This window comes from Maylandia zebra, unplaced genomic scaffold (genome assembly GCF_041146795.1).
Source record: "Maylandia zebra isolate NMK-2024a unplaced genomic scaffold, Mzebra_GT3a scaffold25, whole genome shotgun sequence".
Classification (NCBI taxonomy): Eukaryota; Metazoa; Chordata; class Actinopteri; order Cichliformes; family Cichlidae; genus Maylandia; species Maylandia zebra.
The window spans coordinates 310,072-381,836 of NW_027490055.1; the positions used below are offsets into that span (position 1 = coordinate 310,072).

The 71,765-nt window shown below is 42.8% G+C and overlaps 3 protein-coding genes across 7 annotated transcripts in view; 1 reads left to right on the top strand and 2 right to left on the bottom strand.

Moving 5' to 3' along the window:
* Positions 1-616: 616 nt before the first annotated feature.
* On the bottom strand, positions 617-33,127 carry itprid1 (ITPR interacting domain containing 1). The gene is made up of 17 exons (XM_076881579.1): positions 33,044-33,127; positions 32,844-32,973; positions 32,417-32,468; positions 30,638-30,675; positions 27,751-27,804; positions 26,581-26,629; positions 19,941-20,018; positions 19,651-19,853; positions 18,794-19,308; positions 18,212-18,272; positions 10,447-10,559; positions 8,133-10,265; positions 2,920-3,047; positions 2,067-2,178; positions 1,660-1,974; positions 1,199-1,249; positions 617-969 (listed from the first exon to the last, which is right to left on the bottom strand). The coding sequence occupies exons 2-16, from the start codon at positions 32,947-32,949 to the stop codon at positions 1,202-1,204; spliced, it is 4,005 nt and encodes a 1,334-aa protein (XP_076737694.1). The 5' UTR covers positions 32,950-32,973; positions 33,044-33,127; the 3' UTR covers positions 617-969; positions 1,199-1,201.
* Positions 33,128-38,864: 5,737 nt separating this feature from the next.
* LOC101485430 (neurogenic differentiation factor 6-A) lies at positions 38,865-43,381 on the bottom strand. 3 transcript variants are annotated; one of them, XM_076881577.1, is made up of 2 exons: positions 43,329-43,381; positions 38,865-40,918 (listed from the first exon to the last, which is right to left on the bottom strand). In XM_076881577.1, the coding sequence occupies exon 2, from the start codon at positions 40,910-40,912 to the stop codon at positions 39,974-39,976; it is 939 nt and encodes a 312-aa protein (XP_076737692.1). In that variant the 5' UTR covers positions 40,913-40,918; positions 43,329-43,381; the 3' UTR covers positions 38,865-39,973. The 3 variants fall into 3 exon arrangements, with proteins under 3 accessions (XP_076737692.1, XP_004572149.3, XP_004572150.3); XM_004572092.4 differs by lacking the exon at positions 43,329-43,381 and adding an exon at positions 41,223-41,358; XM_004572093.4 differs by lacking the exon at positions 43,329-43,381 and adding an exon at positions 41,164-41,313.
* Positions 43,382-61,151: 17,770 nt separating this feature from the next.
* Positions 61,152-71,765, top strand: part of abcd3a (ATP-binding cassette, sub-family D (ALD), member 3a) — a 17,274-nt gene continuing 6,660 nt past the window's right edge. Inside the window, exons 1-20 of one of the 3 annotated variants that reach the window (XM_012924965.5) lie at positions 61,152-61,323; positions 61,834-61,864; positions 61,954-62,052; positions 62,918-63,006; positions 64,214-64,283; positions 64,532-64,629; positions 65,061-65,184; positions 66,454-66,510; positions 67,264-67,406; positions 67,479-67,548; positions 67,731-67,800; positions 67,952-68,049; positions 69,628-69,719; positions 69,917-70,008; positions 70,086-70,152; positions 70,228-70,291; positions 70,514-70,591; positions 70,673-70,738; positions 71,107-71,196; positions 71,265-71,384. In XM_012924965.5, coding sequence (XP_012780419.1) covers positions 61,217-61,323; positions 61,834-61,864; positions 61,954-62,052; positions 62,918-63,006; positions 64,214-64,283; positions 64,532-64,629; positions 65,061-65,184; positions 66,454-66,510; positions 67,264-67,406; positions 67,479-67,548; positions 67,731-67,800; positions 67,952-68,049; positions 69,628-69,719; positions 69,917-70,008; positions 70,086-70,152; positions 70,228-70,291; positions 70,514-70,591; positions 70,673-70,738; positions 71,107-71,196; positions 71,265-71,384 — 1,725 coding nt within the window. In that variant the 5' untranslated portion in view covers positions 61,152-61,216. The other 2 variants (XM_012924964.3, XM_004572089.4) reach the window with 2 other exon arrangements.

Sequence of the window (71,765 nt, forward strand, 5' to 3'; positions counted from 1 at the left end):
ATAACCTCTTTCAAGAGTTGCTAAGTGTGAATAATTAAATAATGGATTAATACAATAGCAGATTGTGCCTTGTTCTCCGATGGACAGCAGGTGGAGAGTGATAGATGGAGGAAGAGAGGCAAAGAGTGAGTCACAGGCAGAGCTTGGTTTATTTCTCACTGTTTTGTTGTCTTATGGTTCCAAGCGCTGTCACCAATCTTTGCATTTTATTATTATCTCATAACACTTAATCACACTTTAATCAGCTACCATCTCTCCTGTGGACTCTTTAATGTCTACAGGCTCAGATCAACACAGCCCTGCCCTCCTACACTATCAGCAGCAGGACCAGCAACTCTTCAACAGCAACATTGTACCCATCAGGTAAAACATGGGCTACATTTGCTTTGCATTGTCCCCACCTGGTGACAATGATATAGTATGATGTGATTCCATATTTGATTCTTGGGTTGTTGTTATTTAGCCTGGTTCTATGTGCCCCTTTAACTTTCAAACATCTCTGCACAGCCCTGCTCTCGATCCTTTAGTAAAACCAAAACCTTTAGAAGTCTTTATTCAGGATTTTACTCCAGTAACTGGTACATCCTGCTCCAGTCTGAAGTCGCACAAAAAAAGACTCACAGAGATTATGAATGCACAAATCACACAATTGTGTTTTATTTTTCCAAGGTATATTGTTTTAATATAAAAACTTGCCAAACATACTATATTTAATGAATTAAGTCACAATTATATTGCTATGCTTTATCTTAAAAAACAAACATCATTCTTGTAAAACTTGATATGCTATGCCTTTTCACTTTCTTTTGGTTGTCTTGTTAGCAGATCCATTATACTGACACAAACAGTAAAAGCGAAAATGACAGAAATACTAAGTAAACACTAAAACTGCACATCTCATACAATAAGGCTTTGAAAGAATGGAATATTGACAAAACATAGGTGTGCATCACACAATGTTCCTGACACCTGTAAAACAGGAAGGCATAAAAGTTATTAGAAACGAACAGCTGGATTTGAAGATAACCCAAGGAAACGTCAGCTCACACAGGTTGTTTCACAAACTTTCAAGACAACCTTTGGCTACATCCAGGGTGACGATGCTTTAGTGGGCCACTAGTTTGCAGAAAGCACATTAACTAGGCAAAACAAAAAAAAGTGTTTTCACAAGTTTGTAAGCTCTGCAACTGAATCTTACCTCTTATTCTGATGGGTCTGTGTTCACAGAATGATGCAAAGTCTCCTTCAGCTGAAACACAGGATACACAATCCACAGTAAAAAGCAAGATCACATTCACGTAAATATTGTAAATCATTCTGTCAGTTATCTAGGTTTCAAGAAAATGTCACTAGTTCTAATGTCAAACTCCCGTGTACCATCTTAAATTAAAAAATGCCTCATAAGCTGAGGAGTTCATGTAAAATGTGGATTTTCTGAAAAGTTACATTAATTTAATACTCATATTTAAATTTTTCATAGTATAATTAGTCACGTGGACAGTTTAGAAACGTCTTCTATTTCACAATCAGGTTCAATTTAAGAGCTCGTAGTGCAGGCAGCCGAAGATATAGAACCCATGACTTTTGTCACAGTTCGGCTGTGTGGCAGGCAGGATTTATCGACACATGAGAAGATAAAAATGGGATTTTTTTTCTTACTCTCTGCAAGAAGCCTACTATGTCTAGCTTGTCTGCTTTGGTGGGAGAGCCGCCCTGACCATCACAGATGCTCTCAGACCCAGGAAGTGACTGTCTGTTGGAATCCAGTCCAGGTTTCAGAGTCTTCCAGCCTTTCCAATCAGAAATGTGGCTACTCTGTATGTCAGCTGCCGTGAGCAAGGGTAGCAAAGAGCACTGAGTGGCTACTGTCCTGTTGGGCATTGGTTTAGATGATGGTGTGGGGACTGTTCCAGGTAGAAAGACTTTAAGTTGAGAGCAGAGGAGAGACTGTTCATCCAGCAATCTGTGCATCTTCTACTCCAAAACACAGAATCAGAAAACATAAAGTTAAAAAAAACAAAAATATATCGGCCTGCCAATCTGTCTCAGGAGATGAATTTTGTTACCATTTTCAAGCTTTCATCATACTCATAGGCCAGTTCTTTTAACTGCCTCTCCAGCTCACCAGCCTCTCGTTTTACTGCACGCCTCAGCTCTTCGATGTCCCGAATCTTCTCTCTAAACACGCACAACACACACACATTTATTGTTGGGTGCATGAAACTGTATGGTAATTATCACCATGCCAATGCTCAAAGCTGGTTATCATGTGGACCAAAAACAATTAAGTGTTTTCCAAGTGTACACTCATAGTTACACTGCAATGGATGCATCTGGGGCAATTCAGGGTTCAGTATATTGGCCAAGGATCCAGAAAATGCTCCAATAAATAAATATTGGTGATCATTTAAAACTGCTAAATTACTACCTATGCTAATGAACTCCCAGGGTCTATAACTTGAAAAAATAGTATGAAGATAAAATATATGACATATTCCATAAGCAAAAAGAACAATCTGATTCTGAGGTGGGCAGACAGTCAGAACGTTATTAGCACCTCACTCACTGATTCTATGATAAAGCTGCACGTCTACTGCATTCTCGTAAAACAGAGAAATTCCAAGAGAGTGACACAACAGCAGAACCATAACTACCATGTGTGGGAAAAGCTTTTAGGACCTCACTTTTTTTCAAGATCTGGGACCCAGACTAATGTTTTTGTCAGATTTGACTTGTGATTCTATACGTGCAGTTTTTATATTAAATTAAGGTTAAAAATGAATACTTTAAAGAACAAAATATATTTAATTCCTAGACGCGGTTCAAGTGGACCGCTAACTGATAAAACCTGTTTCTGAAAGGACTTTGGTTGTGCCTGTAGCCAGAACACACTAGAAATGTATAAACTATTGTTTGTACCTGTCCTGGTCAGAGAGACAACTGAACACAGCAGCCTGGTCTTCAGAGAGTTGCTCCTCCATGTTACTTAGCACAGACCAAAACTGCTGCAGACACAGCAACATCTCCTCCAGCTCATCCAGAGAGTACTATAGAGAACAAAGACACAGTTATCATTAAAAAAAGAAAACACCTATCTGTCGAAGACATTTCTCCGATAAGCTTCTTCAGTTCTAACAACAGACGGTGGAAAGTCCCAGGTGTTTAGGCCCTAGTGAGACTTGTCACTAAAGAGGGTTTTCGACCTACTATTGATCATAGTCTCATCACATGAGTGATGGAAACTGTATTCCCTGGATACTATGGTCTCTCTTTCAGCTGAATAATGTGCCTCAAAGAAAAAAATGGTTCACCAGTGGTTTGACGAGCACAAAAATGGGTTTTAGGTGTTGACTTGGCCTCCAAATGATCCAGTCTCAGTCCCATATTTTGCTCCATTGCGGTTTATTTCACACCTCAAACATTTAATAAATAATTAAGCAAATACAAGTAATCTGCAATAAATTACTCCTTTTTTTTCGTTTATGTGTGGACGAGGAATACAGAGTTCGTCACGCAACGTCAAAGGTATGTGTCTTTTTTCACGTCACGCTGTGGCCACGTTATTGTTTACATGAGATGAATTGCAGGATGGCAGATAGAGACAAAATACTGTTAATCTGACTGTCTGCAGGTTTTACACGCAGTTACTGTCCCTCCATTTACAAAGGCAGAGGCGTCACGGTGTGATTATTTTACTGTAGCTGTTTTTTTTCCCCTGTGTAATAATATTCAACATTGCATCAATACATTATTCAAAAAATGCCTCTCTGTGCAAAATGGGTTCAAAAACATAAACAACTGTGGGATCCTGTTTGTCCGTGATTTGAAGAGCCCAGCGCTGCTCCCGACGCAGGAGAAACCAATCCTGCAGGGAGACCTACCTCGGCACTTGTGCAGCTGAAGCCAAAGGGCAGATTTGCTTCACCATATTTTCTAGTCTTTGGCTTAGAATGAAGTTGGTTTGGAAACATATTCAGCGATGCTTCATCTCCTGCTTTGCGTTTCTGTGGGCGCCCCGTGCTAGCAGTGTACAAGCGAAGGATACAGAAAGCTGTCTCAGAGATTTAAGCCGCCTGTTTCCACAGTTAGGAACATATTGAGACAATGGAAGACCACAGGCTCAGTTCAAGTTAAGGCTCAAAGTGGCAGACCATGAAAAATCTCGGATAGACAGAAGCGTCAAATGGTGAGAACAGTCAGAATCAACCCACAAGGAGATGCTGTATGTGAGAGTGATGCAGAGGAAGCCTTTTCTCCGCCCACAGCACAAACAGAGACACTTGAGGTTTGCTAAAGCACATTTGGACAAGCCAGCTTCATTCTGGAATAAGGTGCTGTGGACTGATGAAACTAACATTGAGTTATTTGGGCATAACAAGGGGCGTTATGCATGGAGGAAAAAGAACACAGCAGTCCAAGAAAAACACCTGCTGCCTCCAGTAAAATATGGTGGTGGTTCCATCATGCTGTGGGGCTGTGTGGCCAGTGCAGGGACTGGGAATCCCTTCATAGTTGAGGGACACATGGATTCCACTCAGTATCAGCAGATTCTGGAGAATCAGTGACAAAGCTGAAGCTGCGCCGGGGCTGGATCTTTCAACAAGACTACGACCCGAGACACTGCTCAAAATCCACTAAGGCATTCATGTAGAGGAACAAGTACAACGTTCATCTCAGTCCCCAGACCTGAATATTATTGAAAATCTATGGTGTGAGTTAAAGAGAGCTGTTGATGCTCGGAAGCCATCAAACCTGAATGAACTAGAGATGTTGTGTAAAGAGGAATGGTCCAAAATACCTTCAACCACAATCCAGACTCCCATTGGAACCTACAGGAAGCGTCTAGAGGCTGGAATTTCTGCAAAAGGCAGATCTACTAAATATTGATTTCATTTCTTTTTTTGTGGAGTCCAAATTTATGCACCTGCCTGATTTTGTTAAAACAATTATTGCGCACTTTCTGTAAATCCAATAAACTTCATTTCACTTCTCAAATATCACTGTGTGTGTCTCCTATATGATATATTTAACTGACATTTTTTATTGTAACAACCAACGATTTATATAAGAAAATAATGACTATTAACAAGGTTGCCCAAACTTTTGCATCCCACTGTATAATCTTTATCTTAATATTTGGATCTATAATTTTATAATTTTGCTCTCCAATGCGTCCATCAGAGTGTGAATGTGTGAATGTTTTTAGATTGCACTTGAGTATAGAAGTGTTTGTATGAGTAGGTGTGAATAGGTGAATGAGGCATGTTGTATACAGTGTTTTGAGTCCTCAGAGAGAGTAGAAAAGCGCTATATAAGAATCAGTCCATTTATATAAGAATCAGTCCATTTACATGAGTCCAACACCACAAAGCAAAAGTGAAAACCAGCAAAACGATATTTCAAACCAATTATCACAGTGATTTTTCTTTAGAAACATAAGCAGGTAGAAACAGAAGCTGCAGCAGGACCTCTCATGAGTTTGGTCAGCTTTCACACAGCTTTCAGCTTCCATCACTCTGGACTTTTGGCTAGCTTAGTGTTTGCATGCCATCTTGCTATCTTAGCATTAGCATGCTGTCTGTGCAGATGCTTGCAAAAAGCCAAAGTGATGTTAGCAGCATAATGCAGCTGTTTCTGTCCTGGAGGCAGCTTCCGCTTTACCATCGCTCACATCCTTTTGTGCAATAAAAATAAAAGTTGTCCATATACACTAGCATTTTCCTCCTCTGACAAATGAAGTCAAATCACCTAGTTGTAGTGTAACCAATAAGCAAGATTGATAGGCAAACAGCCTAACAATTCCAAGGAACTGTGCTTCTGGAACCGGTTCTTGATTTCCATCCCTAATAAACAGCGCTGGACTGGTTATCCGGCATACCGGGGATTTTCCCAGTGGGCCGACGTACTTTTAGGCCAATGAGTTGAATGCATTGGGACAATGAAAGATGTGCAACATCGGGCGCTGACAGTAGCCCACTTGTTCATTTTCATTAATGACACTTTTTTGCCCAATCAAATCTCATAACGCAACCGGGCGCTCCCCTATCTTCGCTGTGTGTTCACGCACCTTGTAGAACAGATTATTGTGTGGAAGAATGGCCGAAAAGGTGGAGCTCAAAAGCTAAATAAAAAAAGAAGAAACTAACAATAAATGTAGCAAAGTGTTTCAAATGAATGACATTAGCTTTTGGTGATGTTGCACTGTCAACAGTAGTACCAACAACAACTAGTAACCAGCCCTCACGGTCACAGGAGGCTGCTGTTTTTAGCACCAGATGTGGAGAAGTGTAGGAGTAGAAGAGATGGCACGATACCACTTTTTTATGTCCGATACCGATACCGATATCATAAATTTGGATATCTGCCGATACCGATATGAATCCGATATAGTGTTTTTTAATCAACAAAACTGGTTTTTTAAATATCTTGCTGCATTTTGTATAAGTTCATACTCAAGTTTAAAACAACAACTACACTAAAGCTATTCTGTTATACCTGTATGTAAAAAAAAAAATTTCATAGTTCAGCAATACTGATCAATCTAATAAACTTAAACCTACACCATCCTCCCTATTCTGGTATTTGAAAGAGTACTTAGCATAAATATTAAGCAACCTAACTAATAGGGTTCCAACTCCCAGCAACAACAAAAATAAATAAATAAAAAATAGGGAACCACCCCTCACGCGCCACCTCATGATGCTTAATCGACGTAATCAACCTTAATTTGATGCAGTGTGAAAAAAAATGCACAGAAATCAATTATTTTTCAAGAAATATTAAATAGATTCAACATCTTTCTTCAACAAAATTGCAGACTGTACAGATGGTACCTTCCCAAAGGAAAAAGTACTATAGCTTACTAGGGTATATATATTAGACTTAATAGTCACTATATACAGTAATTGACTTCTATTCATTTTACATCAGATTAAAACTTTGGGTGTCAGATAATTATTTATTAAAAGCTAGACATTTTAAATGAGAATAAGAAAGAAAAGTATGTCTTTGTGCCCCCTTTTCCCTGTTAATGCCCTATCGGCCCCACTGGCTAAACTTTGCTAGATCCGCCCCTGCACAGTTACAGCCGTCAGCTGTAGAAAAAGATCCTGGTGTAGAAAGTAATATTAAATACATTCTAACAACAGCTGATCAAGCTTAAACGTGCTGCTGTTGTTCAGCCGCTGGTTTCCTCTTTCTGGTGCAAAGTGGGCCAAAAACAAACAAGAGAGACGGACTCACGACAGAAAAGCCGATCAGCTGATCATTAAGCAGTTTCATGATTGAAGTAGCAGCAGGAGAGGCAGTCGCTCCATATATCGCTTGTTAAGCTTAACGCAGGAATGCTTTACAAACATTCAGAGATGGACTTACACACTTGCTTTACTTCTCTCGGGATAACTTTGTCGGAGATGAAATGCCGGGTTGCTAGCGAAGCTCCACATGCTATCCAGACCACCGACAGGTCCCGCATGCCACAGCTGCTCTATCACGTGATGCATACTGCTCCGACGTGCTAACGTTCTGAGGTGAGTTACGGCGTGTTGCAAGTTTTGTGAGGTGCTTTCGTGATATTTAATGGATCGGATTACATTTTTTATTTTTCTCCGATATCCGATTCAGTAATTTAGGTCAGTATCGGACCCCAGCCCCACAAGCACTGACAGCAGCCCATTCTTGCCCAATCAAATCTCTTAATGCAACCATCCCTGCCCCTACCTACCCTGTGTGCCTTATTGAAAAGTTTCATGTGGAAGAACTGGTTGATACAGGCAAACTCACAGTCATAAGAACCTTCTGTTGGTAGTACCAGCTGTGGGGAAGTGCAGGATGAGGGACAGCAGTCCCAATAACTTTAGTCCTCGGGCCCTAAAAGTTCAGAATGGAACTCAAATTCTAAACTACTTTCATCAGACACTGCCTATCGGCCTTGTTCTGAACCTGAAAAACTGTAAGACTATAGACGTAAAATAAAACCAAACCTTACTCACTGTGGTGCTTGAATATATGTAGTCAAGCAACTGAAGTTATACGTAAAAGGGTGTGAATTTTATATGAGGGTATCAACATAAATCTATTTGGCTAAATACACAAAATTAAGTAAGGATACTGGACAGTGTGGTATTACTCACAGGACTGTTTCCGAAAGTGGGTTCCTTGTTGTTACTCTTGTGAATACAGCAGGTATGGTCACAGGAGCAGCAGCATGCCATGGTGTCTTGCTGATTGCCCTCCCAAAGTTGCTTCTGAGTTTCATTTCCATTTCTGTTCATGTCTTCTTCCTGCTCATCCGGCCACAATCCTGTATCTACAGATACTGACTCTGGCTTACAATTTATAGCCATCTCAGGGATAGTCTCCTGTGATTTCAAATTATTAGACAGGTGAAAGAAAGAAGGAGATGAAGAGAAGAGCTCTTGATGTGCTGGTCTTTGTGTCATTCCTGGGCAACTCATGGACAAATTCATTTTGTTTGGAACAGCATGAAGAGCCCCATATGATAAATTCTTGGTCAGAGTATTGCGCTGAATTTGCAGGTCTGTCCATGACTGGACAGCACGAAAGGGGCTGGAGGTGTCCAAAGGTAGAATGATAGGGAGACGAGTGCTTTTTGACTCAGGAGTGTATGGAACATCCTTTCTGTGGACAATATGAGAAGACAGATATGACGGCATTTGAACTGAAACAGAACGATTTGATGGTCTGATATTCGGGATTGCAGACTGGGATATGGATGTCAGTGAGGAAGGTACATCCAAGGAGCCATTTGCAGCTCTTGAGGTCTGGCCTCTGTCTGTGTTCGCTGAGTATGACATCGGTAAAGGGATGGCATTGCCTGTGGAAGAAAATGAATCTACAGGAAGATTTCCAGGAGTTCCATCTGAGATTTCAAAGCTTCCTGACACTTCAGGGGTTGGATTGGACAGCTGGATGGGTTCTGCCCAATAGACTCGCCCTTCAGTATCAAGCTGCTGAAAAAAGTCATCTAAATCTATATTCTCATTGTCAGAGTCATCTACTGAGGTTTCAAATACCAGATCTAAGTTCTCAATTGCAATGAGATTATTGGGTTTTACTTCATCTCCACTGTGTGCCTGTGCAACTTGATTGTGTAAGCGTATGTAACTCCCGGGTGATTCACTTTCTTTACCAGCAACGTGTTTTTGATAGAGTTTTCTAATATCGTTGTGTTTTGTCTTTGCTGACATGTCATCATGCACAGTAGAGGAGTTGACCAGTGTATCCATTTCTGACTGGCTTTCTACTTCAGAAGGTGAAGGTGCAGAACCTTCTGACAGATTAGCGGGAGTTTCTGTGTCTGAGATGTAAACGACAGCTTCTTGAGAAAGTTGGGGACCGTGTCCCTCACTTTCTTCCTGTTGTTTTTCATTCCTCTGAAATTTTTCCAACAGTATATCATTCATCTTGGCATTTGTACCATTTTGGATCTGACAGAATAGAGCAAGATCATTGTTATCATTGTGAGAATGCTGTCTGTTCTCTGGGGGTAAGACTGCACTATGCTGTCCAGAGACAACTTGCTCTGACTGGTCTGAAATTTCTCCTGAAGCTGGGTCTATGAGGTCATTTTGATGATGTGATTGTGATGACACATCAGGCTGACAAACTGGGATGTAAAGTTTATAAGAAAGGGAGGAAGGTGTGGGAAAACCTTCCTCTAATTTTGAGAAGTCCAAAACAGGTGGTGCTGATGGATTAGCTTTGTCCAAATGAAAAGAGAGCAAAGGGAGACTTTCATCCTCTTCCTTTTGTGTATCAGCAGTTGGCTTTGAAAAACTTATTCCATCAGAATCTAGAAAAAAAGATTTGTTTTTGTTGCTTTCGGGAGTTTGTGAGATTAACTTGAGTAATTTGGGAGAGACCAAAGTGGGTGGAGAACAGATCTCTCTGTTAGCAGAGTGAGGTAAAGGAGGAGAAGTGGGATGCTGAGACGATATAGGACCAGAAGAAAAACTTTGTATTGAAGCGGGTGGAGACTGATCCGGATTTGGTACTGTTTCAGTGTTTGCAATTTGCAGGTCACAACTTGAGAGAGGCAGTGAGGCAGAAGCTATGGAAGAGCTCGAGTCTATAGTAGAATCTGGTGAAGGGCAGGGTGAGGAAGGGAGATATTTATTAAAACCACAAGAGGTCATTGTTGAGGCAGGGATGGGAGATTTGTCAGTATGAGGAGAAAAAGCAGAAGACTCTGGTTTCTCACTGTCCTGATTGTCACCACTCATTTCTGAAAACCCTAAGCGAGCCTGAAATCAAACAGGAAATACAGTCAAACATCTGAACATTCAAATGCTCTAAATATCCTAAATAGCAACTTAGTATACTCTACGATCTAGTGTCAGTGTTATGAATTAGGGTAGTGCGCTGCATTTCAATAAACTTGACAGACTGTGAGAAAAGTGAGACTGCATTGACAAGAGAAGAGACCTTGATGATTTCAGATCCTGGTGATGCCAAATGAGGGACCAGTGGTATAAAGGGTTCTTCTAGAAAGCCACTGCTGTCTGACTGGCAGCTGTTGGTCCGCATTACACCTCTCACTGCTCAAACAAATGAAGGAGGAATGAGAAGACAAAGAGAAAGAGGACATGGAATTATATCCACAACTTATCAAAATCTCTGGTATTTGTCTCAACGCTGGAATTTAAAAAGTTTTGAAAACATGTTGTGGGAAATCTGTTTTTTATTCCAAACTTTCTAGAGGTCTGTTGTTCCCAGGCCAGCTAATAAAAACAATCTCTCCAGCATGTCCAGTGCCTGCCCCAGGATCAGACACCCTTCAGAGAAAGACATTTGCATACATAGTCTCATTCTTTCCATCAGCTCCCACAGCTCAGGGTCATAGGATGAACCGAGATCAGTCAACTCTTGCTAGTTGAATTGCTGCGATAATTGTATGGAGCTGAATATAATGGATTTAATTGTTTTTAACCCTTGTTCATTGTAGCTTTTTGTGTGTTTTTTGTGTGCACTGTTTTTTATAAGATTGTGACCTCACAAACTTTGAGTTTTTTGCAGGTTTCCTCCAGATTGGTCGAATCCATGTATATCCATGATATTTGGTACTTTGAACATATGTGCATGTCAAAACCCCTGGTCCCCAACAGCTTTTCCCTTGCAGCAAATGACAGCAGCAACATTATTCTCTTGCGCCTTGTGGAGAGACCCTTAGCTTTGCTTGGCCTTGTGTCTGTGAGCTGGTTTCTTGCTAGTAGTTCTTGTGCTTAACTTACTCATTGTGTATATACACAGATCACTGAAACGTAAGAGCTGAACTGCTTTTTTGCTCTGAACACTTGTTCTCCTGTTGTTCATCTAGGGAGTTAGGTTTAGCATATGCCTTCAGTTTGTTTAGTTTTTTGCTTGTTTTTTTGTCACATAGGAATAAGGTAGCACAGCTCCTTGAAAGATAGCCGCTTTTGATTGTTGTTTTGGCATTGGTTCATCCTGGAGTCAGTTACTGGTATTGCTTGTGACCAAGTATGTATTAATAAACAATGTCTTTGACAGAAAATTACTGGTTAGACTCCACCTGTTTTGTGACCACAGTAGGGACTCTCTTTGAAGTTTATACATTCCCAGTGATGTGCAAGATGTCCTACTTATCCTTGGTCTTTGCTTCCTTCCAGGAAGGCATTTTAGTGCGAATCGGGAGATTCTCAAAGTATTCCCTTCACTGCCCTACCTTATATAAATGCCCTTAAGCTAAACATAATGTTTATTATAGACAAACTGAAAGAATCACAAAGGCTCAACAATAAAGACGAGACTCTGTACTCTCAGGATTTAGATTAGGCAAGCTGTTCCTCCCAATCACATCCCTCCAGTAGTCCAATCACACCGAAGTCGCCCAGTTTGACAATGGATGCCCCAGACCACTTTGATCTTGTAGTAGAAAATGAAAAACAGGAACTTTTCTGTCATTTAATTGTTTATTGCTTAATTACTTTGTGTAGTATGAATGGCCATAGGGTGAATTTTTATCAGTAGGAAATGCTGTGAAACCTAGCAGATCAAACATGTTAAGAAATATTATTATTATTATTATTATTATTAATGCTCAATACTGAACTGAGACTTATTTTTATGCATTTACTACTAAGCTTAAATCCAAGCTCTCCCATCTATCCTGCTCTCAAACCCTTGCTGTTTTAGTCAGATGTAGTCCAGTTTATTGTCCAGTGAGCAGACCACACAGTGGGAATTTAGGGACTGCTGCATCTTTGTTTTTACAGAGATGCAGCATGCAGCATTTTACAGAAGCATGGCTCAGTGACAGAGCTCCAGACACCACCATTCAGCTACACGGGCTCATTTCATTTCGTGCAGACAGAAATGCAGCTCTGTGCGGTAAAACTCCTGGTGGTGGCTTGTGTGTCTACATAAACTTGGAATGGTGCAAGAACTCTGTGCTTGTTTCTTACTACTGCTCTTTGTTGGTAGAGTTTAGGACTGTTAGATGCAGACCTTTTTAACTTTCCTCGGGAATTCACTGCGGTGTTCATTACAGCAGTGTAAATGCCACCCAGCACTAACGCTAAGGGGGCGAGCTGCAGAACTCACACCCGATGGACTGTTTATTATCGCCAGAGATTTCAACCACTCAAATCTCAAGTCACTGCTTCTGAAATTGCATCAACACGTGGACTTTGCGGTGAGGGGAAAAAATGGGCTGGATCTTGTTTATACAAACATTTCAGCATGTAGAGAGCAAAGTCTCGCCCCCACCTCAGATACTCAGACCACTTGTCATGCTATTTCCAGCATGCAGACCGCTCGTCAGACGCTGGAAACCAGTTCTGAACAGATGAAACTTGGCCTGCAGGAGCTCTCTCTGCTTTTCAGGACTGTTTTGAGCACAGTGACTGGGACATGTTCAGGGAAGCTCTATGAAATGGCGACTGCACCAACTTGAAGGAGAACACATCATCTGTGTGCTCAGCCCAATGCTGTTCACTCTACTGACTCACGACTGTGCAGCGATGCACAGTTCAAACCACATCATCAAGTTCACCAATGACATGACTGTGGTGGGTCTCATCAGCAAGAATGACGAGTCAGCATACAGAAAGGAGGTGCAACAGCTAACGGACTGGTGTAGAGTCAACAACCTGTCTCTGAATGTGGACAAAAGAGATAATTGTTGACTTTAGGAGAGCATGGAGAGATCACTGTCCACTGAACATCGATGGATCCTCTGTGGAGGTGGTCAAGAGCACCAAATTCCTTGGTGTCCACCTGGCGGAGAACCTCTCCTGGTCCCTCAATACCAGCTCCATGACTAAGAAGGCCCAACAGCATCTCTACTTCTTGCAGAAGCTGAGAAAAGCCCATCTCCCTCCATCCATTCTCACTATGTTCTACAGAGGGACTATCGAGAGCATCCTGAGCAGCAGCATCACTGTCTGGTATGGTAACTGCACCGTATCCGATCGCAATACCCTACAACAGACAGTGAGAACAGCTGAGAAGATCGTTGGAGCCTCTCTTCCCTCCATCACAGACACTTATGGCACCCACTGCATCTGCAAAGCCACCAGCATTGTGGAGGACCCCACATACCCCTCACATACACTCTTCATCTTGCTGCCTTCAGGCAAGAGGTACCGGACCATTCGGGCCCTCACTGCCAGACTGTGAAACAGTTTCTTTCCCCAAGCCGCCAGACTCCTGAACACTCAGTGACTGGACCGACACACACACACCTTCATACACCAAGTTACTTTTTGCACATTTCTATTGCACTATTGTGTCAGCACTGTCTTGTCTCTGTATTGTTCTGTTCTGTCTACTGTTGCACTGTCTTTGTTTTGTTTTTGTGCAATCTTTGCACATTGCACTTTATGTTATCCTGTGTTGATATGTAGCACCATGGTCTTGGAGTAACGTCGTCTCTGTACTGTACCACTATGCATGGTTGGAATGACAATAAAGCCACTTGACTTAACTTAATGGGAGAACATACATGAGGTTTAAGCCTTGGACAAGTTTGAAACATTATGTCCTCCACAATAAAAGTGGCTGAAAATAAACACCGGTATCACTTCATCCAGTTCCTAATTTTATAAATTCTGCACTCCGCTTTGCAGTCTCCAATATCATTGAGCTGCAGCCAGATGCTGCTCATTTTACATTTTTCACTCAGTTCTCCACTTTTTTCTTGACATGCTTGCATTTAAATCTGGCTCCCCGTCTCTTTGTGCACCTGGCCTGTACCACTACACTTGCTGTCTTCGGAAGGTCTGCCTTGGCATATGAAATTATCTCGTGGGCTGGATATGATTGTATCACAGATAAAGCAGGTCAAGTCCAAGGAATTTTTTTTGGTTGTGCAAAGATCTTGTAGAAGTTCCTCTTAGTGCTGCTTAGTGCTTGTTTAATCTTTAGACCATTGAAAATGTAGTAAGTCTAATAGCTTTTCCAGGAAGAAAAAAGCATGAAAGTTAAGTTGGAAACTGAAACAACCCATGTAGCATTTTTTTTTTTTTTTTTGCCTGTCCCGTTTGGCTCTTTTGCATCAGAATTATTGTCTAAAGGCAAAGAAAGATGCCTAACGGATTTACTTTACCAAATTGACCATCCCAGCCTTGCCATAATGGTCCATTTGATTCACCTTTTATTGTTTATTTTATTTCTGTATACGGGACAGACTTGACTGGAGAAAGAAGGAGAGAAAGAAAGAGGGAAAGAGAAACAGCTGAGAAGAGGGACGGGGGAGAAGGGCAAAAAACAAAAACCAACAGAATGAGCAGAAAAAATAAATAAATAAATAAAAAAACAAAAAAAGGAAAAAAATGCATATATCGATCACCTGGATCACCTGCTGAGAAAGAAAAAAGAAAACAAGCAAAAAGGAACAAGAGTAATAGAATAAACAACATCACAATGATATATGGGAATATGACAGTAAATACTAAATGTTAAACATTATTGTGCAGCACATAAGATCAACAGAACACAGTGTGCTTTGAGGTAGGAGCCAAAAAGGGTGTAGTTTGTGGGTGTGATCACCCGTGTGTACACCTGTGAGCATGGACGCGCTTGGTTTTTGTTTTTTAAAAGGTTCCTTCATGTAATGATCTGCTAGAGGGTGTGGGGGGGCCACAGCCCCGTCCTCCAGGGCATGAAGCAGGTATGGAGGAGATCAAAACTCCAGACATCCAGAGGCCCCCAGAACACAAGAGACCAAGGAAGACCAACAGAGGGGCAGCCGCGCCACTGTCCCAGAAAGAGCTGAGGAGAGTCCCAGATGAGGGTTTACCCAGCAGCCGCGGAGCAGAAGCCAGGGGGAGTTGCAGTGACGCGCCCGTGTGCTCCGCCGGCAGCCAGCTGTGCCTGAGTGACCGAGCCCCAGGCCGAGAGGCCGGGGGCACCCCACCTCCGAAGTGGCCTGAGCGAGCCCCAGGCTCCAGGCCCCGATAAGCGGCCGCCAAGGAGTGAGCTGGCGTGTACCTGGACGCCCATCCCCAGACACAAAGAACCACCAACGCACCGATGTCTGAGGGGGTCCGCCACTGGCAGGGGAAGTGGTGGTGGGGGGAGATAGGCCTCCAAACCTTGGAGGGCCTGAGATGCACTTACTCCACACTCAACCAACGTGGAGACAGACATAAAGAGACGCTGTACACACGATCACACTCCCCAAGCGTACTCTACAAACCGGGTCTAGGTGCCCTTGCCCCTGGAGGGGGGAACTGCACCCAGACCCAGGTGGTGTTACCCTTTTCCCTGCGGTGGGGGGAGGCAGACCGCCCCGACTCCGCAGCAGCAGGGAGGCCCCACACTCCAGACCGCAGTCGGACGGCCAACTCCTCCTCCTAGCCCCCCCGCTCCAGCAGGTCGCAGAGAACGGGGGTGAGAGAGAAGACTCCAAACCTCCCTCCACCCGCTCATTGTAGTGTTGATGCATGTGTGTTCTAAGGTGCATTTAAAACCCAGGAGGGCATGGAGCTACCTGCCAGAGAGCAGCAGGTAAGCGCATGGTCCCTCCTGCTAGCCCTCAATGTCTACGTGTATTTAAAACTGAGAGGTGGGCAACGACGCCAGGGGTGAGGTGTACACCCTGATGGTAACTTGGATTCCGTGTAGCGTGCCCACCCCCAAGATCCTATATGTATGTGTTATGAGAGTGTGAGTAATGTGAATGTCTAAGTTGTGGGATAAAATTGAGGCAGAGGCAGCCAGAAGGGGACGGGGGGGGGGGGGGGGGGGTAGCCTCCTCTGCACCCTGGTGACATACCCCTACTCCAAGGCCCTGCATGTATGGGTGGTTGTGGTGGAGCGGGAAGAGGGAGGCAGCTGGAGATGGGGAGGGAAGGAAGGGAGGGGCAAGTGACCCCTCCCTGGGGCCAGCTCCCCCGCTGACCCCAGTTGGCACCCCCATACTCCGCGACCCGCCAGGGAAAGGGGGCCCAGGCCCATCCAGACCGGGGACCAGTGCAGCAGCGCCTCCCAGCCCCACAGAGCCCGGGACAGTCCACCCAACCCCACCACAGAGAAAACTGCACCCACCCCACAATCCACTCATCTTCCAGACTACATAAGACAATAGACGCCCAGGCTGAGATCTTCCTCCACCCCTCCTGTATCTCCCCTTCCTGCAGAGAGAGTTCCTGAGGTGAGGAAAGCTCCTGCAAGATGTGACAATCTCCCCCACCAGTTGAAGAGCCCCCCAGGTGGCTCGATGCACCGGCGGCACCCCGCGCCAGGGCTGGGCCCCCATGCACCCGCCCGCCCACAACCCCGGCAACACACCAACCAGGACCCAAGCCCCCGAGGCCCGGTCCGGGTCCCAGCCCAGAGACGGAGCGCCCCCAGAACCTCACGCCCATCCCGGACCCACCCAGGGCCAGCCAGGCTACCAGGTCAGTAACCCACGTCCGTCAGCACAGACCCTCCCCTAGCCCCGCTGCACGCAGCCGCGAGGAAACAGTCACCTGAGAGCCAACAGAGCCCCTAACCGGACATGACCGCTACCCCGGGTTGAGCCCCCCAAGGAAGATGCCTCCGGGGAACCCCCCGACGCCCTAAGCCTGTCCCTACCCCCACACCAATCACAACAGTGAAGGCGGGACCAAATTATGACCCCCCACCCCCACTAGGTGATGGAGCTGATCAAAGGAGCCCAGAGCAATTGATCTGATGTGGTGGCAGAGGCTGTATCAAGACTAATGTAATCTAATAGATAATTTCTATATTGGTTAGAATTAAGATTGTTTTTATTTTTCCAGTTCATGAGGACTGTTTTCTTGGCTATGCATAGGGCAGTGAAAACCATATGGGCTATATTCTTTTCTGAAGTGACATTATCTAAGCTGCCCAACAAACACACTAAGGGGGAAGTTGGAATGTTACATTTCAGACACTTCGATAAGTCCTCACATATCTCGCGCCAAAACTTCTGAACTGGTGGACAGAACCAAAGAGCGTGGATATAATTGTCTGGTGAATTGGTTTGGCAGTGTGAGCAGTTGTTGGTAGACGTAAAGCCCATCTTGAACATCCGATGACCTGTATAGTGCACTCTAACCCATGTAGCATTTACCATATAGGTCTATAAATGGACAACATCTCAAGCTCTTCAGTGTAGGTTCAAGTATAAGTCAAGTGTATTTGAAGTATAGTATGGTCAAGTGTATGCTTTTTAAGCAAAAGCTTAATTAGATGTACCTAAAACACAACTGTGTAAATATTAAACATGCTCTGGTCTCTGCACTTGAGGGTGCAAGAGAGCAATGCAATAAAATTCCCTCAATCACATATTAATGCTGCAATTACAACATGATGTAATACTTGGTTTGACAGCAATGATCCAAATATGAAAATGACCAAAGCCTGTAACGACTTTGCATCTCTGGATCATGGTAGACTCTTCCATGATGGTAAAACTGCATGCAAATAATGTAATTGTGCTCTGTTTATGTCCATGAATTACATACCTACAAAGAATCCCAGATGTTTCATGTATGAGGAAGTTTTTATTCTTTTATAATTGGGACTGAATAAAAAATAGTGAGTGAATAAAAAACAGCAAAGAATGAGAAGGTATGCAGAGATTTAACAGATCATGTAGCACCTGAATGAAGCATCCACTTTGTCCTCTTTCCATGTTACTTCTATGAAGAGAAAACTTTGCTGATATTTCTTTAATTGCTACAGTCTTGTTACTTTGTAATTGTACAGTTTTACTAACCAAAGTTTTCTGCTCCTCCCACGTAGCTCACTGCAACACTGCTTTCATCAAAGCTCTGTATCTAGAATGAGATATGAAATATAATGTGTATGATTAGTAAAACTCACAGGAAGTCAACACAGAAGGAAAAATATTAGATATACAGGGTGGGCCATTTATACGGATACACCGTAATAACATGGGAATGGTTGGTGATGTTAACGTCCTGTTTGTGGCACATTAGTAGATGCGAGGGGGCAAACTCCTCAAGGTGGGTGGTGACCATGGTGACCATTTAGAAGTCGGCCATCTTGGATACAATAGGAAGAGGGCCATGTGACACATCAAACTTATTGGTAATGTCACAAGAAAAACAATGGTGTGAAAAACCTAATTAAATTGCACAACACTTTTTTAAGCAATTATTTTAAAAAAATACCAGATGTAGCATAAATGATACAAATGAAATATATGGAAATTAATATGTAATTAATTTTGTAAACAAAATTGTTCACTAAACTCTCTATTTTAAAAAAAACTGTCCATTGTTTTCATATTTCAGGTTTTAAGGGCTTCTCTGTTCTATAACAGACTTCAACTTGCCTCCTCCATTTCAAACGATTCCCTGATCTGTCCTTGGCTCTTCTTCCTCTGTAAGAAAGATTTAGCTGCCAAGGGGTGACCTTCTCTCAGGGGTGCAGATTTGAGCGCTCCCTCCTGGGATAGTAAATAAACCAAGGGATGTTGGGATTGAAGGTCTGGATCATTTCCTTGTTCCTCTGCCAAAGTACTCAGAGACGCAGTCTCTAGAGAGCCTGGTTTAACTCTTTTTAAGCAGACGTTTTTGTCTCTAGGGCTGGATGTGGGTTGCTGTGACTCAGATGCAGGAACACAGTTGGCAGCAGGTATAGTCAGGCCATGGGTTTTATTCCTGTGTATTTGGCCAAGTGACTTTTTTGATGCTCGTCTGAACAGCATGCTCATGCGCCTTCTCCTCTCCTGGGCCTCAGGAGGCAGGTCTTTTCCTTGTGTTGCTTTCAGTGGAGAGGAGGAAGATCCTATAAAGCTGGAGAATGCTGTAGTGACCTGCTGTAGAACCTCAAGTTGTCTAAACCGATCTGAGATAGGAAGAAAAAAAGTCTTGTTTTCAGAAATATGGACTTGATTATACAACGTACAGCATCACGAAAACAATGTCTCTCCATTGTTTGTGTATTTGTAGCACAGATTTAGTATTCCTTGTGTGTGCTGAAGTCTGATGCCTTCAAAATACTTTTGAAAACAGGCTTTTGTTTGTTTTTTCACTTCTATCAACAATCTGAGTTTGATGGGGGCTTGACTGTGAACCAGATCTCATCAGCCTCCATTAGTGTGGACCTCACTGATGACAGTATGAAAGCAAATATTTGTCACCAGATGTCAATATTTTATATAAGAAACAAGGAATCAGTTGGACTCACTGCTGACGTCTGGGTTCTCCAGGTCCAGACGGTTTTTCTGAGCCTCTAGAAACACTTGGAGATTTATTCCTCTTGCATGAGACTGATAATTAATGAATCGTGCCGGAATGCGTCCAGAGAGGTCAGGCTCATCACAGCCAAAGCCCAGGTCCAAGAGAATCTCTTCTGGGTCGTCGTTCCATAGGTTAAGTACATCCATCACACTGCAAGTATGAGAAGGTATAATTGCTCAGAACCGATTCAAATAGTTCCAGTTGTATAGTTCTGTTGTGTGTCGGTCAGTGTTTAACCTGAGTGGTCCAGAGTGACCTGAAGTTGCTGAGCTAAAGCTGTTCCACCTACTAAGGGCTGGACCTGAGCTGCTCCACCTGTATGATACAATCAAAGCACGAGGTTTTATTTGATTTAATGCATTTATATATAAATCGAGGATACTTAACAGTATTTTAAAATATTAGATTTGAACTTATAAACTAGTTTCATGATTTCAATTTGCCATGAAACGGCTGTGTGCAGGCAGTAGAGTCCCAAACGCAAACTGACTGAGGCAGAAACGCAGCTTTATTTGCGGACACAAGGAAGTACGAAACTAAACTAGACTGGGTAGCTCTAAGAAATAATGCCTACGAGGAAACACTGGGACCACACAGCATGAGGGAGGGCACGACACAGGACTGAGGGAAGCGCTGACCTAAATACACAGAGGGATAACAAGGAGGTGAGAACACACGAGGAACACAGCTGACATGAAAAACATAACGAGACAGGGGAGGCTGGACTGAACAGAATGACATGAAAACACAGCACCTTCAAAATAAAACAGGAAACATGATGTGGGAGTGGAGGAGAGCACGAGAGAGAGCACGGACATGACGCGCTGCAGAAACATGGAAAACATGACAGAGTAAAACACAAAGGGAAACACGACACAAGAACTCACACCACAATAAAAACAGACACACACACGTCGCTGTGTCCTCAGTTCAAAAGCCACCGTTTGTGTCGAATCTTTACTTTGAACATGTGAAAATAGTATAACAAGAACAACACGAGAGAAAAAAGTGACAAACAATCAAAGCAGAACAAAAGGAAAACAAACAATAATAATAAATAACTTACATGCAGGAAGAAGCCTATGCTTATTTAATCCCACCCCCCTTTCCACTATAACTCATAGTCTGCACTTTACTTCCTGTTTATGCTCAGTCCATCACAAATTCTTCATTAATATTCTTTCTTTCTTTATTATTTTTATAACCCCATTAACACATTAAAAAATGTACAAATTTACACATACATATGTATATACTTATATAAACGCACCCACACACACATATACACATTGCTGTTGTGAAAATGGTGATCAAAGCCCCGCCTCCTCCTCGTGCTTTGCAAAAACCACATTCAGGTCCTGCTGGGACGTCTGTCTCCACACAGAGCTGCAATCACTTTTTAGATACAGATACAGGGATGTTCCCTTTTAGAAAACAGAGTATTGTCAACAAGCAGGTTGTTTATTGCTTTATACATAATGTGTGCAGTGAGAAAATGAACCCGATCTGTGAATTTTAGTATTTTTGATTTTAATAGGGGATTTGTATGATCTCTGTGACCAGTTTTATGGATTATCCTTATGGCCCTTTTTTGCAATATGAAGGTTGATGATAGCGAACATTTATAAGCTTTGCCCCAAACCTCTGCACAGTAATGCAGAGATGGTGAAAGCAATGAACAATAGAGACTCTGGAGTGACTTGTGGTCCAGAATGTCTCTTACTTTACTTAATATTGAAACGTTATGTAAATTATTTATATGAGACTTCCATCTTATTTTATCATCTATTATCACACCAAGAAACTTGTATTTCAGAACTCTTTCAGTCTCCACACCATGAATCAGCAGTTTTACATATTTAGTGACAGTTTGTTTATGTCAAACCTCTTTTTAATTTTGCACATTTCTGAGTCGATCATATCCAGCAGGTCCTTTGGATTCCCTCCCAGAACAAAAAATACTTACAAATATTGCTAATTTTAATATATCAGATACCTTACAAATATAATTTATAATAAATTATTATAGATAATGAACATTTTTTGACCCAGTACAGAGCCTTGTGGAACACCACATGTGATGTCCAAGCATGATGAAGAATAGTCACCCAGTGCAGTACAATCCCCCTGATCCTGTATTATTTACCGTTTATTGATTAAGACATGACTGATTGTGTCAATCCAGCTGCATACTGTTTCTGATCTATAGCATTTGTAATCTCCTCGATTGACTCAGTTAATGCCAGTGATATTAATCTTTCAATCTGAATCCGTACCAACTGTCAGAGTAATTTATATTTACAGTAACTAAGAATCATCACTGATGATTAGTGGATTAGTGGATCTGCGAAAGCCTATTAACACACTATGATGAACATGGATTTTAGAACAGCATATATTAAATAGACAGACACACCACTTAACCTTTGAATTCAGGTGTTTTCTCCCCCATTGCCATGGGTCTATGAAACCAACCACCAAGCAGTGTGCCTTTAAAACATTTGTGACAGAATGACTTATTGGAGTTTGTTAAACGATACCAAGTGTATACAATTTGTAAGAAATGAGTATAAAAACTACTGTGAACAAAATGATAATCAAGAGGTGTCCCCAAGTGTTACATGGGATGCATCCAAAGCGGTAATGAGAGGAAAATTGATCATGTGGTCCTCGTACAAAAAGAAAGAGAAACAAAGGCAAATTAATGAGTTACTACTTACATTAAAGAATTTAGAGACTAAACACGCCACTGTTGAAGACTCTCAAACATTGGAAGAGATAAATTTAACAAAACATAAATTAAATGATATATATGACAAACAAGAAGAATTAAAGGCCAGATTTGTTAAGCAAAAGTATTATGATTACGGCCCTAGAGCAAAGAAACTATTAGCCTGGAGAATTAAAAAACAACAAGAAGAAAGAGGAATTTACAGTATAAAAGATGATGAGACACAAAAAATGTGTTACACTGCTAAAGAAATACAAAACTCATTTGAAAACTATTATAAAAACTTATATTCAGAGACACAAAAGGCTGACCCTCTAAACATTCAGAAATTTTTGCACTCTCTGGATTTACCTAATATTGGACGGGAACAAAACAAAAGACTAATGCAACAAATTACTAAACAAGAACTGGATAAAGCCATTGCGAAAACAAAAACAAATAAGATGCCGGGTATGGACGGATTTACATCAGAATATTATAAAACCTTTAGAGAGTTATTATCATCACTATTATTAAAATGTTTTAACTATGTGTTGGAGGGAGGGGAGTCACCAGCATCCTGGAGACAGGCAATCATTTCAGTAACTCCAAAGGTGGGCAAGGACAAAAGGGAATGCAGCTCATATCGACCAATTTCAATTCTGAATATGGATTATAGATTATTCACCTCAATAATAGCAGAAAGGCTTAAAAATATTATACCAGAAATTATTGACGAAGATCAGACAGGATTTCTCAAAAACAGACAGATACAAGACAGTATAAGACGTGCCTTACATTTAATGGATTATATGAATAAATCCCAAACGGAATCAATTGCACTAAGCCTTGATGCAGAAAAGGCGTTTGACTCCGTCCAGTGGGATTATTTATTTTTGGTTATGGAACGGTTTGGTTTCGGAGACCCTTTTATTCAGCTGATTAAAAATTTATATTATTCACTTTCAGCAAGAATAAAAATAAATGGGAGCTTAACTGGAGTAGTGGCCTTGCAGAGGGGATGCAGGCAGGGATGTCCGCTTAGCCCACCCCTGTTTGCTCTATTTATTGAACCACTGGCGCAAGCTATTAGAGAGGATGAACAAATTAAAGGGATATGGATACGGAATATAAAATGGGATTATATGCAGATGATGTTTTGCTGACCCTCACAGACCCAGAAGGAAGCTTACCTAAGTTATGGTTAAAGATGGAAACGTTTGGAGAACTTTCTGGATATAAAATAAATATACAAAAAACACAGGTGATCACATACAATTACGTACCCACAACAAAGATCAAAAGTATGTCTAAATTTAATTGGAATAATAAAATAATTAAATATTTAGGTATTAAGATTCCCAAAACACTGACAGAAATCTATGAAATAAACTACTCACCAATTACAAGGGAATTGAAAGAAAATATTCAAAGGTGGAACCTACTGCCACTTGATCTGTATAATAGGATTGACCTGATTAAAATGAATATACTTCCACCATTGCTTTTCCTTTTTCAATCTATATCGGTACACATACCAGCTAAACAATTTGCGTTATGGAACAGAATGATTTCGGGATTTATATGGAAGGGCCGCAAACCAAGAGTTAGATATATAACCTTGCAACTACCTAAGGAAAGAGGTGGACTCTCCCTCCCAAACTTAGAAAGTTATTTTAAAGCAGCACAATTAAGATATTTAATTTATTGGTGTGATCCAACGTATGAAGCAAAATGGAAATATTTAGAGGTGACACAATTAAAATTACCACTACAGACAATATTAGGAGATAAAAAATTATATTTGGAACAGAAAAATAATTTAAATGAATGGACTAAAACTCCTTTAAAGATATGGATTGATGAGTGTGAAAGTCTTAAACTAGGAACTGGTCTCAAACAACTCAGATGGGTCTCACATGATAAGGAATTTATCCCTGCACAAATAGATAGACGTTATACAATTTGGTTAACAAGGGTAAAAAAAAATCTATGGCTTCCAAAACTATGGCAATGAATTTGCTCAGCTCGTAACATAAGAAAACTCTAGAAATAAATGAAAAAATAATATCGAACGAGTGCGCTGATATGTCTCGATCAGCTAGCAACCGGAATCCTCTGATTTTTAGCATAAACGGGGGAGGAGATAGCTCAGTAGGTAGAGCGTTCACACCACGATCAATGGCTACCCTGAGATACCCCTGAGCAAGGCACCGTCCCCACACACTGCTCCCCGGGGGCTGGATTGGTGGCTGCCTCACTGAGTGAATGGGTTAAATGCACAGTGTCATTTCCCTACAGGGGATTAATCAAGTATACAAAAAATTAAAATAAAATAGAAGTACAGCAGAGCACTGTATGTGAGATAAGATACTGTAACTTATTGCTGTTTAAAAGAGAGTATAAAGTTTAATAAGTCATTTTATTATGAAACCTTTTTCTGTTGAAGAGCTTTTATTTGCATATGCTGTCAGTTATACTTTGTAGAAAGGAAATCAGAATCTGCAAAACTTGATTGGACAGGTTCAAATCTGAATTAGCGACGATGGTGCAGCTCTAGTTTAAAAAGCTTTCATAGATGAAGTCATTCAGTTACATATTCATTAGTAACCAGGTGGTTTGAAGTTGAGAGCCAGAGACAATGACACCTGTCATGTGTGGATTATTGCATTATATTTAATGGCCTAGCTTCTTTCTTACCGATGTTAAATGAAGTGACCTGTAGCTCATCAGAGTGACCAGCTTTTTATCTCGTATCTCCTTCTATATATGTGCGCATGCAACCCAAACCAGAAATCCCATTATATTCTTTAAAGGCTCAAACGCTATGATAGATACCTACATTTAGTGTTATTTTATTTATTATGCTTATTTGTAAACATTCAAGTTACATTAGAGTACAGTGTTTGGGTATTTCAACCATATTAGATCTGATATTTTAAGCTGCCAAAAGCACACAATCTTTCCAGACCTGCTAATCAAGACTAAAAAAAGAGAAAGAAAAGAGAAAAGACACGTTTAATTGTGCACTCACATCTTCTGCTGGTCTTTGGTGATCACTGCCCGATTGAGCCTGTTGTCTTTGACCCCTTTGCTCTTGGCTGATTCATATTTATTGTACAGCTGTCAAGCATCCTAATAGCTTTTCCATGATCCTTTTACTTTCTATGCAAACTATGTGCTTTGCAGAGGGGGAGCGTGAGCTCATTTGCCTAGTAAATATTACTTGTAGTTGTGCAACTATATTTGTAGTTTTAGGCGCTGGTATCACTGTAACATGTTTTATTAATTCTAATGAAGCACAGTTTTGAAGTGGCACTCACTCACCACTTAGCTCTGCTTAATATAAGGATGTGTAATATCTTATAGTCTGCTTCAACTGAAAGTTATGTAATATGTGTTTGTAGCAGCCTCTCCCTGGTGCTGAGTTAAACCCTGAAAGTCTTTGCTTCTTTTTTTTTTTTAATTTAATAGTTTTATAGTTTTTAGCAGGTTATAGATCCATCCATCCATTCTCCTTGTCAGGGCTGAGGGGGGCTGGAGCCTGTCCCAGCTAGCATTGGGCGAGAGGCGGGGTACACCCTGCACAGGCTGGCCTAACACAGCGAGACAGACAACCATGCACACCTATGGGCAATTTAGATTCAACACTGCATGTCTTTGGACTGTGGAAGACCCACACATGGGGAGAACATGCAAACTCCACACAGAAACAGCCGGACTCAGAGCCTTCTTGCTGTGAGCAGCAGAGCTAATTACCATGCCACCATGTCGGTTATAGTCAGATTTGGAAACTCCTCTGAACTATAATAAACATCTTACTGTTGCTATTGTGCACCCTAACATATTGTTCATTGAGAAATTCAATGTTGGCACATACCTCGATTAATTCCCACCTTAAATTTCACCATATTAAATTTGATCCAACCTCTAAAAGCATCATCAATAGTTAGTCCTTGATTTAAAACGATCAGCACTTTCATATTCAAACCACCTTCACTGATAACAACAAACTCATCCGTCTATGCTGGTTGATTATGAGCTATTCTTCTGTAAATACATTTAAGTGGAGCTCTGTGCTGTGTCACAACAGACTCCCTCTGTACTGCTGTCTGTGTGGTTCTGTATGACTGACAGAAACATGGTGAAGAAGAGCGATCTCCTTACCGCAGAAACTCCTGGACCGTCTTCACTCCTTGTTTGGCGTATAAAGACGCTGCAGGGAAGAAAGGTCGTGTTAGCCAAATAGCAAAGCAAATGGAGCATGTGGAGCTATAATGACAGAAACACAGACAGAAACATCAGGAAGGCAGAAACAACACATTTGCTGCTCGTTGAAAGTCGGTACAACCTGTAAAGGTCTGCTGTCAAAGTCCCTGAGCTATATTAGGAAAGTGTTTCTCTGTCCCTCACCCTCCCACCCTTTTTTCTTCTGGAGGATGTTTAAGCTTTGGCACTTGCCCCTGCCTCCCTCTCCCAGACTGGGAGTCCAGAAACAGTCATTTCCATGTGTGTGCTTTGTTGTAATGCTCAGGCCAAAGGTGGTCTGTAGCTCTGTGATCATTATGTCCTCAGCTTCGTTGCTTTGAACCCTCAGTAAACCCGTTCATGGTGATTTTATGAGCTTAGTTGTTTGTTTAATGTTATACTGAATAAACCATGTTGATGATGATAATTATACGAGTAAGCCAACTTCCTGACCTTTGATTGACAGGTCATCAGCAAATGAGCCGCAGACCAAGACAGCAGTGCAAACACACATAGTAAAAAGAAAGTACAGGACATGGGTTTAAAAATCAGTGTGTAATAGAAAACCATGTGTGCAGTCTTACCTCAGATGGGCAACAACACGCTACATATTCCACCGTGTCATTGTTTATCTAACACACATGAAGCCAAAAAGCAGTGTGTGAAAAAAGTCAATACATGATGATGATGATGTCATTCCTATAGCTTCTCTCAGGTTTCCTCATTTTAAGACTTGGCAGCAAATAAATGACCCTTTTTATATCCTGGTACATCAAATGTCAGATTGGTTTGTGATGACTGTAGTTCATGTTTGTGACTAAACTTGAAAACGGTGAAATCTGTACTCGAAGAAGTCTGTCCTGATTTCTATGAGCTAAACACTGAGATAGTTGTGGTGAAGTGTCAACACAGCAACTCTGTCCTCAGTATAAATACACAAGATATTCTGGCAACTTTCTGCTGGTGTTGAAAGATATACACTGAAAGATTAAGCAGTGACTTATTTTCCTAAACTGCGAGCTCTGTTTGCTTGTAAGGAATCCCTGCTGATGATGTTGCCTTACAAGTCCAGGAAATGACACTATTTACCTTCTACACCCAGCGCCAAGTCATCGTCACTGCTGGGGTTCCTCTGCAGAGGCCCTAAAGGGAAGATACAGCATTGTGAGAACCAGAAAATACTACGGCAGTGTGCATCAACAGTGTCAGGGCCTGTGCAAGATTTACAGACAATCCCAGGAGAAAGTGCTATACAAGCATCCACTTTGGCTTCCTCCCACAGTCCAAAGACATGGAAGGTTAACTGGTGATTTTAATTGGCCATTAATGGGAGGTAGATCAGGTGTTTACAGTAAGAATGTCTTTGATGGTCATTTAGACATTTAGAAAAGTGCAAAAAGTGTAAATGCAGTTTCCATTTTCTGTTTCAGCCAAAGCAGATACACTTAGATGAAAGTATGCCGTTTCACTGACTGGAACATGAAATCACAAAGATGTCTACATCTCTACAGTAAGCATTTTACAGGGCCAGGTCAAAATGGAAAGAATCTTACAATTATATGTTTTCCATGTGGCACTATGAATCACATCACTATTTCTGTCAAGCTCAAAGGTTCATTTTTCCTCCTGAATATTGAGGGTTAATTGTCATTTAAATGTAACTTTTGTTTGAAATTGAACATGGTATATGTAAGTGTACCGTACAACTGAAACTATGTTGCAGTCATCAGGCATAACATCATGACCATGTGCCTAATATTGGGTCCCCCTTCAGCTACACAGACCTGACCCAGTGAGGCATGGACTGACCCCTGAAGGTGTGCAGAGGTATCTGATGCTAACATGTTAGCAACAGATCCTTTCAGTCCTGTGAATTGTGGGCTGTAGCCTCCATGGATTGAGGCTCATTTCTGCTTTGTGGCAGGGCACAGTGACCTGCTGAATACAGGAATACAGTTTCCATGGAATAGTGCAACAATGCTCAGGTAAGTGGTACGTGGCAAAGAAACCTCCACATGGATGGTTGAAGCCAAGGACTCCCAGCCACACATAAACATCACACTGACTCCACCAGCTAGTTGTCTTCCCATAGTGCATCCTGGTGCCATGTCTTTTACAAACGTTTCCACGAAAAGAAAAAGTGTTTCATCAGATGAGGTCACCTTCTGTCTTTCATCAGTTTGAGCTGCTATAGTAACTTGTCCGTTGTGTACGGACCAGCCTTTGCTCTTTAATTAGTCTTGGCTAATTAAATGACCCTTTCGCTTGTTCACCACTGTTCCTTCCTTGTAACACTTTTGAACAGTACGACAGTGTGCGCAGTATCTTTGTGTTCCTAGGACAGAGATCTCAGATGTCATTACTGAGATCTGCTGGAGCCGCTCACCCAGTTTGGGAGTCCCTGCCCAGAGTGCTCTGATTACCACAGGGACCACTATTGCCACTGTTACTCTCAACCTCTTCTCAAGATCCTCTCTCAGACCTTGGTATTTCTTGAGTTCCTTGTCTTCCTTCTCCCTGATCTTGCTATCACCATGTATAGCTACATCTATGATTACGACCTTCCTTCTCTGCTTGTCGGCCACCACTATGTCTGGTTGGTTAGCCATTAGCACTTTGTCCGTCTGTATCTGAAAGTCCCATGGGAGCTTAGCTTGGTTATTCTCAACCACCCCTGGGGACGTATCTCCTTTGGACCGCAGGTCTTCCAGACCAAAACCACCACAAATGTTACTGTAAACTATGCCAGCCACTTAGTTATGCTGTTGCATGTATACCATGCCTTCTAGCATATTTTTCATTCACTTTTTGTTCACTTTCATTTAATAATAATAAATAATAATAATAATAATAATAATAATAATAATAATAATAATAATAATAATGAAGAAGATCTTTGTCTATTACTTTTCCCTTTCACACATTAGATGCTAAGCTAATGGGCCAAAAGCAGCAGAGACATGAACAAACCATCTGTTTGTCACTGACAGAACAGCACATTGATTTGAGATCTGTAACGCCATGTTAAAATACATGGTTCCAGCGCAGGTACGTAGAAATGTTCAAGAAACATGTGTTTATTCATGATTGTTGAATAATAATGGCACAAATGACCAGTCACCAGTGTTTTTATTCTCTTAAAGTTATATTTTCTTCTCTAGATATTGTAGCCCAAACTCATCATTCTGTAAAATCCACAGAATCACTGTGAGTGACTTGTTATAGTCAAACAGAGAATAGTGTGGGGTTCTTTTGATTTAAACACGTGTAACAAAGAAGCAACAGTGCCTTGAATTACAGACACAATAGCGAGCTGGATGTTTTTCTTCAGGGAGCCGGAGCGGGAAAGAGGCATAAGGACTATTTGTTGTTCCCATGGTGTTCTCAACCACTATTTGCATGCTGTTTGAATAGGCTTGCCTCAGGATGGGGTGAGGCAAGAAGGCTTACATAATTCATACTGCTCCACAACAACATGCATAAATGTGTGCATGTTGTTGGAACAGCTTTTAATTTCCAAAGCACCAGATTTTCAGTTTTAGTTCAAATGTAGTTATAGTCTTCAGTAAAAAGCATAATGATGACTGTGGCAGCCGTTTTGGATAAAAACAACTCATTAAAACATTAAACAGCACATGATGTTGAGACTGGATCATCTAAAATAGACTGTATAAAAAACGTACAGCAGGAACAACATCTATTGATCAGACAGCTTCGTCTATCAAGGATTTGCAGCGTCTACTCTACAGGATAGAATAACCAACATTTTCTGCTCGTATTTGCAGGCGGAGCTCTCTGCCTCATTTAAAAGGGCTCTAGATGACTACAGAAACAACCGAATCCAAACAGACAAAGTACTCACCACTCTGTAGCACAAACTAACACAAAGAATAAAACAATATACAGCTGAGGCGGAGTGAAGGCGTGAAAGAGCTTACAGGCAAAAGAGAAACAGAAGGATTCCCATTGTTCATACCTGCGTCTTCCTGCAGTGGCTCTTGCTTTGCATCTTCCCTGCAAACACAGGTCACATTTTATGAGAAGGAGGAACAGAGTACTCACACACAGAGGTAAGTTTCCATCACTTCTGAGATCATTACGCTGAGTCGGGATGGGGATACGTTTACTATCACCACCTGCCATATTCTAAACATGCTCTTAAAATATCCCTGCAGCTCGTCTTCATGCTAAAAATAAACTATTTATATTTTTATTTCATTCATAAAATAAAGCCAAGTCACTACATCCTAAGTAGTCCACTTAAGCACACATAATGTGGGCAGGATACGGTACTATTGTCGTGGGCACCATCCTTTATAAACATTGGGTACTGTGTGTGAAGGGTGGCAACAGTATGCTCCATCTTCATCCTCAATCTCCTCCACAAATATGACAAAAATGAGGTCAATTATACAGGTATTTACTATTTCTTTAAATAGTAAATACCTGTAATAGTAGTAAAGTAGCAGAAGTAATAAACTATTTACTAAGTAGTAGTAAATAGTTTATTACTTATTTTACTTTAGTCAAGAGTTTGAGTACACCTGAGGATGTTTCTCATGATCAATCAAATAAAAACTATGACGCACAAAATGAAATTCTGACTACTATCCACAGGAAACATTTGTGTTTCTTAAAATGTGTTCTCAGCAAAACAAAACAACAATGATGTTAGGAAGTGACATCTCAAAATCATATTGATCAGTGTGGCTTAGTTCATCTTTTGTCTTTGTTTAATTTAATGCCCCAATGAAAAGTCATCATCTATTAAAAACAGTCCTCAGACCTGACCAGCTGTCTGTACTGGAAGAACACATAAAACTGTTGGTGTTGTTGCAACTTAAACTGACAGTATACCGACTACTGACCCTAGTGCCATTGTAACTTTCAGCTTGTGATCATAGAACCAGTGAGTTAATAAAGCCATCGAACCAGAGAAGGTTACAATGATCACCTTTCCTCTTGCATTAGTATGAAGCCAAGTCAGTAAAGTGGGTCTTCACATACATTCTCCCATACAAGGATGTAGTTCATGTTTCAACATTATATATAAAACTAGGTCCAGGATACTTTCTGTGAATCATTACAAAGCAGCTGGGGGTGTGACCAGGTGAACACAGGTTTTCTGGGTAATTGAGATTTGATTTAAAAAGAAAAAAGTCATTTCCATAAAAATCTAGACTCCAAAACGTTTGATTTGAACCCTTAATTTTGCTGCCTAGCTTAGTCACTCATTAGACGAGTAATTTAAAAAAAAAAATTGTATTTTGGGCTTAACAGTTCCCAACTAGGCGTGTGAAAAATTCACCGCAAAGTACGCGGCGTTATCACGGCGAAGCGTGTAACAGGCACGCCGTGCCTCTCCTCAACATGAAATGGACACACTTGCGGAAGTTGCAGTATGTTGCCAGCAGAGGGAGATATGTTCAAGCCATCATGAACATAATAATGGGAACGCATTATTACATTATTATCACATTTATATGTATGTACATATCAGCCCCTTAGCTTGATGGTTTCTGACAATGAGGACCCTTCACATGTTTTTGTTCACTACTGATATCATCTCTCCCTGCTGCTAATGCTACTTCTGCAGGCATGAAATGCTGTGTCTATTATGCGTTTTTCTATGATATTGGGTAAGGTAAAATGTGACAAAACTACAAATAAGTGAAGTGGTATTTTGTAATCTTAGAGGTTGATTGCTAACTGTTTACACTGACAAAGCAGTCTGTATTCATGCCTTGATACTCACTGAGTGACATTGGTGCTGAGCCACTTCCCAACACTGTCCTGACTTGGATTTCCTGCGGCGGACAAGCAAATTATAAAGAAACCACTAACAGTAAACACAAAGAGACGGCAGCAGGACGCTTCCACTAACAGATTGCACCATAACAGCAACAGTTGAACTGACATGGTCATTTTACACTTTAACAGTAAAGACATCCTTTCTAATACAATAAGAAGAATGTGGCTATTTTTGGAAACAAGTTGGAAGTATTGAGGGTCACATGTCAGAAAAGTAATGAAAACACTAACATGATCTGGGGAACTATTATTGTAATTCATCTTTAGTTATCTTTATATTAGCAACATGAGGTTTTAAGCAAACGAGAATAAAACTGGCAAACAACTAGTATTCTTTAGTTTTGGTATGTAAGTGCATGTAGTTTCCATACCGTGAGTGTCCTGGTCCATAATGGAAACACATGGGCCCGTGTTGCCCCAGTGGACCCTGGATGCAACGAGTTTGGCCCTTTTGGCCGCAGCTCCTTCAAACGCCATGAAAGGAAGGTAGGACGGAGACAACTACAGAGAGAAACTTCAGAACATCAGTATGAAGTATACAGAATTATAGGCTGATGTACACATGACTTACCAGTGTGAATTTCAGGCACCAAGACAGTTGAGCCTATAACTGGATCAACACAGAGAGCAGCTTTCATCGCGCTCTCTTCCCACACTGTAAACATGACAGAGCAAAGGACGGACATGCAAATGACCTGGTTAGACTTTTCAGCCCTACAAGGAAATACTGTTTCCTGGTTGAGTGATTAATGCCTTTGAATACTTCCTGCTCTTATTTTATCAGTGTGTGCCTGCGTACATCCACATGAAAATGTAAGAAAATGTCTTTGTACTCCTCCCCAGGATATGTCGTAAAGGTTTATTCTAAGAGTGTTATAAAAACATGTAATTGTGTGAAACGATCTCGCTCTCATCAGAGTTTTGTTCATTTTTTAATTACTTATTACTTCCTCTGCTGGTTACAGAGTTCATGTCCTAATACAAGCTTTTGTTCTCTGTAAATATCATTTTACAAAATGTTTCAGATTTTCCTGCTGATAGGAAGTTGAAGTATTGTTCTGTGTTTTTCTTTTTTGGGGGGGTAAAGGAAAGTTTTGGTCATTAAAGTAGCATGTCGGGTTGTCTCTGCACAGTGGCTTTCCTATCAGGGACACTTTGCATGAACATTAATGGCAGCAGGCCTCAGCAGGCAGGAAGAGCTGATAGGCTGACTTTAAAATGCAAAGTGATTTTCTTTTATGGGCAGTTTTATGAGTAATGTCTGCCCTAAAGTTAGAAAGAGGAAAAGGGAATTAAAAGGATGCATGCAGTCCAAAAATGTACCTTTCCTGATAACCGTGAAGAGAAGCACAGAAAATCCATGTGCACAGCCTTCAAACAGAGAATGATACTGATGTGGGTCTGCTGTGGTAACAGTCGAGTCCTGAAGATTATTGTGCTTGTTCACGCAAGTCATACAACAGATAAACTACCAGAGAAAAATATATCTGAATTATATGCTGTTAACATATTAATCAGGAATAAATAGTGAAAAGGTTTGTTATACTGACATGAGCTGTATTCCCGCAGACATTCCCTCTTCCTGGTGGAGAGGTTGTGTAACTCCTGCCTTTCATGAAGCCAGATTAAATGTTCACAGTCTGCTTTTGAATATCATCAGATTTTGGTGTGAAACGGGAAAAAATGACAATTACAGACAGTATCAGTCTAAACTGTTTCATTTTTAATATTTCTTTGACTTTCATAAAAACCAATGTTGAGTGTGTCCTACGGCGATGACAGTAAAGAACAAACTCTTATTATGACCGTTACAGATAGTTCCAGGTGCCTTTACTCCACTTAGAAACCTTTGATCACACCCTAAGTTAATGTCTTTTTTTTACCACTAGGTGTCACCAAAACATCTAAATCATACATAATTCTTGAGCTAACAAGCCACCTGCAGGACTGAATGAAGCTGCCTTCCATAAAACACAGCATGTAAACTGTCTCAGGGTAACTAAAGTAATCTGTAAATTAATCTCTGTGTGTTTCCTAATGAAGGATACTTTTTACAGGGTTCTAGTTACAGGATACCCATACGGCTTCGTTTACTCTCATTTCAGCAGTTGGAGTAAGTGGTCACGAGACCTGTTACCTAACGAGTCAGCCCAGGGTTTCCTGGTCTGTCTGTGCACATTCACACACACTGGTAGCATCAGACCGGTCATCAGCAGCAGAGCAACTGATTTTACAAACTACAATATGTTAAGAGAGAGACACACACCACGAAGACGTTAGGCACAGACTGAAAGCAACACAGGGAAATGAGTGGTGTGTTTGAGAGCAAACGTATGCTCTATAAGACAGTTTACGTTCTTATTCTTTCAGCTGCAGCCTCACGGCTGTTTAACCAGAGACAGCAGGTTAAGTTCAATGAAAATGTAAAAAAACAAACAAAGCTGATGTGCAAGGGTCCACAATTACGTGAGGCTTTACAAAAATTACAAAATATACAATCAAAACATTACAAAAAAATAAGAAATGAAAACAAAAACGATGCACTGATAGCACCTGGGGGGTCATATCAAAGCACTCAACCGCTGCTGGGTCAAGTTAACCGTGTGAGCTCTGACTTATCGCAGCTGGCTAACCTGAAGAGAAGCAACCAAGGCTTTTTATGGGAAAACTATTTCATTTTTGTTATTTATGTTTTTATGTGTGTCGGTGGTTATTGGGGGAAAGCTTCTCAGAAAGGCCTGCCATGTGCCCAGCTTGTAAGTGGGTGGCATGTACAAGACACCCAAGGGAGTTGTTATAGGCAGTGGGAAGGATACAGTGGACTGTATCCATTACTAATCAGCACCCTGAGAAGGCTGCCAGATGGGCCTTTTGGATCATCTGTGGCCCGAAGAGACAGCTAGCAGCCAACCAATCAGATCAAAGATTGACAGAAGGAAAAGTGTGCACACCATTTTGTTGTTACACAATTTTCTGGCTGAGAAACAACATGACATTTTATTTAATAAATAACAAAATCATTATGATATCATCAAGATGATATCAGGGGTTTTGTATGTGCAACTACTTTAAAAGGCCTCCTGACAGATGGAAGTGCACAAGTCCACTGTCATGGTAAATATTACTGTTGCTGCTATTAGTAAGAACATTATTATATTGTTATTATTCTTAAATATTACAGTTACGTTTGTTACTAACATTACTAATTACTAGCATTTATTACTGAAAGCTAGTTATAGTCAAACAAAATGAAATTTGCACAACACCGTTGTTGTTTGGGGTGGTGTGTGCATGCAGAGGGGCTACAGGTGGCTCTGAATTTACTTATGCTGAGTGACATCGTTCAAAGCTGAAAAACACTCACACATTGAATAAACAGAAGGACATGATGTTATTAGGAGCCCGATTATTGTTGTGTGCTGTTTTTGTCTTTGTCTGGTTTTGTGTCTCCTTTTTTGGCACAGGTAGGCGGGGCTACACTGAGCCTCTGGCACACCTGTTCTTCACCAGACGCATTCATCAGAAGCGTTCTTAAGGAGCAGCGCGACGCATGTCTAGTGTCGGAGCATGGTCCTTTCAGGAGTGCCTGTGTGCCTGCTCACCCGTGGAGATCATCTTTATTGGGGCTGAAGTTTTGGTTTACATCCCAGCATCCCGCCTCTCGGTCTCTCTCCGTGCCGCCCAGTCTGGCTTCTGATAACGTCCTGGCTCTGCGTTTCTATACACGTCCTGCCTTGTAAATACACTGTGCCTGTAAATAGCTCTTCACTGTTAATACATTTCCTCATTGCAAACCCTCGTGTCTCCTGTGTTCTGCTCTCACTCTCAGATATGTTCTGAAAGAGCCCAAAATAAGGAGCCTCCTGCCCAGTGGGGGTTTCTGTTGTTATTGTTAGGTATGACCTCGCTGTGGATCATTTTCTTCAGCTACCTCGTTTTAAATCAATGAACTGAAATTGGGATTTCTTGTACTATGTCCTTTTTTACAGACCGACAGCTCTCACAGGCTCATATGCTCAATGAGTCCCACGTTCATTATTGCTGCTGTGTTGGCTCAGTGGGATCTCTGCTGTCATTCATTCCAGCCACACGCTGTGACAGCCACTAGGTCACTTACACAGGGGTCTTCTCTTGTGTACTTTGTGTAAGAGCAGCAAATGTGATAGTTATCTGTGAAAGACTTGTAGAGGCTCAAAGCTGCCACAGCCTTGAGTTCATTACCTCTCGCTTTCTGTGGTATGTCAGAGGTTGGTCACAGTGTGAGAACGGAGGCTATTTGGGGTATGCATGTACAGCGGTGTGTGTGTGTGTGGGGGGGGTATGTAACACTTAAATATTTCAGATCATCAAACAAATTTAAATGTTAGACAAAGATAAAACAAATAAACACAAACAGCACTTGCTGCAGAATGTTCTGGTAGCACCACACTTCTGGCTGCCTTCCCCATCAGTCATCAGACAGGTCTCCAGTGTAGCTCCTCCACCGGCGCTGTAGCGGCTTTTCAGTAAACTGCAGAATGAACTCTCCACAAAGGTGGTGTTATCCCCATGTGAACAACTCACCGAGCACTTTAAGAGCCTGTTTGTACATGGGGCCATCATCAGCATATTTCATTTATGTGTGTCCTTGGCGGTGGAAGCCTTTGGCCTGATGTGAACTTAACCGTTAACTACCTGCTTGCTCCTCTGAAGATCAACTCAAAGACTGTGATAAACAGAATTGTCACGGGCCGTGCGATTTCCGTGAGTCATCTCGCCTCGACTTCTGCAACAGCCTCTACTCTGGTGTTAGCTCGTCATCTATTGGCCGACTACAGCTGGTTCAAAATGCTGCAGCAAGGCTTCTGACTGGCACGTGGGAGCAAGAGCACATATCCCCTATACTCACCTCGCTACACGATCTTGACACTTGTCTTTAAAACATTGCATGGACTAGCTCCTATATATCTTTCTGATCTTTTAAATCGGTATACTCCAGCAAGATGTTTGAGGTCTGCGGACCAAATGCTTCTAGTTGTCCCCAGGTCCAGATTAAAACACAGAGGAGATCAGGCTTTTGCTGTGACTGCTCTGTGGAATAAACTGCATATCAGGACCTCTCCAGCACTGGATACTTTTAAAACTCGTTTAAAGACCCATTTTTACTCTTTGGCTTTTAATTCTGTCTGAGTCTGTCATTATTTTATTCTTATTATTTTCTTTCATTTTATTTAACTTTTAAATTTTATCTGATTATTTTATTGTTCAGTACTTTGGTCAACAGTTGTTGTTTTTAGTGCTATATAAATAAAATTGATCGATTGATCAAATACTGCGTTACAGTTGCTGCTAATCTATTGATTAGTTTGAAATATCAGGACATGGTGTTCTTGACATGACCTGGTGCTGTATCTGATCCCAGACCAGTGGGATGATTGATATTACTTCCACCCCTCTAATGAAGCCAGGCTCTTACTCCCCTGTAGTTAAAGTACTGCTGGGTTTCCCAGTCCATGATAAACAAAGACAAAGCAAACTTTTTTCCCCTTTTTTGGATAAATATTTAAGTTGTTATAACAACAAAAAAATAGCTGAGCTTTTCTAAGGCAAAGACACAAGATTAAAATTATATCACAAAATAGAAGCAATAAAAGAAAACAGTGCAGAGCTTCCATGTGTGGCATTTGCTTAAAATTGAAAAGTTAAAACAGAAGAGAAGAATGATGAGATGAATGCATGGATGGGTGGATGTGTGATGGAAACTGGAGCTTTGAAACAGGAAGTAGTTTAAATGTATAACAGTAAGTATCCCAGTGTTTCTCTAAACCTTTACAGGATTACACACGACAATCCTGCCAAAACAAAAGGTGGGACAGTGCCAACCACAGAAACAGGATGGCGTCTTCTGGGTCCAGAGGTCATGGAAGATATATCGAGTCATCCCAAAGTGATTCGGATATAAAATGCAAATCACCTGTTGACTGGCTGTTAAGCCACATCCCACGAGGGCCTCTGAGTACTTTCTTATTAAAATGCTCCTGGCAATATTCAGCTTCCTGCTGCTTTGGTCACCCTGTGACTCCGGAGCTTGTTGGAAACCTCTATCAGCGACTAGCTTCATGCATCACAAGTTCAATTCATTGCTTTAATAACAGAGAAAACTCTGCATCTTCTAACTGTAATTCACATCAGAGCTTTAACATTTTCCATCAGTCCATGAAGATCTGCTGTGAAAAAGACGGACCAATGTCCTTTGGGGCTGAATTTGTAATGTAAAAATTGTAGGAAGAGGAAATTGTTCATTAAATGTACTGAGCATGTGAACAGCTGGGAAGACGTTTATCGTCAGTGTTTAGTGCATGACCACTGTAACATCTGACATTAGTCACATACTGCTTTAAATGCAATTCATTACGATGTGTGAGTTTTATTAACATAGCACCAGTTAACAATTACATTTCACTCAAAGTGCTGCCTGTGCATGTAAATCTTCTCTTTGACCACTGGAGCCGAATCTGCCAAATATCTGCAGAGTTGAAGAATCAATACTTCAAATATAATTGTTAATGCTAAGCTGAAGTAAACAGTAACTATTGTTGTTACATTTATTTGGGCCAAATTAATTACATTTAACACAGTGCCAAATCACAACATCAATCACAAGGAACATAATAAGACTTTAAATGATAGTAAATAGTACACATAGTTCAACATAGCATACACGTCCATGTACACAGTATATACCTGCCTGAAGTCAGCTCTGGAAAGCTGCTGAAACACTGACACTTTCATCATTGTGTAACACAATGAATCCAAACATTATTAATGAAACAGAGACTTGTTGTTATCAGCAGAATATTATTTTCATCATGTATTTGTCAGTGAAAACAAAGCTGTGACAAATGTGGTAAAGATGTAATGCAGAACAACAGCTCGCCATCGAACATTCACCCAGCAGCTGCTAAAACAAACAAAGTGGAGTTACAGAAACACACAAAATGCATTTGACATCCTTATAATAATTTACTACGTAAAGCAAAACAGAGAGGATCACAATATCACACCACATTTGTTCTGTTCATCCAGCATGCCAGCTGCAGCAAAAACACCATGGAAACGGCCGTGCATTCAATTTAAATGTAGTTTCAGGGAGCAAAGTTCTGGATAAATGCCCTGATATTTTAAAAGTATTCATGTGTTTTGGGTAAAACCCTCAGCGATTTGGCCCACAAGAAGAAAAAGTCATTATGTAGCTAACAGATTATTGTTATTATTATTATTATTATTATTATTATTATTATTATTATTATTATTATTATTATTATTATTATTATGGGACTCTGCATGTTTTCCTTGTGTGTGTGTCCGTCTGTGTCTGTCACATTACAGGTTGTCGTCCGCAGACAGTTCAGTGAAGATGACTTACTACTTTCTCATCATGCACTCACAAACCCTAGCTTTTTCCCTGTTATTGTTGGCACTACTGAACTTCTTAAGAACTCATCCATTTATATGCTGTTTATTAATTATGGAAAGGCTTGTTTAATTCCCCCTGCACCTGGTAAAACTGTCCCCGGAGTTGGATGTCATAGGGACCAAGGTCTGAGCTGGAGGCCTGATTGATGGGACAATAGCGGAGACCATTGTGACAACTTCGGTAGTCGACCGGTTCCTCGTGTTTGAGGGTGAAAAGCCCACTGAAGTTGAAGGGTGGGCTCAGAGTCCCCATATCCAGAGAACCAGAACTGTCTGGAGAGGAACTGTCGTTTACAGACTCAAAGGGGCTGCAGAAAGAGCCAAAGGGCCGCAGAGACCTACCGCTACCCGCTGTGGTGGAGCCCCCAGCCTCGGGACCAGGATGGTGATCATAGGCTGCGTACAGAGACAATGACTCCTCGTCGGGTTGTGAGATGAGGCTGCAGGTGTTGAGCTGGAGACAGCCAGCGACAAGGTTAGTGGTTGGCTGAGAGAGACCTTTGCACAGAGTCTGAACGAATGTGAGCAAGTCCAGCCTTTTGCCAGTGCTCAGGATCTCACTGAGAAGCCAGATGTAGTTCTTGGCCAAGCGGAGGGTTTCTATTTTGGACAGCTTTTGTGTCTTGGAATAACAGGGAACCACCTTTCTCAGGCTGTCCAATGCATTGTTAAGTCCATGCATACGGTGTCTTTCCCGCGCATTTGCTTCAATCCGTCGTAGTCGAACCCGGTCCAGGCAAGAGTGGCTCAGTTTCTTCTTTTGAGAAGCCCTTCTTCTGAGCCAAGCTGGATCTCCTGCTTCACTTTCCTCCTCCTTCACTTCAACATCCCTCAGTTCATCCTCCCTCCTGGTATCAAGGCTTTCCTCTGGGGCTCTGTCAATCTCTGGCTTAATCAATTTGACTAATTTGTTAGAGGTCCAACTCATCCTTACTGAACTGATGGTTTGATTGGAGGACTGTTCATCAAATGGCAAAGTCAGCATGCTGTCCTGCACGTTAATGGTGGGGAAAGAAAAATTAGATACAAGGCTTCAAACCTTAGAGGATACAAATCCCCAAATTAGGAAAAAACTGGGTTTTTAGCAGAAAATTTGACTGTACACATATGAAACATCATAATCTCATTGTGCAAAATATCACAACAATTACGAACAACTGGGATATAACAAAAGTCCTTATCATGTGAAAAATACCAGTTGTGATAGATACAGCTGAAATTAATTACCCGGCTTACCTCTTTTAATTAGTAGGCTGTTATTATTTTTCAATGACGCACTAAATAACTTGGCTCACCCGGCTCTGTTGTTCAATTTTAAAAGGTATCGTCCTGAAGCCTCCAAGTATCTCGACAAACACGTTCTCCTCCCTCTTTCTCCTGCTAGCGTCTTCTTCTTGTTGCAGCCTCACAGACACTGATGCCATCTGCTGATGTCCTCTCTCTCCCTCACACACACATGCAAACTAGCTTCGTATCCCTCTTTTCTCTCTGCATCACTCTGCCTGTGCCTCTTTCCCTCTGCTCCTAACATGGTGGATGCTGATCTGAGTTTTTAGACTTCACATTGAGCTGCTATAGTCACACAGTGAGCTGAAGCTAGTTGGGCACTTGTTCCTGTCAGCTGTCTAGCTTACACCTTGCAATGTGCTGTCACATGCATATAACCAGTGGTGGACTGGCCATCAGAGGACCAGTAGCCTAAGGGTCGTTTTGGCCTGCTGTGAATTTTCAACTTGATCTGCACATAGTTTATGGACCACAGAGAGTCCATGCATCAGGTGCAACTCTCGGCACAGACGAGAGCCATAGTGATGCCTGATTTGCCAATATCTTTACTTGTATTGGTAAAAAGACTGTGGTGAGCAGAATTTAGTAACAGGGTATTTATTTATGTACTCATTATCAGTGTTGGGTAAGTTACTTTAAAATAGTAACGTAGTTACATTACTAGTTACTGCTCTCAAAAGTAACTCAGTTACTTCAAGTTACTCGTTACTTTTAAAGTAACTAGTTACTAGGGAAAGTAACTTTGGTTTTACTCAGAATTCTCTTGTTAATGTGTTTCTTCCATAACTTTGCAGTCTTCTAGCTTGCTTACTTGCCACAGTGCACTGTGCCACCTACCAATAGAAAGGAAAAGATAATGTGCATATTTCCACGAGAGAAATCCCACGCCTGGACCGTCATTGACTGCTGCCATGATTCTAGCCTACGTCACAGCGTCATGTGCACCTTTTACATCCAACACAAAAACTGCAGTCGTGGTGCTTTCGATTGCACTCAGAAATTCTGCCTTCTGAATAGGAAGATGTAGGTAACACCAGACTGCAGATGAGCTGCATACAGGGCTGGACTGGGACAGAAAATCGGCCCGGGCGTTTTGACTAGAGACCGGCTGCCATTATAGGAAAAATCATAAAGCCTTTGAATGAAAATAAACACTGTTGTGACAGTGATGTACACTGTTCTGATGGTATATATGCATCAATCTATCAATCGTTTGTTGTAAGACTCAGATAATTATTTTTTAAAAGCTAGACATTTTAAATGAGAATAAGAAAGAAAAGTATTTCTTTGTGCCCCCCTCTCCCTGTTAATGCCCTACATGCCCCCTGGCCACAGTTTGCTAGACCCGCCCCTGCACAGTTACCAGCTGTCAGCTACCTAAAAAAGGATCCTGGTGTTATTTGTCTCTCAGAAACAGTTCATAACTTCAACTCATCCATGTCACCTAAAAGGTAAACCTGTTTCTCCATCACAGCTCTGATGGTTCAGTAAGGACATCTCCTGGTTTCATCTTCATGTTTCCCTCTCACCACATATCCAAACCGACATCATGACCAGCAGCTTTACAGCTGTGGCTCCAGCAAACATCAGCTGATACTAGAAATTAATATTAAATAAATTCTAACAACAGCTGATCAAGCTTAAACGTGCTGCTGTTGTTTATCCGCTGGTTTCCTCTTTCGGCGCAAAGTGAGCGATAAACAAACAAGAGAGCCGATCAGCTGATCATTGATCAGTTTCATGATTGAAGTAGAAACAGGAGAGGGAGGGGGAGAATGAGAGAAGAAGAGGCAGCTGTGCAGCAAAGACATAGAATAACTCCAGCTTTGTGTCTTTTTCATTGCAGCTGAATTACGGGACAAACTGTTCCTTTTCACCTCAATAAGAAACGCGTAATATTTTCTCTGAATACCAGGCAGGACGGTTGGCAACTCTAATAACTTATGAACAAAATAAAGTTCAACATCATTAACTTCATAGCACCACCCAGCTGTATAGAAACTCCGTCATGCTAGCTAGCACGCAGTACGGAAAAAGTCAGCATAACGAAAATAAACTCCACCTAAACTTGGTTTATATCTGACCCAGAGAGACTGCAGGTCATAACTTCTTACCTGAAGTTCAGTTCACACTTGGACCTGCGGCAGCCTCGGGTCTCTTTTCCTTCATCCACCTGCTGGCCTCCACCACTTGCTAATGTTACTGAATCTGTGGAAGCTCCGCGATAGCCACCACACGAAGTAACGAGTAACGAGCCTATCTAAATCCCAGTAACGAGTAACGCGTTCCTGGTTTTGGCATAATAACTAGTTACCGTGCTCGTTACCACAATAATAACGTAGTTACTGTAACGCGTTACTTAATAACGCGTTAGTCCCAACACTGCTCATTATAAATAAAAGTGCAAATTCTTTATCTTAGTGCATCCTCAAATTGGACAGAGAGTATTTTACCAACTGAATTGTCATCCATGACCCATTCCTATTCCATACTACAGTCAGTGTAACAGATTCAAATACTCATTATGCCTTTTTGGTTAGAGGCAGCATTTAGACTGGCCCTGCACCATGACAGGCCTCCAACGTGTGTTTGATGAATGCAATGCTCATCTATCTGGAAGCCCATTAGGGAAGAAAGAAATATGTATGAACTGATACTCTCTGCACAAAGTAGATGACATTTGTCTCTTCTTAACTTTGGATAATCTGGAACTATTTGGAGTGGCCTGTCATCCAGGCCATTTATAATGACAGTAACTAGCTCTTAATGAGAAGTCCCTCCTAACCACATTAGTTTCTTCTCCCACATTCAACGTGAAACATGGTAAAGTAGACCCCACAACGATGCAGCACAGTGCAGAGCAGCTACCTAAACTCTCCATGCACAGAGGTTGTTTCAACAGTACCCAGAGTCAATATGCGACACAGGGTACTGTTATCATTTTCCTGAATACTATACAAATAAGTCTTCTAAAAACAGCACGCCCAGGCACTCCAGGCCTGTTGCAAGCAAAAGCAAAAACGTATTCGGTGGAGAACACCTGACTGTTCTGTAAAAAGTTTGAAAAGGTTTTAAAAAATAAAAATAAAAAAACGCCTTGGCTGCATTTTTAGGTAATAGCTGCATGTAACTGTGTTGTTTTAAAACTTGTGCATAGTTTTTTAAAATGTACAGTTTCTATTTCAAGTTGTGATTCATTAAACATGTTTGTGGTTCTTACAGTAAAAACTTGTTTCTACTCTGATTTTATGTTTTTTGTCTGATTTTAGATCAATTGTGGTAATACAACATGTCAAACTAAAAAAACATATCTGCTTTTATCACAGGAAGACGCGGTGCTGTGGCTGTTGTCCTCAGCTCCCTCTGTGCAGCCAGAGTTTATACTGTGTTGATGCAGAGAAAGCCTTTGACCAAGTAAATGAGATGAAAAACAATATTGTTGTTACTTGGAAACAGTTGTACTGGCTCAGGTCTTTGTGGTCCCAACAGTGCTCACTGGGACCTGGTTCTTCTGTAACCAGAGCAATCAGGCTGTTTTGCTGCAAGAAGCTTGTGAAGCGCTTGAGAGAGCTCTTTAGTTTTATCCATCATGGGTGTTTCTTTTGTGACAGCTTAGTAATGAGAGTAATGTCGTGCAGTTTGAACACTGGATTTGATGACGATGAAATTCCATGAAGAGATTAAATCCAGCAGCGACTGAAGAATTGTGGTGTTGTACATTTCCCTGAGGAATCCAAACTAATTATAATCGAGTTTTTAATTTAACCTGCTTGTTTTTGAGGACTGCCTTTGCATTTCTCTCATTTCTTACTCCATGACAGAACACAAAATAATCAATACACTGACTACTCATTTTTAATCATTAAAAGGGTAATAATTCAGGGAACAGCGTGCCAGTGATGTGCATGGTGCTGGTCTGTGCGTAGTCCCACTAAAGGATGCTTGGACATCATGCTACGCTCATAAAATCTTTATTTGACAGTTTGGTGGGCGTCATTTTATGGGACTAGCCACATTTGTTCAGTTCCCCTTCCTCTTCCTGCAGGGACAACAACCCTTCACATTCTTGTGTAATCACCAGTTAATCTAATCCCGCTAACTGCATGTCTTTGGACTGTGGGAAGAACTGGAGTACCCACAGAGAACCCACACAGGGAGCTTTGAGTGAGTGTAGGCACTGAGGCCTGCATTCAGAGCTGTGACGGTCCGTCTCCTGTGGAGCCCACCACATGTGAGAGTGGCCCAGGAGTGTCACCACGTTTTTGAAAACTCACTTTCAAGAATTCACTGTGAATTTCAGTATTCGTTAACAGTTTGCTTCAGTCAGCCTTATGAGCTTTGGCTCAGAGAAGACAACAGTGTTTGTGGAGCACAGTCGCCTGGCTTTTCCTTTACTCTGTTTGCAGACAGCGAACTCAGGAGCCCGTAACAGCCATGACAGACTCGTGCCTGTGTTTGTCAGCTGAGGCCCAAAAGACCATCTCTGGACAATCAGCCTCGTCAGCTTCCTCCATCTCAACTTTTCTGAGTTTTCTGAGACTCAGTTTGAACATACAATGTTTTCTGTGTTCGATGGTGAATAAAACGTGTTTGTGAGATTTTAAAATCATTGTGTTTTGTTTTATTTACACTTTACACATAATCTCACCTCTTTGTGGAATTTGGGTTATAATCCTGTCTCCAGTTTCAAGGAGAAAAATGTTTGTGTGTGTGTGTGTGTGTGTGTGTGTGTGTGTGTGTGTGTGTGTGTGTGTGTGTGTGTGTGTGTGTGTGTCTGTGTCTGTGCGTGTGTGTGTGTGTGTGTGTGTGTGTGTGTGTGTCTGTGTCTCTGTGTGTCTGTGTGTGTGTGTCTGTGTCTGTGCGTGTGTCTGTGTCTGTGCGTGTGTGTGTGTGTGTCTGTGTGTGTGTGTGTGTGTGTCTGTGTGTGTGTGTGTGTGTGTGTGTGTGTGTGCACCTGGAGGTATTTCAACGGTGAAAGTCATGCAATTCAAAGGTTTAGGTTTTATGACAGAAACAACATTTGTAATCTGTAATCTTATTTGTCCTTTTTCCCAAATAAATACCTGATGGTGTGGTGCTGCGTGATGGTGTGGTGCTGTGTGATGGTGTGGTGCTGCGTGATGGTGTGGTGCTGCGTGATGGTGTGGTGCTGTTGTCATCCAGGGAAGGACGGACGTTGTTTTGCTGTGCTGTATTTTAATGTGAAGTGTACATATTTGTTTTTTATATTGCATGCATTGGTTATATTTTTGTGCAGTGTTTTATTTAGTTTGCATGTTTTAGTTGCCGGCAAATTGTCCTGGAGAGACTCCGCCCTTTCTCCCGTTTTTACTAATTGGACACACCTGAGAGAAAAAAGGTAATTTACAGAGTGCTCAATGACACATAAAAGGGTTGTAGCCGGTGTTCACAAGGGACACGGACAGGGAATGCGAGAAGAATGCGAGCAACACAGACAGAGGAAGAGACATGATCGGAGGGGAGATGATCAGAAAGAGAGAGACGATGAGAGGAAGACAATCAGCGACTGGAGAGGAGCAGATGTCCAGCGACTGAGGAGAAAGAGATTACCAGCGCTTGGGGAGCAAAAGATGACCAGCGGCTGGGGAGGAAAAGATGACCAGCGACTGGGGACGAGACAGTGGCAGTCGGACGGCAATAACGATAAGAGCCAGCTTGTGTACTGCGAGAGAACAGGAGCAGTGAGACAGCGGTACCGATTCCAGTTTAAGGAAGCGGCGGGCGGAGTTGAGAGCTCTGCCCACCCGGGTAAGTCTTTGACTTATCCTTTTTATAAAGTAAACTGTCAAAGGAATAGTGACTGCCGCTCCCTCCCTTCCTTCAGTGCACCGGGACGTGGAATGCGGGGAGGAAGGCGAGGACTCCGCTGGGTTTCCCTCTTTGACTAATACGCTGGATTTCTTAGTTTTCTGTGACTTTTAGGCCGTGGTGGATCCCACTGGACTTTTAATGTTGTGTGTTATTGATTTTTATTGTGTCTTCCCTTGGCCAAGGTTGTTTTAATTCATTTTACCTTTTTAACTATTTAAATATAATAAATTATATTTTTAATTCTACAGTTTTTGTATCGTGTGCTTTTCCCTCGGCGGCTCCACTGCTCTGCCCGCTTTGAGGAAGGTTTCCTTCCTTTTAAAAAACACAAACCATCTTGGAAACATAATCAGCCTTTCCGCTCCGTTACACTGTGTGATGGCGTGGTGCTGCGTGATGGCGTGGTGCTGTGTGATGGCGTGGTGCTGTGGTGGTCCTTTTTGTATTGCTACATGTGGTTACATTAAGAAAAGCGACATCAGAGAATATTGCATAAAATACAATACATTGAAGTTTAAATGAACAAAGATTTGTGGTTAAAAAGCCTTTAGATGAATTTCATAACACCAGTGAATCTGGAAACATTAAATATGGACTTTTTTTGTTGTTAAATTTTGTTTAAACGTGTATTCTGTATTTATCATGGAGGGAAATGTTTCAGCCATTTGAACTGTGATGACTCAAACCTGAGTGTTCTTGGGACAGAGACACTACTTTCTTTAAATAACCAAGTGAGAGGTGAGGAGATCAGGATCCGTTTGGAATTTAAAATCTGTTTTAAAATAGTTCTCCTTTTTATTTCATAGTGCTCTAAATGTTTTCAAATCAGTTCAGCCTTCAGATTTTGTTACTGTGAGCTGGGCTGCTAATCTGGCCTTCTGACAGCGTTCCTTCCTGACACTAACCACAGCATGTAGCTGCTGCTCACTTCCTGCTGGTTGAGCTCAGAGTCACTTCTACTGCTGTTCATGAAGTATGACTACAAGACAAAGGGTAGGAGGAAACTAACACCAAACACGGGAACATGAAGTCTGGACACAGAACACATGAATACCTGAATATGACACATGAGAGCAAAGAAAAACTCACACACTAAATACACAGAGGTGTGATGAAGGAAGCAGAAACACATGGGAACCCAGCTGGGGCGCACAGGGAAGCCAAACACTGAACACGAGACGAGAGACTGACAAAACGGGAATCTCTTGATCGTGGCTCAAGAGTTGGGTGCTCGTCTTGTAACCGGAAGGTTGCAGGTTCGAGCCCCGGCTCAGACAGTCTCGGTCGTTGTGTCCTAGGGCAAGACACTTCACCTACCGCCTACTGGTGATGGCCAGAGGGGCCGATGGCGCGATATGGCAGCCTCGCTTCTGTCAGTCTGCCCCAGGGCAGCTGTGGCTACACCTGTAGCTGCCTCCACCAGTGTGTGAATGCGAGAGTGAATGAATAGTGGTATTGTAAAGCGCTTTGAGGGTCTCGAAAAGCTCTATATAAATGCAATCCATTATTATTATTATTATTAAAATAAAACAGGAAACACTAAGGTCGCTAGAGAGGAACGCACATGAGAACATGATTGACTGGGGAGACAGAGGAAGGAGACACAAAGAGGGAAACATGGAAATAGTCAAGGGAGACGAGACATGGAGGGAGGGATGTAAACACAGACGACATGACAGACACATACTGGCGACACAGAGGAGAGACCCAACGGGCATCTCACAGACAAGAAGCTACACAAGGAATATAAGAACCTCAAAATGCTGGCTCAAATGGCCCAGAACCATGACCATGTTCCTCCAGACTGACTTCTACTGGGATTTAGGTGCACAGACAAACAGGATCCTACAATTATTTATGTTTTTGAACCCATTTTGCACAGAGAGGCATTTTTTGAAAAATGTATTGATAGCAATGTTGAATATTATTACACAGAAAAAAAACAACTACAGTAAAATAATGACACCGTGACGCCTCTGCCTTTGTAAATGGAGGGACAGTAACTGCGTGTAAAACCTGCAGACAGTCAGATTAACAGTATTTTGTCTCTATCTGCCATCCTGCAATTCATCTCATGTAAACAATAATGTGGCCACAGCGTGACGTGAAAAAAGACACATACCTTTGACGTTGCGTGAAGAACTCTGTATTCCTCGTCCACACGTAAACGCGGTGATTCGAAACGCCGTTTACGTGGACGAAACAGCTGCGTGTTCAAAAATACCCGTGTATATAATCAAACAGTATATGAGCGACTTTGGTCTTTGCGATGCATGGCGCTCCCTTCACCCCACCAGTAAGGAATATACTTTTTTCTCACATGTCCATCACTCCTACTCTCGTCTGGATTATTTTTTGGTCAGCAGCTCACTGCTGAGTGACATTTCAGACACTGAGATTCACCCTATAGCTGTCAGCGATCATGCTCCTGTATCTTTAACACTAATGCACAAGAATAATACCACGCCAAGAAAAAACTGGAGATTTAATATATCACTACTTAAAGATGAAGACTTTATTAAATATTTTAAAAAGGAATGGACTTCATATTTGGACTATAATGACACTCCCGAAACATCAGCTTCTGTTCTATGGGAAGCAGGGAAAGCTGTGATGAGAGGTAAAATAATTTCTTTCTCATCACATAAAAAGAAAAAAGAAAACAAAAATATTCAGGAATTAGAAAAAAACATCAAATCACTAGAAGAAGCCTACGCGTCCCACCAAGATCAGGAAACATTGAACAAAATACGCAAAACAAAACTAGAATTAAATGAGATAATTAATAAAAAAACAAAATTCTTAGTACAAAGACTACGCTTACAAAATTATGAACATGGTAATAAATCCGGTCAATTTCTAGCAAACCAGCTAAAAATAAATAAAGAAAAAACAACTATATGTGCTGTTCAAGATTCATCTGGGAACACAATATATGAACCGATACAAATAAACAACATTTTCAGGGATTTCTATAAAACATTGTATTCACCACAAATAAACCCATCTAAAAAAGAAATTGATCAGTTTTTGGACAACATAACTCTTCCAAAATTATTGGACACTCAAGCAATGGCACTGGATTCACCACTGACACCAGGTGAACTCCAGGAAGCCCTGATAAGTATGCCCAATAATAAGGCTCCAGGTCCAGACGGCTTTCCTGCAGAATTCTACAAAGAATTCTGGACGATTCTAGCACCAGTTTTCTACAGAACGTTGTTGGAAATTAAAGAAAAGGGCAGACTTCCATCAAATATGAATTCTGCAAACATTAATCTCCTGCTAAAACCAGGCAAAGACCCTGTATATCCCTCAAGCTATCGTCCAATATCCCTTATAAATGTAGACCTTAAAATAATCTGCAAAGCTCTCTCAAAGAGACTGGAGAAAATAACCCCCCTCTTAATTCATCCTGACCAAACTGGTTTCGTAAAAGGTAGGCACTCATCAACAAATACACGTAGATTACTTAATTTGATAGACTACTCATACAGTAAAAACCTAGAAACTACAATATTCTCTTTAGACGCAGAAAAAGCATTCGACAGAGTTAACTGGAAATTTCTATTTGCAACTTTACACAAATTTGGTTTTGGATCCTCTTTCATAAACTGGTTAAAAATATTATATAATTCCCCAACAGCTTGTGTCAGAACAAATGACCAGACATCCTCCCGCTTCTGTCTCTTGAGGGGCACCAGGCAGGGATGCCCACTCTCCCCTTCACTGTTTGCAATTTTTATTGAACCACTAGCAGCAGCAATCAGACAGAATTCAGTAATTCAGGGCATAAAATGCAAGAACGTGGAACATAAAATCAGCCTTTATGCGGATGATGTGTTACTCTTTCTCCAAAATTCACAAACCAATATCTCTGGGGTGATTGAATTGATAAACTCTTTTGCAAGAATATCAGATTACTCAATTAACTGGTCAAAATCTACAGTCCTACCGATTAATTGCTCCCTCCATAATTCCTCTTCTACACCACTGCAATCGGGAAATATAAAATATTTAGGTATTAATGTTTCTCCCAAGCTTGCAGATCTAACTAAATTAAACCATATCCCACTTTTAAAGAAGGTAGAAGATGATCTGGCTAGATGGAAATGTCTACCCATATCACTCATGGGAAGGGTTGCCGCTATAAAAATGATGGTCTTACCAAAAATTAATTATTTATTCTCAATGATCCCAACTAAACCGCCACAAGATTGGTTCAGATCTCTAGATTCATGTATGTCCAAATTCCTTTGGAAAAATAAACCCCCACGTATAAGCTTAAAAACACTACAAAAGACCAAGGATAAAGGAGGATTAGAACTACCTAACTTTCAGCACTACTTCTTAGCCAACAGGCTTCAGTTTATCTCAGGATGGCTAAAACATACCCTCTTAGATGAACCTTGGCTAGATGTAGAACAAGCACTTTGCAATAATCTAGAGATCTCAGACCTACCATTTATCAGCTCAAACATCCAACGACATGAATGCTTTAAAAGCATCAACATCAGCTCTTCTCTGACAGCATGGTGGGAGTTTCTAAAATTGACGGCGTCTTCATTAATCCCATGCAAACGTACACCTATCTGGAACAACCCTGACATATTACAAAACAATAATATGATAAACTTTTCAGATTGGAGTGGTAAAGGAATCAAATATTTAGAACATATACTAGAAGGAACAGAATTTATTCCATTTGATGGACTAGTTACACAATATGGGATCAACAAGAAAAGATTTTTAGAATATCAACAAATTAAATCCATAGTAAAAAAGAAATTCAAACCGGGTCAAGTTGAACTACAAACACCAGCAAGTGTGGTTCAATTTCTTACTCTTAAAACCCCCAAATTACTATCCAAAATATACAGAATGCTTTCTAAAACAGATGAATCAATATCACTTCCTATTGCAAAATGGGAAGCGGATTTATCAGTTAACTTAGACCTAAACTTCTGGTCTCAGACTTGCTTAAAAACCTTTCATCTAATCAGAAATCCCAGTCTTCAATTAATTCAATACAAAATATTACATAGAGTGCACTATACAGGTCATCGGATGTTCAAGATGGGCTTTACGTCTACCAACAACTGCTCACACTGCCAAACCAATTCACCGGACAATTATATCCACGCTCTTTGGTTCTGTCCACCAGTTCAGAAGTTTTGGCGCGAGATATGTGAAGACTTATCGAAGTGTCTGAAATGTAACATTCCAACTTCCCCCTTAGTGTGTTTGTTGGGCAGCTTAGATAATGTCACTTCAGAAAAGAATATCGCCCATATGGTTTTCACTGCCCTATGCATAGCCAAGAAAACAGTCCTCATGAACTGGAAAAATAAAAATAATCTTAATTCTAACCAATATAGAAATTATCTATTAGATTACATTAGTCTTGATACAGCCTCTGCCACCACATCAGATCAATTGCTCTGGGCTCCTTTGATCAGCTCCATCACCTAGTGGGGGTGGGGGGTCATAGTTTGGTCCCGCCTTCACTGTTGTGATTGGTGTGGGGGTAGGGACAGGCTTAGGGCGTCGGGGGGTTCCCCGGAGGCATCTTCCTTGGGGGGCTCAACCCGGGGTAGCGGTCATGTCCGGTTAGGGGCTCTGTTGGCTCTCAGGTGACTGTTTCCTCGCGGCTGCGTGCAGCGGGGCTAGGGGAGGGTCTGTGCTGATGGACGTGGGTTACTGACCTGGTAGCCTGTCTGCCCCTGGGTGGGTCCGGGATGGGCGTGAGGTTCTGGGGGCGCTCCGTCTCTGGGCTGGGACCCGGGCCGGGCCTCGGGGGCTTGGGTCCTGGTTAGTGTGTTGCCGGGGTTGTGGGCAGGTGGGTGCATGGGGGCCCAGCCCTGGAGCAGGGTGCCGCCGGTGCATCGAGCCACCTGGGGGGCTCTTCAACTGGTGGGGGAGATGGTCACATCTCGCAGGAGCTTTCCTCTCCTCAGGGGCTCTCTCTGCAGGAGGGGGAGATACAGGAGAGGTGGAGGAAGATCTCAGCCTGGGTGTTTATTGTCTTATGTAGTCTGGAAGATGAGTGGATGGTGGGGTGGGTGCAGTTTTCTCTGTGGTGGGGTTGGGTGGACTGTCCCGGGCTCTGTGGGGCCGGGAGGCGCTGCTGCACTGGGCCCCGGTCTGGATGGGCCTGGGCCCCCTTTCCCTGGCGGGTCGCGGAGTGTGGGAGTGCCAACTGGGGTCAGCGGGGGAGCTGGCCCCAGGGAGGGGTCACTTGCCCCTCCCTTCCTTCCCTCCCCATCTCCACCTGCCTCCCTCTTCCCGCTCCACCACAACACATGCAGGACCTTGGAGTAGGGGTATGTCACCAGGGTGCAGAGGAGGCTACCCCCCCCGTCCCCTTCTGGCTGCCTCTGCCTCAATTTTATCCCACAACTTAGACATTCACATTACTCACACTCTCATTACACATACATATAGGATCTTGGGGGTGGGCACGATACACGGAATCCAAAGTACCATCAGGGTGTACACCCCACCCCTAGCGTCGTTGCCCACCTCTCAATTTTAAATACACGTAGACATTGAGGGCTAGCAGGAGGGACCATGCGCTTACCTGCTGCTCTCTGGCAGGTAGCTCCATGCCCTCCTGGGTTTTAAATGCACCTTAGAACACACATGCATCAACATTACAATGAGCGGGTGGAGGGAGGTTCGGAGTCTTCTCTCACCCCCATCCTCTGCGACCTGCTGGAGCGGGGGGGCTAGGAGGAGGAGTTGGCCGTCCGACTGCGGTCTGGAGTGTGGGGCCTCCCTGCTGCTGCGGAGTCGGGGCGGTCTGCCTCCCCCCACCGCAGGGAAAAGGGTAACACCACCTGGGTCTGGGTGCAGTTCCCCCCCCTCCAGGGGCAAGGGTACCTAGACCCGGTTTGTAGAGTACGCTTCGGGAGTGTGATCGTGTGTACAACGTCTCTTTATGTCTGTCTCCACGTTGGTTGAGTGTGGAGTAAGTGCATATGAGAGCATGAGGGTGGGAATGGATGTTTGTGTCTGTGTGTGCCTGTATGTCTGTGTCTATATGTCAGGTTGGGTGTCAGGCGCCACCTCTCTGGGGACATCTTAGGCCCTCCAAGGTTTGGAGGTCTCTCTCCCCCCACCACCACTTCCCCTGCCGGTGGCGGACTCCCTCAGGTGTCGGTGCGTTGGTGGTTCTTTGTGTCCGGGGATGGGCGTCCAGGTACACACCGGCTCACTCCTTGGCGGCCGCTTATCGGGGCCTGGAGCCTGGGGCTCGCTCAGGCCACTTCGGAGGTGGGGTGCCCCCGGCCTCTCGGCCTGGGGCTCGGTCACTCAGGCACGGCTGGCTGCCGGCGGAGCTCACGGGCGCGTCACTGCAACTCCCCCTGGCTTCTGCTCCGCGGCTGCTGAGTGAGCCCTCATCTGGGACTCTCCTCAGCTCTTTCTGGGACAGTGGCGCGGCTGCCCCTCTGTTGGTCTTCCTTGGTCTCTTGTGTTCTGGGGGCCTCTGGATGTCTGGAGTTTTGATCTCCTCCATACCTGCTTCATGCCCTGGAGGACGGGGCTGTGGCCCCCCCACACCCTCTAGCAGATCATTACATGAAGGAACCTTTTAAAAAACAAAAACCAAGCGCGTCCATGCTCACAGGTGTACACACGGGTGATCACACCCACAAACTACACCCTTTTTGGCTCCTACCTCAAAGCACACTGTGTTCTGTTGATCTTATGTGCTGCACAATAATGTTTAATATTTAATATTTACTGTCATATTCCCATATATCATTGTGATGTTGTTTATTCTATTACTCTTGTTCCTTTTTGCTTGTTTTCTTTTTTCTTTCTCAACAGGTGATCCAGGTGATCGATATATGCATTTTTTTTCCTTTTTTTGTTTTTTTATTTATTTATTTATTTTTTCTGCTCATTCTGTTGGTTTTTGTTTTTTGCCCTTCTCCCCCGTCCCTCTTCTCAGCTGTTTCTCTTTCCCTCTTTCTTTCTCTCCTTCTTTCTCCAGTCAAGTCTGTCCCGTATACAGCAAGTGAAAATAAAATAAACAATAAAAGGTGAATCAAATGGACCATTATGGCAAGGCTGGGATGGTCAATTTGGTAAAGTAAATCCGTTGGGCATCTTTCTTTGCCTTTAGACAACAATTCTGATGGCAAAAGAGCCAAACGGGACAGGCCAAAAAAAAAAAAAAAAATACCCGTGTAGGTGTGGACACAGCGTAAAAGAGTTAGTAGTTTATTTTCTTACTACCTGTAATTTATTGCAGATTACTTGTATTTGCTTAATTATTTACTAAATGTTTGAGGTGTGAAATAAACCGCAATGGAGCAAAATATGGGCGTGTGTGGTTGGAGGATGTGTTAGTGCGTGTGCACGCGCGGGGGGGCGCGAACATTTTTCTTGTAAAACAAAGGGGGGGCCAGCAAAAAAAGTCTGGGAACCACTGGTATAAGACCTTCAAATTCAAATTCAAATTTTATTTGTCACGTACACAGTCATACACAGTACGATATGTAGTGAAATGCTTGGAACCTTTCAGAGTCTTATATTCTATCTCCTTTTTGTTGTCTTTATAGAAGGCCAGCGAAAAGGCTGGAGACATGATGGTACACTCAAAAGAATGAATGAGGTGGATTGTTCAGTGTATATTAATTATTTTCATTTTACTTAAAATATATGTTTTTGGTAAGTTAAAATATGTTTTTCTAATTAAGTCTACGTAATTGTGTCTATTATTGTGTGTACAGAATACTAATGTGTTACTTGATGGCATAACATTTAAGTTAATTAGGATCGATATACTTCGTATATCCACAATGTGGCAGTAATGCAAAAACAGTTGCAATAAAACTGCAAAGAACAACAAGGTTTCAGGGCTTGGGCCTGCTCATGCGCAAGACTTCAAATTTAACTTAAAAACGTTGTTTTTGGCGCCAAGCTGCTGTTTCTTTTTTTTCCAAATAAGTTGGATGTACTTAATTCATTTGTGTGGAACCTGCTGACAAAATAGATTTATGTGAAACTAATTAGTAAAGCACAAGGTGGCTGAAAATATAATATTTGAATTAATCGAACTTAAATTTCACATTTTACTACCACAAATAAGAAATGTGCTTAAAAATTAATCTAAACTATCTCACCTGTAAATACATCATTTATGTTCATACAACACAACTTGATTTAGGTAGTCTTAAATATCTCCTGTTAATCCTAAGGAGTTTTTTTAAAATTAGATGACCTAAAGGTTTTTGCTTTAAACTAACATAATGTAATTTCGTGGAACCTGTTGACAAAATAATTGTAATTAAAGTCAACGTTTCATTTTGTTTGAGTGTAGGATGTGAGCAGTTGGTGATGTTTGCTGATGATATTCCTGGAGGAGCTTTAGAAATCAGTGTTTAATGAACATAATATATGACAAAGAGTACAAGGAAAAAAAATTCTCAAGGAGGGAGGGGTCAACATGGGGCTAGAAGGGGGTGAATAACAGCCTGTTTAAAATATGGAGGGACACATTTAAGGATTATTCATTACCTTAAGAGTAAATGGTGTGTGAGACCTTTTTGAACAGTGAAGTTGCTAAAGTGTCAAATGGGCAAAACAATGGCTTCATTTTATCAACCAAACTGATGAGACTGTTCAGAGAGGTGGCAGGTGTCTCTGTGTGCAGGCAGGAATAGGACCCAAAGTGCAGACTCACGGCAGGCAAAACTGTATTTCAAAACTCAGCTTTTATTGCTGGAGGGCAAAACGTAATCCAAATAAACTTACATGAGCAGGCAGACAGACCACACAGCATAAATGAGAGTAGATCACAACACAGACACAGAAACACAGGGCTTAAATACACAGAGGGAGCAATCAGGGAATGAATAACAGGAGGGAAACACAGCTGGGGCAAATCAGGCCTAACGAGACAGGGGAAGCAAAACCAGATGCACTTACATGAGACAGACTTTCAAAGTAAAACAGGAAACATAACACAGACGTGAACTTGACAAGGGGATACAGCTGACAGGGGAGACAGAGCAACTAGAGAACACAGAGACATAAACCATAAGATAGAACTCAAAGAAACCAAAGGAGGCTGGACCAGACGAGGAGGGTGGCGCTGCAGGCGACGGCGTGGGAGCCGCAGGTGGTGGCGCTGCAGCAGAGACAGGTTGCTAGACGGACCCCTCGGACCCCTCGGACCCTCCAGCGGAGGCGAACAAAGGCTGGTGCGGTTCTCCAGAACCCCCAGCGGGAACAGAAGGCTGGACGGGCCCCTCGGACCCTCCAGTGGAGGCAGTAGGCTGGACGGGCCCCTCGGACCCTCCAGCAGGACCAGGTTGCAGAACAGATGACTGGGGAGAGGAGTGGCGGTGGCGATGTTTCCTTTTGGAAGAGGGAACCGGTGGAGAAATGGAGACGACCTCCTCATCCTCCGACCACATAGCCGCCAGGGAAAAGGCAGGCGAAAGGACAGGCGAACAAGGTCCCGGCTGGCGTGAGGAAGGATATGAAGTCCGTGGCAGCGTTGAGGCAGGTGGAGAGTGTGTGTTGTCCTGGGTCAGCGGTAAAGAAGTGGAGGTGGAAATAGAGAGAGCAAGCTCGCCAGCCCGGACTTGCTCCCTCCAGGCAGCTATGGAGTTGCCCAGCACAGTGTCTGTAGAAAGCTGAGTTAGCCGAGGGTTGCTCCGAATGACAGCGTCTACTGCGCTTAGCCCAACCGCCATGGTCCTTAAATCCTTGGACTGGGCAATGCCGTCAAGAAGCTTAATCATCCGCTCCATCTCAGCGTTAAACTCAAAGGCTGAAGAGTTGCAGGGTCCATGTTCTGGTCGCGATCTTCTGTCAGGTGTCGCTGTGTGCAGGCAGGAATAGGACCCAAAGTGCAGACTCACGGCAGGCAAAACTGTATTTCAAAACTCACGTTTTGCCCTCCAGCAATAAAAGCTAACAAAAAGCCAAAAAGTAGTGATGTGACGTTCTGTATCGAGGCTTCGAAGCTTATGTCGAGTAATTGAGGGGGCGTTTCCGCGATGCACATATCGAGGCTTGCTTCATTTATGGGAGGAGCTGAAAATGATGACGTCCGAAGCCTCGCTGCCCGGCTGTACCACGTGACTGGTTCATGAAGCGGTTCGAACTTTGCCGCGAGATATGACAGCGATATAAACCCTCAGACTTCAATCAAAATGTGGGTGTTTGATGGAGAGTTGTTAGTGAGAGTTTGGAGACAGTTTGGAGGTTTATGAGAGTGAGGAGAGAAAGTCAGGAGAGAATGGAGCCAGCTCAGAAGAGGAGGATGTCCTCCCCTGTGTGGGAACATTTTGATTTTATTCCTCCCAACAAGGTATGTAAATTTCTACAGAAGATGTATTTTCATAATACTGATGGTGCAATACAATTTATGTTGAGCTGTCTTGACTTTTGTACAAGGTGAAGTGTTTGCTATGTGCCAGGGAGCTGGGATATAACAACAACACCTCATCCATGCTTAGGCACTACAGAGCTTTGCATGAGAATAAGGGGGACACCGATTGTGGAGCAAGACCAGGTGAGCCATCAAATGCAATGATAATATAGCATGCAGTAATGTTACTAAATGATATAACAATATTATACAACTGTTATAAGTTACGTGTGTGCTATTTATATCTGTGCTTTATCTTTATTGTCTTTCCTCAGGAGAACAATCTCAAATAGATGAAGACCTGGTCAGCATGGTGATCGAGGACTCCCAGCCATTTAGCATTGTGGAGGACAAAGGATTCAAAAGATTTGTTAAATCATTAAATCCCAGCTATGTTCTCCCCACTAAAAAGGTCATAAAAGCAGTGAAAATTTAGTTTTTACAGAATAAAATGTGAACAGGCAGGACTGAGGCTCAAAGCCTCAGTGTGTAGCTGTCCATACCTCAACGTTACAAAAGCACAACTACTGTCCACACCCCAACCACACCTCACCTCACAGTAAATGATCATTTCCATTTTAAGCATTTCCAAATGATCATTTTCCATACTGCCACTATAAATATACACAGTATACTGCATCACTACAATATACATGTTTTACACACTCCTTTTGTTGTTGACATTTACAGGCTGTGTGCAAAAGGCCACACTCTTCAAATTCATGCCAACTAATATTTTTACATCCAGTAGGTGGCCTACTAGAGCAAATGAAGCTTCAAGAAGCTTTGCGCTGGGGTGAACCAATTGGATGAAAAGCTTCAGTGCTTCATGAAGCTTCATCTGCCCATCACTGCCAAAACACCAAATAAACTTACATGAGCAGGCAGACAGAACACACAGCATAAATGAGGGTAAATCACGACACGGACACACAGAAACACAGGGCTTAAATACACAGAGGGCGCCATCAGGGAATGGGTAACAGGAGGGAAACACAGCTGGGGCAAATCAGGCCTAACGTAACAGGGGAAGCAAAACCAGACGCATTTACATGAGACAGACTTTCAAAGTAAAACAGGAAACATAACACAGAGACGTGAACTTGACAAGGGGATACAGCTGACAGGGGAGACAGAGCAACTAGAGAACACAGAGACATAAACCATAAGACAGAACTCAAAGAAACCAAAGACTAGAAATGATAAATAATATAATAAACTCAAAAACCCTGGGCCAACGACCCAGGCATCCTAACAAGAGGTTGGTGCAAAGAGTGATGAGCAGCTAATATGTTCTTGATATTATGGGTCTCATTAACACAGAAAGGTTTCACACTCTTTATTTGACTGAACAGTTGGAGCAGGACGTGCAGACGTGACAATGTTTCTGATTGTGTCAAATAAAACTTCTGAATTCTCTTGCTGTTTGGATAAAATACGTGGCCTTCACATTTGTGATATTATTAGAAGAATGTAAGAGCTCTTTATATCACAAAGATGCAAGTTTATTCTTTGATTGTTTTTTCTGTTGGGAACAAAACATTTTTACAACAATTTGTTGTTCTATAAGGATCGTGGTCCTTGATGGACCTACACTGACCTCATGTCAGATTTGTAGATAGATTTAGCCTATGTTTCTATTTTCAAACCCTTTAAGCTGAGAGAACATTTCATTTACAGCTTGTTTTAAGTGTGATAGAGACTCAGTCCTGGGGGGAATACCCTTTATATGTGCAGGTGTACAGAACTAAAACTGCTGAGTGGAACTGCATGCATTGCACAGAAACGTGCACAGTTCCTGTTACTGTAGAGAATCCCATATTTGCTTTATTAGACTGTAGGACAGAAACCCCAGGGGAAACCGTGGGTTAGCTGACCAAGTTAATAACAAGCTTTGTGTGGCTGTTTGTCCTGATCACCAGTGTTGGGTAAGTGAACTTAGATAACGAACAGAAACCCTGAGTATGCCAAACTCACTTCACTGCATAGGGCCCAGTTACACTGCTGTGTAAATGAAACACTTTAATGATTGGTTATGTGTCAGTACTATTAGAACAGCTGACACATACCTTCTCTAAAGACCAGGTTTTTATGGCTTTTAACCCCAAAACATGCTACGCCAAAAAGCAGTCCACCCACAGTCTCCCGGCACAGATTAGTAATACACTATTAGAGTAGTAATACACCAGTAAGTGCCAGGATGATTGTCCTGTTTTATACATCAAGGAAACCAAACAACCTCTGGCCAAGCACATGGCTTAAGGCAGAAGAGCTACCTCATTATCACCATCATTGATTATTATGTCTAAAGCTGGGTTACATCTTAAACTAATTGAGCTAATTTAAGTTAGAATTTAACTTCTATATAAAAAGAACTTTACAGGTACTTTAAAATGACTAAACCACAAAAACAACACATGCTATTGTAAAGTAAGTGCAGCTTTGATTTAATATTACACTGCGTTCACATGCTTATTTTTTGCATAGACATTTAGACATGATGATTTGTTTTTTGTATGTACATTTATTCACTGACTGTTTTCATTCATTGTTACTGATCTCTTTGGCAGTTCATCCATTCCTATATGCATTTGTACTTGACGCGTCAAAGTAAAAATAGATAAATAATAATGATGATAATTTACTATTATTATTATTATTGCAGCCACAGGTAGGTGGCAGTAATGCATCTCTATAGTCGTTGTCAGCCGCCGATACAGAAGAAGAAGACTTCGTCCGAAAGACCGTGGAGCGCAGGCCGGTCGTTGTGTCCCAGTCATGGCGGGTTTCAGTAAATATCTGACAGCTAGGAACTCCTCCATAGCGGGCAGCATTTTGTTTGTGTTCGTGCTGCTGAAGCACAGGAAGCGGACCAAGTCAAACAGGTAAGCGGCTGCTGTGTGTCGCTCAGCAGCTGGTTGTCAGCGACAGTCATGCTACTGAGGAGCGGCTAGCAGCTGACAGGCGACCTGCCGCTGCTCGGCGCTCCCGAGGCTCCTTTCTAAGCAGGCACGTTTTCTGTGTGCTCTTCGGGGTCCTCTTGTTTCGGCATACATCCAACACGAACAGAAATAACGTGTTCCCGACACACTGTCGCACAGCCAGAATTCTGTGGCTTGGTGTCTTCTACTGTTTCTTTCTCAGTAATGTCGTACTGTCAGCCAAAGTTGTGTGTGTAATCTAATAAGCTAGTGTGTAGTTATCTGTCAGCCACGACAGCAGTAACCCCGCTGGCAGGTGACGTGGTGAATGTTGTGGGAAAGAGGTCGCTCTGAGGCGGTGAAGGCTGAGGCTGTAGTCCCGTGTGTGAGTCCTGTAAACGGGCCTCATGCTACAGGATGGCAGCGGAGGCCACAGTTACCAGCGTGTTTATCGTTTAATGCCCTGTTTTTCAGAGGAAGCTCAGACCTGGTGCTGAACACGCAGGTATGTTGAAACACCCTGAGCGGAGTGTCCAAAGTCTACATAATACTTAGTTTGGTGCATTTAATTCTTGTCTGAACCTCTTCATGCAGAAGGATGGCAAAAAAGATCGCGCAGCTGTGGACAAAGTTTTCTTCCTCCGGATCCTCCGGATCCTCCGGGTCTTGGTGCCTCGCGTTTTCTGCATGGAGGTAAGAGTGGACTCGAACCAGCGACCGCCTGCACTCACTGCTCTCTTCATATAGGTGCTTTGGTTCGACTCCAGGCCAGTGGACAGTTCATCATGCCGGTGTAGACATGCTGCACATTTCTTCTGATCGCGGCCCTTACATGGATGTTGCGTTTGAAGGCTTCATGCATGGTGTACACACTGCATCCTTTATTCTAGAAACTAGCAGAAGAGCCAGTACAGACCCTCACATATCTGTAGGACCTCCCAGAATACAAAGCGTACGTGGCTCCGGAAAGTTGCTTTGGTTCGTGTCACAGTGAGGTTACTGTGTTCACATCATTGTCAGTGAAATGAACACAGCAGGTGTATGAATATGGTACTCTGACAGTAATGACCTGATGATAAGGTCGTAGTGATACCAGCTCTTCATCTTTGCTTCCTTCTGGTCAGCATTATGTTGAAGGCACCTGTTGCCAGTCCTCCCATTGAAACGTACTGGTGCCCGTGGTGTTCGATTGGCCGCTCTCTGACATTTTCATAGTTATTGGTATTAAATTGTGATTCTAGTTTTGTGACAGCCCTAATCACTGAGGCCTTTCACCTATTTGACCAGTGATGACTGGGCCAACCATAAACATTGAGTCTGGTAATGGTTGAAAGATACTGGGAAACAGTTTCCACAGCGTTGCTGTGATTGCAGCAGAGCCCTTTGACACAGAGACAATAACTCCACAAGTCAAGGTCGCCGCCACATGGCTGCTCCTGGTCTCGTCTTATCTCATCAGTTCATTAGATACGAGCAGAGTCAAAGGTAGGACCATAAACATCTGCAGTCTTTTACACACTAACCAGTCTGTGGGCGCTGTCTCCCCTCTCCTCCACAGGCTGGCTACCTGATGTTTATTGCTGCCATGCTGGTGGCCAGAACCTACTGTGACGTGTGGATGATCCAGAACGGGACCATGATCGAAAGGTCAGGCTTCAGTGTTTACGAAGTTTCTTTGTGTTACAGGAGTAAATCAGACGACACAAAGATGAGACGGTGATAAATCACTAGAGTGGGGGGCGGGGCAGTGTGTGGTCGTAGCGTCGGCGATGTTGATGCCCTACCAGGCCGAAGCAGGGGGCGTTCCCGGCTTTCTCTGCTGCTGCTCACACAATGAAAGTTTGAAAACGTAACGTGGATTCTGCTTTGCTGTCTTTACAGGAACTGATGACTGTGTTTTGGTTCTTCACAGTGGTATTATAAGCAGAGACAGCTGTGTGTTCAACACGCACTTTTGTTCCTACATGTCAGTCATACCAGGGGTAACTGTCAACAAGTGCTGTGTTAGAAGAAGCCATTAACATGGTAGCTCTAACATCTGCTTTGTGTGCGGTCTGTGAGGTACAACGCTGACCTGTGGTCGTCATGGGGACGTGTAACATCCTGGCACAGGTTCACTGGAATGCTGTTCAGTGTGTGCTCATTACTCCGGCTCTGGATCAGCTGGCTCGACCTGCAGCTGGTCAGACGTGGCGTGTAGTATGAACTTGTTCTGCTTCAGAGACTGTGTGCGCCGTTTCAAGTGTCACATGACCCTGGCACACAAAGCGCTGCGTACGAGTGCTGCATCTTTGTAGGAGCAGTGAAAGGCGCTGCATTGTTGAGAAGCGCCTGAAGCTGAGTTTTTCAAACGCAGACTTGTTCTGTGTGCACTCTGCAAATGTCAGAAACCCAGGAGAGAGAGAGCTGGGCGGGACCCAGATGTGCTTTGATCCATGTCTTCACGGTGGAGACCGTCACGCTCTGATCCCGGAGTCGAAGCTGCTGGAGAGCAGACTGAACTACTGTTGATTATAGATTTGATATTGCTGCAGATGTTGAATTACGAGCACACACTGCACTTGGGTTTGGGCTGCCATATTTTGTTATTTTTCTGTGCGATTAGGTGGATCTGACAAATATTTGTAATGTATGTAACAAATGCAGTTTACACATGGCCCAGTGACGCCTCAGGCCTCTGTGCACAGCAGCTAATAACATGGAAATGCATAGATTGAGTAGTGTTCCAGTGTTGCTCCGTGTCAGGATCCACCGTCCTCTTTGTGTCACATCATAAATTGCACACAGCAAGCTTCAGTGTTTGTCTCTGACCTTGGCTTTGTTTGCTCATCTTTGTTCTTGTTGTGGTTTGCAGTGCAATTATTGGTCGTTCCACTAAAGATTTCAAGATCTGCTTGTTGAAGTTTATTGAATTCATGCCAATTGTAAGTGTGAACTCTGGAGTCCTGAGGTTTGTTACACCCACATCCCATCATCACACTAGCATGATCTGCTTGGCTAACTGTGTGACTGACTGCTTTTCATGGCACAGAAACTGGTGTAATTATCACACTGACATAAACTGAGCATGGCTGATTGTCTGTAGTTTGCATGGCTTTCATCACCTCGAGCTGTGTTCCTGCACGCTGTTCTCCTGGGAGCTTTCTTTGAATGTCTGACTGGCTGTTTCCAGATATCCTTGGTGAACAACTTCCTGAAGTTTGGTCTGAATGAGCTGAAGCTGAGGTTTCGTGAGAGGCTAACCCAGCATCTCTACAACCAGTACCTGCAGTAAGTACACCAGTGATGCTGTGCTCGTCGTGTGCAGAGGGTTTCACCTTCAGTGCATGTGAGACACTGACAGCAGCAGGGTTAGGCTGCTGTATTTAAACTTCAGTGAAACGAGTGGCTTTGTTTGCTAAATCTGGGGAGCAGATGTGAGACGGTGTCAGTCGGCTGTGGTGTTGAAGCCTCTGTGTGCCTGTGGTCACTGAACACCTGGAGCATGTTGTTCAAATGCATGTAAGCCAGGCCTGTGTGGCTGCAGCGTTCTCTTGTTTGCTACTATCAGCTCGGCACTACTGAACTTTGACCCTGCAGATGTAACTGAGGAGAGCCAAAGCAAACAGCGTCAGCCTCTCTTCCATCACAGGGACTCTGACCCGACTCGTAGTGATTAGAGCTGTTGTGTGATTGCTGCACTCTGTTTCCTGCTTCTTCAGAGGTTACACTTACTACAAAATGGGAAACTTGGACAACCGTGTAGCCAACGCAGACCAGCTGCTGACACAGGATGTGGAGAAGTTCTGCAACAGTGTGGTGGATCTGTACTCCAACGTCAGCAAGGTACTCCCATACATGTTAATGATCAATCAGCTGCACTCCCCCATCATGCAGGTGTAATTCGGCCACAGTGGGATGTAAATCCACTGTACACATCAGAGTATCATCACCCCGTGGGGCGGGTGGATGGAGAGCAAGGTGACACCGCAGAGTCAAACTGATATCATGGATATATGTAGTAAAAACCTCTGACTGCAATAATTTAACAAGATCGTCGCCTGGGCTTTGAAATGGATAGCAGAGGTGTGGTTACCAGGAGGCTGAGGGTGCAGTGGTGGGAGGACTGGGCCACATCACACCGTTCACTGTGATACCAGTATAATGTGCAGAGCTGGCTGAGTTTCTGTCCGTCACATAGGCACCGAAGCACTTTTTTTTTGTAGAACATGCAAGCGGCCGTCGTTATTACCGTCTTTTTCACAAAAGAAGCCACACTTAAAATCAATCCTTTGATTTTCTCAAAAATCGACAGCGCGCCTTATGTATGAATTCTGGTTGTGCTTACTGACCTCAAACCGATTTTATGTCCACGGCGCTCATGTCAAAATGTTTCAGTACAACTTTGCTAAGCTACGAAGCCGCAGACTGGAGCCTGGTGGAGTGATGCGCACTGTGATACACTGTGATACGCACTGTGCTTCAACATAATATTACAGTATTGTGTGCATAAGGAGCCCAAATGGCTCCTGTTAAGACATGTGCATGAAGTGGATTTTAAAGTCCATCAGTGGCGCAGTCGATCATGAGAACAGAGCAGCTGTGAGAGAATTCAACATTAATGAATCGATGGTACGAAGTGCAGGAAGCAAGAAGAACGAGTCGAGTTTGGTTTTCTTATAATCCCAAAAAAGACATGTTTGACTTATTTATTGGGCACACTGCAAAGCAGCTCTTTAGCTAGTGTGGATATACATGCTGAGGATATGTCGGCCAGTTTCCACTGGAAATGCCTTTTGGTTAAGCTGTTGCATTGTTGTACAGCTGCACATAAAACAGCTGCTTGTTCAAGTGAAAAAGTATTTTGTCTCGCGCCAGTTATATCGTTATCGCACATTTTCAAATATATGGTGATAAATATTTTTGGCCATATTGCCCTGCCCCAGTGGTGGGGCCGGCCTCTACCACGTGGGCGGGGCTTTCTGTGCGGGACGTGTTTGCGTCTGTAGCTACAGCTGTTCACTTTCTGTTTGGTGTCTCTGCAGCAGCTCTGGACTCGTGAGGCCTGCTGTGGCGTTTCCCTGTGTCTAACTCTTTCCTGTTTGTGTCCTGCAGCCTCTGTTAGATATTGGCCTGTACATCTTCAAACTGACAAGTGCCATCGGTGCCCAGGTAAGCAAGTTTCCAAGAAATGTCTTTATTTTGGGATGGAACGAGTACAATGATTCCTGTTGGTTCTCAGGTCTGTGTGATCAGCACTGTCAGCTGTAGGCTTGTCTGGGCTGGTTGTAGCAGGACTCCTGAGTCAGCAGAAATCACCTTCCTCCTCATCATGAAACGCTTCCTGTCTTTCCCTCTGCTACAAATCACCCTGACATCTGCATCTCCTCCATCTAGCTGTCCAACAAGAGGAGAGCTGCTGCTTGAAGCCCTCTGTGTACATGTGTGCTCACACAGCTTTCTTCCACAGTATGACTGTTGTGCGTTACCACAGCTCCCATTGTGTGCTTCCACAAAGACATGCTTCTGGCCTTCCCTTCTTTAGGCGTCTGTCAGTGTGCATGTTTCTTTAATTTGTGCGTTGGAGGACAGAGCTTGGTCCAAAGCCTGCGATGGCTGAAGGTCGGTGGGTCGATCGCTGTCTGGTCCAACATAAACACCTAAAGTTCTCCTTCTGAACTCAAACAATCCCGAGGTTGTGCTACTGTGTTGTACCAGAATAAACGTGTCTAACCAGAGTTCAGGTGGCCTCCAATAGTACTGAAGTATTTCTACTCAATCAAAGGACTGTCGAAGTCGTTTTTGACCAGGATATTTCCTCCAGTGAGGGTCCACCTCCTTACATCTGTTACGTCTTCTCATTGTTTGCCGCGGGCACATCTTGAGCTCAGGTGTGCTGCTGTCTCTGTATTCATCATCACCTAGGGTCCAGCCAGCATGATGGTCTACCTGCTGATCTCAGGGCTGTTCCTGACCAGATTAAGGAGGCCAGTAGGCAAGATGACCGTGACTGAGCAGCGTTACGAGGGCGAGTACCGCTACGTGAACTCTCGCCTCATCACCAACAGGTAAGCCTGTCAGCCACTCGTCTGTTACTGTGCAGGCCTGGCGTGTTTGTTAACGATGCATCTTCTCATCAGTGAGGAGATTGCCTTCTACAATGGGAACAAGAGGGAAAAACAGACCATTCATAGCGTTTTCCAGAAACTGGTGAGTAGCCCTGGGTTACCCAGGCTGAGGGACTGTGCTTGACCTCAGTAAGTACTCATGTAGAGAAACTTAGAAGATGCAAACATTTTGCTTTTGAAGGATGAAACCAGTAAAGCAGGAGAAATGTCCAGTTCCTGGTAACTAGAGTGAATATGGGAGTGTAATCCAGACTGTCCTTCCAGGTGGACCACCTGCATGACTTCATCTTCTTCCGGTTCTCTATGGGTGTCGTGGACAGTATAATTGCTAAGTGTAAGTAGCTGTTTTGCTGACGTGCTCCTCGTCCAGTCCTCCACCGAGCATCAGTAACAGCCTGTAACTGACAGAATGAAGCCATTTTCATCACGTTCACCCCAACAACATAAAGCGTCGTCCTGTGTGTGCACGTGCTGTTCCTTTGCAGATCTGGCCACCGTGGTGGGATATCTGGTGGTTAGCCGGCCGTTCCTGAACCTTTCCCATCCACGGCACACACACAGCACACACTCGGAGCTGCTGGAGGTGAGCGGAGCTGTACTGTAACTTAACACGCGTCTGAAAGAGTACTTTATAAATCCTGACATTTGTTAAAGCCGCGATGATCTAGATTACAAATGTAATAATGAACTGTAGCTTCTGTCAGCATCGCTAGAACAACCTTGACTTTGTCCTCTGATAGCACTGTGGCAGCAGGAGGTACAGTCTGAGGTGTAACCTGGCAGCATCAGACGGGACGAACAGGTGTTACGTTGAGTTTGGGTCAGGTGATCGTGGGATCGTGGCATTAACGGGGAGAGGGGGGCTCAAAAGAGACTTTTCTTTCTTATTCTCATTTAAAATGTCTCGCTTTTATTAAATAATTATCTGAATCTTACAAAGTGGTGATCGGATTAAATGTATAGAAGTCCATTACTGTATATAGGAACTATTACGTCTAATATACTCTAGTAAGCTACAGTACTTTTTCCTTTGGGAACCATCTGTGCAGTTCTGTTGAAGAACGATGTTGAATCCACAGATATTGTAGAAAAATTGATTTCTGTGCTTTGGTTTTACATGTGCATTAAATTAAAGTTGATTATGTCGATTAAGCATTGTGAGGTGGACGGTGGTTACCTAATATTGTTGCTATAAGTTGGCGACCCTGTTAGTTAGTTTAATATTTCTGCTAAGTACTCTTTAAAATACCAGAATAGGGAGGATGGTGCAGGTTTAACTTTATTAGATTGATCAGTGTTGCTGAACTATAAGATGTTTTGGCTGCAGTGTATTCTGTGTATAACAGAATAGCTTCAGTCTCTTGTTTTTAAAAACTCGAGTATGAACTTATACAAAATGCAGCAAGATATTTATAAAAAAGACACTATATCAGATTAATTTAGGTATCGGCAGATATCCAAATTTGTGGTATCGGACATAAAAAGTGTTCTGGTGCCATGTGTAGTGTGGCACTGCAGACCTGTGGCTTTCTATTCAATGGTAAGGATGCGTTTCAGGTCATTATGTAACAAACAGGAAAGTAAAGTAAACACTTCTGTGCAATATGTGTGATGCATTACACTTTAGAGCACCAACTCTAACACTGATCACAGCAAAGAGGGGACATGCAGCATGCAATTATATTGCACACTATGCTGCGATGCTGTTGACTCTCAGAGCGGAGTTATATATGGATCATGGAATGGGAATTCCCACTGGTGTGTCCAGCCTCCTGTGGCAACAGTGGAGTATCTGGAGGATGAAGTGTTGCCTTTAAATGGCTCCGTGCTTCAGTCTATCTGCTGCCAGGCTCCGCCTCCAACTATCCGGGAGCTCCGTGCCGACTGATTCCAGATCTGTGAAAGGGTCCATGATTGATTTGATTTTTCAGGGTGTCTGTGAACTCGGATTCTGTCCTGATCATTTTCATGTCTGTCCAACGATGTGGCGTCCCTTCAGTCCTCATGTTAGACGTCCAGCATAATTAGTTTTCACACGTAGATTTAATGCTTTATTAACTGTATGTTTATGCTGCAGTCGGGACGTGCAGCAGGAGCGCAGCTTTAACAAACTGCTGTAGTAATGTTTGGGCTTTGAGGTTTGACTGATTGCTGTTCGTAGGACTACTACCAGAGTGGCAGGATGCTGCTGAGAATGTCCCAGGCCCTGGGCAGGATTGTTCTGGCTGGCCGGGAGATGAGCCGGCTCTCGGGGTGAGTGTGCAGAAGGGGGAGCTGTGCTTTGAGCCAATATTTCCTTAGAGCTTAGATTTGACTGCTCATCTTTAAATGGATAATAATGTCCTACAGCACTGGCATGATGAGCGCTGGCTGTCTGGGTTGTGTAGTGTGTTTCCAAACACAGCTGGTGTGCTGTTCACTGAGGATGTGTTGAATTGTGCCCCCGACAGGTTCACGGCTCGTATCGTTGAACTGATGAAGGTGCTCAAGGACCTTAATGCTGGCAAATACGAGCGCACCATGGTGTCCCAGCAGGAGAAGGGTACGCATGAGTCCTGATGTACTGTGAAGTGGAATTGCGACAGCTGCCATCATCATTTGTTTTTCCGCTGTGTTTAGAAGCAGATGCTGCAGAGAAACTGGTCCCGGGCAGTGGTCAAATTATTAACAAAGACAACCTCATCAAGTATGTGCTGCTTGTGTGGTTTCACTTTGTGCTTTAGTGCGATATCGAGTGTGATTTATGTTTTCCTCTCTGCAGATTTGAGAATACTCCCCTAGCAACACCCAATGGAGACATCCTGATCAGAAATCTTACGTTTGAAGTAAAGTGTGCATGCATTACCTCATCTCCATCGAGTACTACGACATGTTTTAGGATCAAATACTTATTTCACTCAGTGGTGTGCTGACACAGTTCAAACTTTTCGTGGCTGCATGTATGTGTGATGCTGTCTACCTGAGATCAGCCGGGGCTCAGATAGCTTTGTCCCTGTGTCTGATGTTCAATGGGACGTTGTGTAGACGCTGTTCTCTCTTTTCTGAAGGTGAAGTCTGGCACTAATGTTCTTGTGTGTGGACCCAACGGCTGTGGGAAGAGCTCCCTGTTCAGGGTGCTGGGAGAGGTAGGGCTGCACCATCAGTAATCAGTTTCATCTCAAGCTGGTTTTACTTTTATGATGTGGATTTATTTGGTTGTGTTTTAGCTGTGGCCTCTGTTTGGTGGGCATCTGACAAAACCTGAGAGGGGGAAGCTTTTCTACGTCCCACAGGTGAGTCTTCAGGAGGCGATGTGTGAGCTTTACTTTAACTCTGATGCAGTTTGAGGAAGATGGTCTCTAAAAATGAGACGGGATAAAACACAACACTGTCAGAGTTTATTTATAGACTACTCCAGAGTCTCACTGGCTTCCTGCACTTTTCACAACCTCCCTGTTCACCAGGAGCATGCTAGTGTGTTAAAGCCTCCTGTGTGTAAACACAGGTCTGAGCGATTCTTCAGTAGATGCTCATTTCATGCCCAAATATTGTTTGGAGTGTAGGTCTCTGCGGAGATGTTACCCACAACACGTTTAAGGGTCAGCTTGGAAAGCACAGCATTAATGCATCCCTTCACAAGTCCTCCTCTGTTTCTGTCCAGAGACCCTACATGACTCTGGGTTCTCTGAGGGACCAAGTCATTTACCCCGACACCCATGAAGAACAAAAAAGGAAAGGCATCTCTGATCAGGTACGACACTGCAGATTTCCTCCACACTGCCACTGTGTATGTGTGTATGACTCTATATTTGTGTACAGGTGCTGAAGGAATACCTGGATAATGTTCAGCTGGGTCACATCCTGGACCGGGAGGGCAGCTGGGATACTGTCCAGGACTGGATGGACGTTCTCAGTGGAGGGGAAAAACAGAGGATGGCTGTAAGGACTCAGTTGTACCTCTCCACATGCTGAAAAGCACACACCAGCCATTGGTTTGCATATTTATGCTGAACAGCCATAAACATGTGTTAAACTCTTCAGGCCTCCACTGTCACCTCCACTGTCACCTCCACTACTGTCACCTCCACTGTCACCTCCACTGTCACCTCTACTGTCACCTCCACTACTGTCAACTCTACTGACACCTCCACTGACACCTCTACTGTCACCTCCACTGTCACCTCCACTGTCACCTCTACTGACACCTCTACTGACACCTCTACTGACACCTCTACTGACACCTCTACTGACACCTCTACTGTCACCTCCACTGTCACCTCCACTGTCACCTCTACTGTCACCTCCACTGACACCTCCACT

What these genes read in the sequence shown, in the direction of transcription:
- LOC101485430 (XM_004572092.4), bottom strand. Translation starts at nt 41,351, where the DNA reads ATGGCATCAGTGTCTGTGAGGCTGCAACAAGAAGAAGACGCTAGCAGG. An exon ending in AAATTGAACAACAGAGCCGG is followed by an intron (nt 40,919 to 41,222) that starts GTGAGCCAAGTT and finishes ATTAACGTGCAG; the next exon opens with GACAGCATGCTGACTTTGCC.
- itprid1 (XM_076881579.1), bottom strand. Translation starts at nt 32,949, where the DNA reads ATGGCGTTTGAAGGAGCTGCGGCCAAAAGGGCCAAACTCGTTGCATCC. An exon ending in CTCAGCACCAATGTCACTCA is followed by an intron (nt 30,676 to 32,416) that starts GTGAGTATCAAG and finishes CTGTGTTTGCAG; the next exon opens with GGAAGATGCAAAGCAAGAGC. An exon ending in GGAGAACCCAGACGTCAGCA is followed by an intron (nt 19,309 to 19,650) that starts GTGAGTCCAACT and finishes TTCCTATCTCAG; the next exon opens with ATCGGTTTAGACAACTTGAG.